Genomic DNA, 72089 nt, shown 5'->3' with positions numbered 1-72089 from the left:
ACGTAGGTCAGCGGTGGAACAGCTATACATCTGCAGACCCGTGGGATTCTGGGTAAAAGTATAGGTCTCCAGCAACCTACATATGTTTGTCGTAAGAGACGACTCGATGGGTAGGGTGGTCACTGGTCAGACTCGCACCATATAGGCGGTTTTGGTTGATTGCATTATCGTATCCCAAATGCACCGATCGGTGCTCATGATGTCAATCACTGGCTTGTCTGGTCCAGACCGACGTCGCATAGGTGGAATGATTTCGGCGTTAAACAACAGAAAAAAAAAACATGCTGGAGGTAACATCTATGCCCCTCCTTGTCGGGGTGCCATGAAGTGCAATGATCATGACTGGAGTCAAATGTCCCTGAATTTGGAAGGACGTCTACTCATTCTAGGGCCCGTCCCTTGGGCACGCCAGAAACCTATGATTGTGGGTTCGAATCCACGTTCGCCCCAATTATGTTTCTAGGTTTGTCACCACCATACCCGTGCTCGTGGGTTTCACCGAAGTGGTAAACGTCTGAGACCTGCATCACTTCGGGCTTTCCTCCCACATCAAGCTGACACGCCGTGATATAACTGGAATACTGTTAAAAGCGGCGTTAAACCCAACCCACTCACTCACTCACTTTCTAGGGCCAACTGTACATGCACTGTAACCCCGACTTTCGGTCGACAGATGGCAGAAATAGGGCAGGACATGAAATAATTGTTACCCGTTAGCCCTAGTGACGTGATCGTTTACAATAATTCGTGAGTGCAATTTTAGTGATATTGTCGCTTCCTTGGTTGAATTTTGTTCCTTTTCACGACAGATATGTGAAATATAAGTACCACTGTAAGGCTTTGGCTTTGGTTCCATGGTACATGCCACTAGGACTATACACTAGTGGTCGTATGTCCACGCACAATGTATAAATCACCTTCATACAATATGCACGAGGAAAGGATCGCGAATTCAAATGAGCTTCAGCTTCGAAAATGTGCAAAATTGGTGATGCGATTGACGGAGAGAAATATTTATTCTCACTTATACTAACTCCGACAACTTTGTGTGGTTGATTTAATAGCCACTGTAAACACCGACATGTGAAACAAATCGTTAGTTCTCGACCAGAGCTACTTTCCTGAAATGTGATTATATCTAACATGTATGAGATATATTCCATCGACATCCAGGTAAACATCAGAAGACCTCCATATCATGCCATGCACCAGGTGCTCCGGGAAGATAGGACACGTGCCAAATACATCACCATCATTTAGGCAACTCTACAGCAAAAACTGTCACTGGCAGAACGCGCGATTTACTTTGAGTGCATGTCTTTCGACACTGTTGATAGTTTAATATCAAAGCGTTCCCTGGTTAAGATTATAGCTGATCTGATGGTATGTCACACCTCTACTTGTATGATTTGGCACATCACAACTTTATTTTCCTGATCTTAGCTAATGATATTTGTGTTTACCTCACACATCCCGTACGCGTAAACTAGCTTTGCAGATTGTTAATTGGACCTTTCTAACTATTCTTAGTACCTCTTTGATCTCTTCCAATCGCCCTAATAAATAAAATCTCAATTTACCAGACATCTTTAAAATATCCACGGTTTCAATTTAGCGTTTCGAATGAGATATATTTCATAAATTGTAACTAGGTTGCTGATGTGACTTGGCAGAAATGTAGGACTAGATGTATCATGTAATGGGTATATTTCTCATAACGTTTGACTCATTATCGAATTACTGTGCAGAATGTATATGAAAGGCCAGGGAGGTACTCCGTAGTTTCAGTGTTTGCAAACAAACATGGCGTCACCACGTCTATGGGCGATCGAGTCAGAATTGACAATCTTGACTAATAACTGGTATACGTTTTGTTTGATTACTTTCAAGATAATGGAAGGATACAGAAACCCAGTACCTCGCACGTGTAGGCAAATAGATGTAGCGAGGACGCTATCGGGATCTGTTGCCTTTCCAGCTAACTGGAGTCTTTTACATGTGCAGCAACATTGCCCTGGAGAAATAAGCGAAGCACTTTAGCGAATACAGTTGGCATATATACATCCATATCTGTGCCTATGGACCTAAGCGCCTTTGAGGTGTGTGTGTGTGTGTGTGTGTGTGTGTGTCCTTCCCGAGTTTATAACAGTTGAATTTGGCCTAAATTGTACCGTGTTTCATTTTGCCGTCGTAGAGACTAGAGTAGCTTCCCTTTGATAAAGATTGCCTCGAAGGGCGAGCACTGAGTAAGTTGAAAACATGTGTAGGCATTTGCCGTTTTGACTTGCAATGTTTATGTACTGTTGTCAGAGATAAGAGAACAAATTAGACCATAAGTTTGAGGATAACATTATGATAATTATCTTACGCATATTCCAGGAAAACTTGCAATGTTCAGATACTGCTGTCGACGATTAAGAACGGAACTTTCTTAATCAATTTACACACAAACCATTTGGAAAGCTCACCTGTTTAATGAAATCATACATAGGAAAATTAAATTGCGAGAAGCTCGAAAATCGAACTTTCCACATGGAGTCAAAACACGACTCGAGTTGCACACACCCATCCATTATAACTACCACATGTGTGTCATGAACTCAAGCTGCGGTTACCGCATTCACCTCATCGTTTAAATTAGTTTTTTTTCTATATGTCATTACAGGGAACGACGGAATGTCCTGTATGAATAGTGTGTTGTCTCGTCATACTTGCATATTTCTAAGTTAAACGTATTTCCGCATATATACTCTTTCAAAAAAGACCGCCTCCGTGGTCTAGTGGTAGAGCGTCCGCTGTGAAAGCGAAGGTCCGGGGTTCGATCCCCGGTCACATCATACCAAAAGATGTTAAAAGATGGTTCTTGTTGTTACCCTATCTGGCGCTCAGCATAAGGGGCTAAAACAATCTGGTCGGCTCAGAGTCAGTATACTGTGTCAGGGAGGGGTATTCATGTTAAACTGCGGCAATAGTTTAAACACACACACACACACACACACACACACACACACACACACACAAACGGTGAACACGGGCAAGGTGAATTGGGACTAATCTGAAAACATGACACTATATAGTTTAAGAGTATACAATATGGAAGGTTTTCCTATTTTTATTTGACTTGGCCACAAGAATTAAAGGGGGTGCTAACGCAATATCACTTTATAAATCCTGTACAATTCCCTCCGCCATAATTACCATTGTATCATTCAATGCATTTCCTAAACGCTAGCTGCCACAGTCGAAACTGCTCACGTGTATACAGTGCCTTCTGTTGTGGTTGTTCTGTACAGCGAGACAGCACCATTGGTGACTTACTACTGTACTGTATAAAGAGTTACCCGGTGTCCTACAATAACCAGGGGCCTCGGACATTGATCAGCTCCAGTGTCTGGAAGCGGATACAACATCAACTTTGGCCCAGGAATCACTCACTCACTCACTCACTCACTGGTAGGCTGGAAGGGTATTATGAGTGAGTGAGTTTGGTTAACACTTCTTTGAACAGTTTTCTCAGTCATATCACGCCGTGTCAGCGAGATGTGGAAGAGAAACCCGATGTAATGCAGATCTTAGGCGTTTACCGTTTAGGTAAGACCCACACGCACGGGTATGGTGCTGACAAAACTAGCGACATAATCAGGGCCAACCGGGATTCGAACCCACGATAATAAGCTTCTAAAAATCGCCAAAGGGACGCAACTCTGCACTGCGAAATGCGGCGCCTTTGAAGACTGAGCCACCCGTGCCGCCAGTATACATGTATCCTCCATGTAGCATGAAAAGTTATCAATTAAAGAACACAAGAAATGGTTTTATGTTATTCATTTAATTAAACACAATATATTCAAACGAAATAATACAAAAGTGATTTTGATTTAAAATTAAAAATGTACACAATTATTTTCATTTTCCATATTTACAGGTATGTACAAATACAAACACATATCTACTCCTCCTCCTCAATCACCTCCAGTCCCCACACAGTGACACGTGACTCCCCCTCCTCACACAGCTGATACCCTGGGGCCACCTCTGCCCCCACCCCCGCCATATCCCCAACCACGTCGCTCCAATTCACACCATAGTCCACACAATATTCAGGTTCTCGTTCCATGTCCATTTTCTCAGAAATCATGGCTTGGGTTTTTGTCTGCTGGAAGTTGGGCTGCAGAATATCGAGAATGTCTATGCTTGCCATCTCGGCGTGTTCACAGCGGGATAGACGACGGTTGCTTGTCCGCCATGCAGGTTTCTGTGTCCTTATGAAAGCCTTCCACAGGACGTAGACAGTGACTACCACAGCTGAAACAGAATATTAAAGTGTGAATATTAAAATGGGAAACTTTACAAACTGTGAAATGCGTTAAATCTTGATAGTGTGTGATTTTGAGGTACTAAACGATTCAGAAGAGGAGGAAGAGAGAAATAACCTACCAATTCCTGCAATTATTGCGAGAGTGATAAGACAGATGTTTCCTGGGCAAAACCACGTGACATCTGAAAGAAAACAATCACATGTGTACTATTTCAAACGTAACAAGATGTTCGACCTTTTACATCATGAGGGACTGATATTGGACATTTCCCATCAGTTATTTAATACGTTTACATAATGATGAGGTATTATATATATGAAATGACATCCAACATAGAATTCAGATACATCAAATATTCATAAATGAACATCAGTTGTCGGTTGCTGTGTAATATACTCACCATGAAAAGAAACATAGGAGGTGACGTCAGCTGACGAGAGTGTCGTAGTACTGAAACAGAGCGGGTTTAATAAAAAGAGGGATGACATATATATGGCATAAAGTCATCTTGTAACCATAAAGTCGCTTTGAATAAAGATATCACCATGAAAATTATTTTATTGTGATAAGCTAAATGTCGGACAAAAGAAAGTATACACCCATGTTTGAAGATGGCTAAAAATGAAACAAACCAAAGTGATTATTATAGGGGATGATGTATTCGATATGGATATCATAGTAATGTTTGGACCTTAATTTTGCAGAGTTTCGGCGACTGTTTTCAGTCAAGTAACGATTTGATAACGTGTGTAAATGTTTTGGTCAAATCTATTTTTCAAGTATGCACTTTCCTTTGCCCGTTACATTTACTTTGACATAATGACTCAAAAAGTGTTGAGTTGATTTTCTGTCCCAAGAATGATTAGTTGTTAGAACTAAGTAAAAATGTGACAATTAAAGGCCCTTATTTGGCTTTATATGCAACGACAGATACCATCAGGGTTGAGAGTGAGTGAGTTGGGTTTTAATGCCGCTTCAAGCATTATCACGGCGGGGGACACCTACAATATGCTTCACACGTTGTACCCATGTGGGGACTCGAAGCAGGTCTTCGGTTTGACGAGCGAAAACTTAAACCACTGGCCCATACCACTGCCCCCAGCTAAAAACAAGACAATCTTACCTCGTACGAGCCGGTAGAATCCAGTTAGGAGGCATCTTGGTGTTCAAAACGACGGAAAACTCGAAGAGCGTCACAAGTTAGTACCATACGGGCAGACAGCTTTGTCGTGATTGTGACGTCATGGCTCATAGTGACAATTGTGACGTGTAACACCAGTGACGTCACGTGTTTGCGTAGACTTAGCTGGGTTCCATCTTGAGCTGGCCCCCGGCCGGCTCCCTTTGCGCGTCGTCATTTTGCGATATTAAAGACGAGGTCCAGATTAGGTTCCATCTCTTCATCACACTCCGGCGCAGTGGTGACTCAGCATAACACCGCTGCCACAAGCTAATTTGCATATCACGTGCCCGGACTTTTCTCTTGTTTGTAAACAAACCCGTTTTTTACAGAAATCAGTATAGAACGGACAAATACAAGTATTTGGGAGCGCTTTACATATTGTTTTGCATAATAAGATAGATATGCTACTAAAACTGCGACAGTGAGTTGCATGACAATATTTATACATCAAAGTGACCGTATCGCTAGCTCTCCGTTGGGCTTCGATGACAGCACGTGGAGCCGTACAACCAATGTCAACAAAGGATAACTACTCAAAAAACAAGTAGATTTTCACGTACAAGGATACTTTCTTAATGAACCGTAACCATTCTTTGAAATTTGTTTATGAAAATATGTAGACTTGTCAAATATGAAACGGATGAAAAGCAATTGCAATATCTTGAATGGACTGTGAAAGATGTGACGAATCGTCACATGGCGCTGGCCTGTGGCAGAGGTACCTTGTTGGTCGCATGGAACTCTGGTTAGGAGAGTGACAAAAGATAGATGCGTAGAGAAAGCGAGGAACCAGCCCACGTGAACGATGAGGACGTCATTGTATTATTCATTCGTGACCAGCTCGTGTTATTCCGGGACAAGCGGTATTTTCGCAAATGACATTCATCGATAGGGGGACGAGTCTTCTTGCAGTTACGGAAAGGGGCGAGTGGTAACGAATGTGGATTATTGTGTTTCCCTAATGGAACGGGCAGTCCTCTTTACAGTTATTCCTAGACAGGAGTACAACTCCCATGTTTTCAACACAGAGTGCATGTGGAGCTGTTGATGGACTGAACGCAAATATGAAATTAGGCAGAGATGTAGAAATATAATTTTCTCATGACATAAGCAGATATGCAGGGTTTGTGTGTACACTAGTCATACCCTGTACTCCACGTAAACGGTTATGTGTGTTTATTATATGCAACTAATGTTGAGAATGGCTGCACAGGAAGTCATGAATTTATACTGCAAAATATTGCAACAAAATAATTTGTGCCACGAAAATAAGGTAACCAAACTAATCTGCCTACAGTCCGAATGCCATGGCATAATATTAGTTTATTGGTAAAGCCATGATATCAATCACAGGATTGTCTGGTCCAGACTCGATTATTTACAGACCGCCGTCATAGACTTGGAATATTGCTGAGTGCGGCGTAAAAAACCAAACAAACAAACCATGTTATGGCGCCGGAAAATCTCGAAATATCACGAGTATTTGTTTTTCATCTGGAATCCTTTTTTAATATTCACTTTTGATGAAATAAAGTGAAAAAGTTTTAAATAATTATGATGTGTAGCCAGTCAGAGGTGTAAAGATTTAAATCCTACAGTGCACATTGACGGACTTTCTTTCCGGACGATCTGTAGTCCTCTGTGGTGAATATCTGATATAAGACGATGGACTGATGATGGTGCGCGGTAGCGGCAGCTATGGATTCTTGCTACACATGTGTTGGTTATAATGGATTGTCCGTCAAACATGTTTCATGGTCGGTGGGCTCAAATGCTCCCTGTACAAAGACAACACCGCTCTATCATGACGAGAACGTATGTCAGCGTAGGAACAGCTATACATCTGCAGACCATTGGGATTCTGGGTAAAAATATAGGTCTCCAGCAACCTACATATGTTTGTCGTAAGAGACGACTCGATGGGTAGGGTGGTCACTGGTCAGACTCGCACCATATAGGCGGTTTTGGTTGATTGCATTATCGTATCCCAAATGCGCCGATCGGTGATGTCAATCACTGGCTTGTCTGGTCCAGACCGACGTCATATAGGTGGAATGATTTCGGCGTTAAACAACCAAAGAAAAACATGCTCGAGGTAACATCTATGCCCCTCCTTGTCCGGGTGCCATGAAGTGCAATGATCATGATTGGAGTCAAATGTCCCTGAATTTGGAAGGACGTATACTCTTTCCAGGGCCGTCAGAAACCTATGATTGTGGGTTCGAATCCCGGTTCGCCCCAATTATGTTTCTAGGTTTGTCAGCACCATACCCGTGCTCGTGGGTTTCACCGAAGTGGTAAACGTCTGAGACCTGCTTCACTTCGGGCTTTCCTCCCACATCAAGCTGACACGCCGTGATATAACTGGAATACTGTTAAAAGCGGCGTTAAACCCAACTCACTAACTCACTCACTTTCTAGGGCCAACTGTACATGCACTGTAACCCCGACTTTCGGTCGACAGATGGCAGAAATAGGGCAGGACATGAAATAATTCCAACCCGTTAGCCCTCGTGACGTGATCGTTTCCAATAATTCGTTAGTGGAACTTTTAGTGATATTGTCGCTTTCGTGGTTGAATTTTGTTTCTCTTCACAACAGATATGTGAAATATAAGTACCACTGTAAGGCTTTGGCGGATTGGTTCCATGGTACATACCACTAGGACATACACAAGTGGTCGTATGTCCCACACAATGTATAAATCATCTTCATACAATATGCACGAGGAAAGGACCGCGAATTCAAATGAGCTTCAGCTTCGAAAATGTGCAAAATTGGTGATGCGATTGACGGAGAGAAATATTTACTCTCACTTATACTAACTCTGACAATTTTGTGTGGTTGATATAACAGCCACTGTAAACACCGACATGTGAAACAAATCGTTAGTTCTCGACCAGAGCTACTTTCCTGCAATGTGTTTATATCTAACATGTATGAGATATATTCCATCGACATCCAGGTAAACATCAGAAGACTTCCATATCATGCCATGCACCAGGTGCTCCGGGAAGATAGGACACGTGCCAAATACATCACCATCATTTAGGCAACTCTACAGCAAAAACTGTCACTGGCAGAACGCCGATTTACTTTGAGTGTATACTTTCGACACTCTGGATAGTTCAATATCAAAGCGTTCCCTAGTTAAGACAATATCTGATCTGAAAGTATGTCACACTTCTTCTTGTGTGATTTGGCACATCACAACTTTATTTTTCTGGAACTTAGCTAATGATATTTTTGTTTACCTTTTACATCTCACACATCGCGTACGATTAAACTAGCTTTGCAGATTGTTTCTTGGACCTTTCTAACTATTCTTAGTACCTCTTTGATCTCTTCCAATCGCCCTAATAAATAAAATCTCAATTTACCAGACATCTGTAAAATATCCACGGATCAATTTAGCGTTTCGAAAGAGATATATTTCATAAATTGTAACTAGGTTGCTGATGTGACTTGGCAGAAATGTAGAACTAGATGTATCATGTAATGGGTATATTTCTCATAACGTTCGACTTATTATCGAATTACTGTGCAGAATGCATATGAAAAGCCGGGGAGTTACTCCGTTACATGTGCAGCAATATTGCCCTGGAGAAATAAGTGAAGTAATTTAGCGAGGACGGTTGGCATGTCAATACCCATACCTGTGCTTTACCTGATGTAAGCGACTGTGGGTGTTTTCCCGAGTTTATAACAGTTGGATTTGACCTAACTTGTACCTTGTTTCATTTTGCCGACATTTGTGTGGGACGTTTGACTGAATTCCGTAACGTTATCACAGGCCACGCAGACTCTAAACAAACGTGACGTCGTAGAGACAAGAGTAGCTCCCCTTTGATAAAGGACTCTAGCGGGCGGACCGATGGCTAGCCTCGAAGGGCGATCACATCGAGGAAGATGAAAATCATGTGTGGGCATTTGCAATGTTTATGTACTGCTGTGAGAGATAAGAGAATAAATTAGACGATACAATAATTTATGAAGATAACATTATGATGTCATTGATTATTTTACGTATATTCCAGGAAAACTTGCAATGTTAAGGTTCTGCTGTCAGAGATGAGAATGACAAATTCAACGATTAAAGAACGGAATTTTCTTAACTATTATACGCACAAAGCTTTTCAAAAACTCACTTTTGAATTTACACATAAATAAATTGTGAGATGCCCTAAAATCAAAATTTAATTTAACATGTAATCAAAATACGACGTCGAGTTGCACCCACCCACCAAGAAAAAGATAATCTTAGACTATTATAGTTACCACATGTGTGTCATGAATTCAAGCCGAGGTTACCGCATTCTCATCATCGATTAAAATAATCGTTAACTTTTTTTTCTATATGTCATTACTGGGAACGACGGAATGTCTTCCAATAGTGCGTCGACTTATCATACATGCATATTTCTACGTATTTTCGCACCTTTACTCCCCCAAAAGTAGGGGATACGCGTAAATAACGTAAAATTTCCAAGAATGTAAGAGATATTAGTTTGAACTACTAGTAATAGTTGTATGAAAGTGATGAACGAATTTGTAACGCATAACAAGGGGTAGTGAAGTATGACAGCAGATGTTATGGCGTATGAATCGCCCAATGGCGATTTGAGGGATCCTGCCCCACTCTTCTTGCAGCACCTGGCCAAGTTCAGCCAACGTGGTCGGCGGCATATGGCATTTTGGGTTTGTTGGTACCATTGCCCCAGTCTTAACATTGAAGTATTGGCCATTGCACGCATTCCAGCATGCCAATAGCCCGTAGATGCCCTGCGCGATGTAGACGCTGGACGCTAGTTCATTGATAAGGAATGAAGTCAAGTGAACCACAACTGTATGATAAGCAGAATCAATAAGATTGACAGAAATAATGGTCCACAGAGACTACTCGACCTTCCTTGAAAGCGTCAAAATCAGGAATGACGCCCTACGAACGTGTGTGGTGCTACTCCGTGTAGCACGTGCAAACTATAGGATGTGTTCTGATGTCAAGTTTCACAGACACATCTGTTCTTGCATAGGATGTTTGTCGGCAACACTTATCTTTGTTCTAATACTTGGTATTAATATTTATATTCCATTACCCCCAACTGTGTTTTAAGAGTATATTTGTGAACGTTTTCCTATTTTCATTTGACGTGTCTACAATATTTGAAGCGGGTGCATCTGACGCATCATCAATGTTCAAGTCCAGTCCAATTCCCTCTGCCAAAATAACACATTGTCTCATTCCATGCATTTCCTAACGCCAGCTGCCACAGTCAAAACTGTGCCTTCTGCTGGGGCTGTTCTGTACCACCACCATTTTTTACTTACTTTTGGGGCATACATACTGTACAAAGAGTTGCCCCGCGTCCTTTAATAACCAGTGGCCTTGGACATATATCAACCCCAGTGTCTAGAAGCGGATACATCAACTTTAACCCAGGTATCACACACTCGCTGTTGGGCTGGAAGGGTTTTGTGAGTGAGTGAGTTTGAACAGTTTTCACGGCGTGTCAGCGTGATGTGGTAGAGAAACCTCGTGTGGTGCAGATCTTATGTGTTTACAACTTTTTAAGACCCACACGCACGGGTATGGTGCTGACAAAAGTAGCGACATAATTAGGGCCGACCGGTTTTCGAACCCACGATAAAAAGTGCCGCTAGTATACATGTGTATCCTGCATGTAGCATGAAATGTTATCAATGAAAGAACACAAGAAATTGTTTTATGTTATTCATTTAATTAAACACAAATATATTCAAACAAAATAATACAAAACTGATTTTGATTTAAAATTAAAAATGTACACAATTATTTTCATTTTCCATATTTACAGGTATGTACAAATACAAACACATATCTACTCCTCCTCCTCAATCACCTCCAGTCCCCACACAGTGACACGTGACTCCCCCTCCTCACACAGCTGATACTCTGGGGCCACCTCTGCCCCCAACCCTGCCATATCCCCAACCACGTCGCTCCAATTCACACCATTGTCCACACAATATTCAGGATTGAACTTCAGTTCTCGTTCCATGTCCATTTTCTCAGAAATCATGGCTTGGGTTTTTGTCTGCTGGAAGTTGGGCTGCAGAATATCGAGAATGTCTATGCTTGCCATCTCGGCGTGTTCACAGCGGGATAGACGACGGTTGCTTGTCCGCCATGCAGGTTTCTGTGTCCTTATGAAAGCCTTCCACAGGACGTAGACAGTGACTACCACAGCTGAAACAGAATATTAAAGTGTGAATATTAAAATGGGAAACTTTACAAACTGTGAAATGCGTTAAATCTTGATAGTGTGTGATTTTGAGGTTCTAAACGATTCAGAAGAGGAGGAAGAGAGAAATAACCTACCAATTCCTGCAATTATTGCGAGAGTGATAAGACAGATGTTTCCTGGGCAAAACCACGTGACATCTGAAAGAAAACAATCACATGTGTACTATTTCAAACGTAACAAGATGTTCGACCTTTTACATCATGAGGGACTGATATTCGACATTTCCCATAAGTTATTTAATACGTTTACATAATGATGAGGTATTATATATATGAAATGACATCCAACATAGAATTCAGATACATCAAATATTCATAAATGAACATCAGTTGTCGGTTGCTGTGTAATATACTCACCACGAAAAGAAACGTCGGAGGTGACGTCAGCTGACGAGAGTGTCGTAGTACTGAAACAGAGCGGGTTTAATAAAAAGAGGGATGACATATGGCATAAAGTCATCTTGTAACCATAAAGTCGCTTTGAATAAAGATATCACCATGAAAATAATTTTATTGTGATAAGCTAAATGTCGGGCAAAAGAAAGTATACACCCATGTTTGAAGATGACTAAAAATGAAACAAACCAAAGTGATTATTAGGGGATGATGTATTCGATATGGATATCATAGTACCTTTGAAGAGTTTCGGCGTCTGTTTTCAGCCATGTAACGATTTGATAATGTGTGCACCTACAATATGCTTCACATGTTGTACCCATGTGGGGACTCAGAGGGGGTCTTCGGTTTGACGAGCGAAAACTTAAACCACTGGCCCATACTGCCCCCCGTAAAATCAAGACAATCTTACCTCGTACCAGCCGGTAGAATCCAGTTAGGAGGCATCTTGGTGTTCAAAACGACGGAAAACTCGAAGAGCGTGACAAGTTAGTACCATACGGGTAGACAGCTTTGTCGTGATTGTGACGTCATGGCACATAGTGACAATTGTGACGTGTAACACCAGTGACGTCACGTGTTTGCGTAGATTTAGCTGGGTTCCATCTTAAGCTGGCTCCCGGCTCCCTTTGCGCGTCGTCAACTTGCGATATTAAAGACGAGGTCCAGCTTAAGTTCCATCTCTTCATCACACTCCGACGCAGTGGTGACTCAGCATAACACCGCTGCCACAAGCTAATTTACATATCACGTGACCGGACTTTTCTCTTGTTTGTAAACAAACGCGCTTTTTCAGAAATCAGTATAGAACGGACAAATACAAGTATTTGGGGGCGCTTTACATATTGTTTTGCATAATTATATAGATATGCTACTACAACTGCGACAGTGAGTTGCATGACAATATATATTTATACATCAAAGTGACCGTATCGCTAGCTCTCCGTTGGGCTTCGACGACAGCACGTGGAGCCGTACAACCAATGTAAACAAAGGATAACTACGCAAAAACAAGTAGATTTTCACGTATTAGAATACTTTCTTAATGAACCGTAACGATCCTTTGACATTTGTTTACGAAAATGTGTAGACGGATGAAAAGCATATGCAATATCTTGAATGGACTGTGAAAGATGTGACGAATCGTCACATGGCGCTGGCCTATGGCAGAGGTACTATGTTGGTCGCATGGAACTCTGGGTAGGAGAGTGACAAAAGATAGATGCGTAGCGAAAGCGAGGAACCAGCCCACGTGAACGATGAGACGTCATTGCATTATTCATTCGTGACCAGCTCGTGTTATTCCGGGACAAGCGGTATTTTCGCAAATGACATTCATCGATAGGGGGACGAGTCTTCTTGCAGTTACGGAAAGGGGCGAGTGGTAACGAATGTGGATTATTGTGTTTCCCTAATGGAAGGGGCAGTCCTCTATACAGTTATTTCTAGACAGGAGTACAACTCCCATGCTTTAAACACAGATAGAGTGCATGTGGAGCTGTTGATGGACTGAACGCAAATATGAAATTAGGCAGAGATGTAGAAATATAATTTGCTCATGACATAAGCAGATATGCAGGGTTTGTGCGTATACTAGTCATACCCTGTTCTCCACTTAAACGAATATGTGTATTTATTATATGCAACTAATGTTGAGAATGGCTGCACAGGAAGTCATGAATTTATACTGCAAAAATTTGGCAACAAAATAATTTGTGCGACGAAAATAAGGTAACCAAAGTAATCTGCCTACAGTCCGAATGGCATAGCATAATGTTAATTTATTGGTAAAGCCATGATATCAATCACAGGATTGTCTGGTCCAGACTCGATTATTTACAGACCGCCATCATACACCTGGAATATTGCTGAGTGCGGCGTAAAACAAACAAACAAACAAACAAACCATGTTATCGAGCCGGAAAATCTCGAAATATAGATGGATGGACTGATGATGGTGCGCGGTAACGGCAGCTATGGATTCTTGCTACACATGTGTTGGTTATAATGGATTGTCCGTCAAACATGTTTCATGGTCGGTGGGCTCAAATGCTCCCTGTACAAAGACAACACCGCTCTATCATGACGAGAACGTAGGTCAGCGGTGGAACAGCTATACATCTGCAGACCCGTGGGATTCTGGGTAAAAATATAGGTCTCCAGCAACCTACATATGTTTGTCGTTAGTGACGACTCGATGGGTAGGGTGGTCACTGGTCAGACTCGCACCATATAGGCGGCTTTGGTTGATTGCATTATCGTATCCCAAATGCGCCGATCGGTGCTCATGATGTCAATCACTGGCTTGTCTGGTCCAGACAGACGTCGCATAGGTGGAATGATTTCGGCGTTAAACAAAAACAAAAAAAAATATACTCGAGGTAACATCTATGCCCCTCCTTGTCCGGGTGCCATGAAGTGCAATGATCATGACTGGAGTCAAATGTCCCTGAATTTTGAAGGACGTATACTCTTTCGTGGGCCCGTCCCTTGAACACGCCAGAAACCTATGATTGTGGGTTCGAATCCACGTTCGCCCCGATTATGTTTCTAGGTTTGTCAGCACAATACCCGTGCTCGTGGGTTTCACCGAAGTGGTAAACGTCTGAGACCTGCATCACTTCGGGCTTTCCTCCCACATCAAGCTGTCACGCCGTGATATAACTGGAATACTGTTAAAAGCGGCGTTAAATCCAGCTCACTCACTCACTTTCTAGGGCCAATTGTACATGCACTGTAACCCCTACTTTCGGTCGAGAGATGGCAGAAATAGGGCAGGACATGAAATAATTCCAACCCTAGTGACGTGATCGTTTACAATAATTCGTTAGGGCAAATTTTAGTGATATTGTCGCTTTCTTGGTTGAATTGTGTTTCTCTTCACCACAGATATGAGAAATATTAGTACCACTGTAAGGCTTTGGCGGATTGGTTCCATGGTACATACCACTAGGACATACACAAGTGGTCGTATGTCCACGCACAATGTATAAATCATCTTCATACAATATGCACGAGGAAGGGACCGCGAATTCAAATGGGCTTCAGCGTCGAAAATGTGCAAAATTGGTGATGCGATCGACGGAAAGAAATATTAACTCTCACTTATACTAACTCCGGCAACTTTGTGTGGTTGATATAACAGCCACTGTAAACACCAACATGTGAAACAAATCGTTAGTTCTCGACCAGAGCTACTTTCCTGAAACATGTTTATATCTAACATGTATGAGATATATTCCAGGTAAACATCAGAAGACCTCCATATCATGCCATGCACCAGGTGCTCCGGGAAGATAGGACACGTGCCAAATACATCACCATCATTTAGGCAACTCTACAGCAAAAACTGTCACTGGCTGAACGCGCTGAATACTTTGAGTGCATGTCTTTCGACACTGTGGATAGTTTAATATCAAAGCGCGCGTTCCCTAGTTAAGACTGTAGCTAATCTGATGGTATGTCACGCTTCCACTTGTATGATTTGGCACATCACAACTTTATTTTTCTGGAACTTGGCTAATGATATTTGGATTTAACTCACACATCCCGTACGCGTAAACTAGCTTTGCAGATTGTTTATTAGACCTTTCTAACCATCCTCAGTACCTCTTTGATCTATTTTAGTCGCCCTGATAAGTATAGTCTCAATTACCTGACATCTTTTAAATATCGACGGATCAATTCTGCGTTTTGTATGAGACATATTTCAACAAACAATATTTCAAACATTTTAGCTTATAGGTAAGGAACAAATTGTTTGATAGGCATTACTTAGAAGTTGACGGATGATAAAGTAGACACAATTTTATGGATAACAACTTATTTAATACTGTAAAAAGCGACGTTCCGGTATAGATCCTTATACAGTTGTCAAGCAAGACTGAATGAGGGACATAGTACAGAATATATATAGTAGGTGGAGGATTAACAGTAACAACAATTGCATATATGAGTGGGATAACATAGGTAAGGTGTTGACAACATGGGGATAATACTGTCACAACACGATGGACAGAGAACACATAGGTGGAAGCCAATGGGTCATGAAGCCAATTAAACAGGATAAGTGAGTGATTAATGCTTGATGAGTTCATAGTAGGCGGATGGGATGATGGGAGGTAGGGAACGGGTACCCGGTAGGAAGGAGATGGTATTGCAAACCTTGTAATGCTGGTCCTTTGGCTAAACACGTCGTCAGTAAATATATCAAATGCATAATAAAATGATTACATTTTCATTTCCGTGAGAACAAACTTTTTTGTTGGGAGGGAGAGTAATTACAATGACAAACATTTAAGGATGTCCATCTTGTGCTGCTACGCTCATGGATTAGAGAACAAAAAACCAACAGGGCTGGGTTACCGCATAGAATAACGTGACCATGGATAGAAACATTAGGCATTTTATGTTTACTTCAATTACTTTTGTGTACACAACGGCTCCCTAATATGAAACAAGGAGAGTAATTACGCAGACTCGCTGTATTAACAAATCATCTACTCTTGTTAATAAAGTCGAATCTTGATTAATAATTTGATACAAACAAAACCCGTTGTTCCACTCACACAAGCCTGAAATAACACGGCAAGATTTAACATTGAAATCCAATCTCCAATGCTTAATAATTCATTCTGATCTACTGTCGTCTAATGTTTTATCCGACTTAATGAAATATTCATAATGCAACCTGAATCTTAACCTTTTATCGGGAGAAATACTAAAATCCGAGACTTAAATTAAAACATTCTAGTAACCATAGCAGCATATAAACACAGTGGGGGTTATCGCGGAAACACGATCCAGGATGTAACCACTGCGCACTCTCACTGCGCATAACGTGTCTTCCCTTCATTTGTCGCGGCGCGAAATATCACTGATATGTAGCGAAACATTGAATAATACACCAGTTCTGTGTGTGTTGTCTCATTGACAGGAAACCGGGTAGTCATGGCGGTGCAATTCATCTCATCGGTGTTCCTGTTTGCCCTCTTCTCTCATGTTTACGGTGACGGAGCCATCAAGGGGTTGGACCAAAGTGATGATGGTTCTTCCGGAACACTTAGTTTCAAAACACCCGAGTTGGACGATGAAGATGCTTACAGCTTTCACATGCCCTCATCTCTCAAGTGTGACGGATGCAGGGTGATTGCACATTTGGTGAGTGCGGAAGTATACGTGTCAATACTGACGATGTTGCTTTGTTGTCAGACTTTTGTGAATTGCTGTTGAACGTTGTTGATACTTCAGAAGTGGGCGTGGCACTTTTGTTTTATGGGTTGACTGGGAGTGTCATTATGGAGATTACATGGGTTATAAGATTTGAGACAGTTATGTGTATTGGAGGACTTAGGTTCTTTGGAATCAATAGCATATCGGACTGAAACGTTTAAACTTAAATTCTATATGTAGAATGTCATCAAATAACGAACCTGTTAAAAGATATATGTGGCGGGTTGCATTGAGTTTTGTTAAAAAAAAAATAAACCAAACTGTTCAACAGCTGTTCAAGGCACCTGTGTGCATGTTCACATTTAGATTATTAGGACATACCTAACATATGCATACTTTGGATTATAGAGTGGTATTTGGACTGTATTTGCTTGTAACCTTTACATCCAAATGAATAAATAATATTATTATTAATGTTAGTCGGTGATTTTGCAGTAGACAAATGCTCCTTAAATGGCATGAAAATGTACACCAACCTGTTCATGAATTTATCAAATTTGGAAAGGACATTCTTCTATGCCAGTATCAGTTTGAAAAAGAATACAGGGCAGTTTGGATAACAGTCAGTCAATGAATGTGAACCAATCTGCACCCCATGTGTAATGATAGTCCTTTGTACATTTTAAAGGGGGTCTGTGTGGTGTGGTCATGGTGGTCATTTCTAGTGTTGGCCTAGATGTAATTAGCCTTTGTGTGAAATTTGACTTTGACCATGTAATTACAGAGACCATGAATTAGATTCAGATATATCACAAAAATAGAGTTGCAGACAAACACAATTTGGACACCTTCCAATATGACTTGTTAGTATTGCAATATGCATATGTTAACCATGCTTATTGCAAATGATACCACAGTTCATCAGGTAAGTGTTTTGCAAGCATGAAAGTGTTATCAAGTAATTGTTAAACAACCATAAACTAATACCAGTGATTGAATCTTTTACTTTTACATTAATGAAGAGTGGTAATGTTTAATCATGTTTTTATAGCTTGTGTCAGATTCTTTTCAGTTATTGGTATATGTCAGAGCTCCAGATAACCTAATGAAATTGAGTAATGTTTGAAATATATCATCATTTCCCAGTTCAGGTTGAGTTGATTGCATACAGATACACATGAAACATTTCCTAACCCCAACAGTATAACAACACTGCCTAATTCCCCATATCTCCGACCGCCTCCATGGCCTAGTGGGAGGAATGAACATAAACTACTTACTTACTTACTTACTTACTTACTTTGGAGATTTAACGTGCGCTTTCCGACTGATGCGTCTTTCGCACACGGGCCCGGCCAGGCCATTTAATGTGTTTCCGAAAGGGGCGAAGGTGGTCTGTGCAACCCAAGAGGGGGGTTTTAGGGGTTGCTTATATAGAATTTGGGAATTTTGAGATTTGGAATAGATGCCGATGGGATTGGGGAGGAGAACTAAGGGAGCTGGGTATGGTGGATGTTTGTTTGTTTATGTGATTTTGATTTGGTGAGTTATTGTGTTTTTAGATGCGTTTTATTAGTTCCGTTTTGATTAAGAATACGCCTAAGGCCTTGAAGTTTTCTAGTTTATTTTGTGGGTTTAGTATTGCTTCTAGAGTTAGAGCCTTGTTTAGATTGAGAGTGGTTTGTAATGCGGTTCGATGTGTTAGGTAGTGTGTGCAGTGGATGAGTGCGTGTTCTGGGGTTTCTGGTTGTTTGCAGTGTGGGCAGTTACCTGTAGTGTGTTTTTTAAATTTTTTTAGGTGGTTATTTAGGTTGGTGTGTCCTGTTTGGAGTTTAGTGATTACTCTGTCGATTTTTTTGGATGGATGGAGAATTTTTGGTTTGGTTAGTGGTTTGCTGAGCACTTTTTTGATTTGGCTATTTGAGTTTAGATATAGGTTATGCCATTTTTTGGTGATTTTTTGCTTGTTTACACTTTTAATTTCTGATTTTGAGATGGGTAAGTTTAAGCTTATTTCTGGGATTTTGAGGGATAGTTTAGCTGCTTTATCGGCGTTTTCATTACCGTATATTCCTACGTGGGCGGGTATCCACAAGAAGGTTATTTGTTTGCCTGCCTTAGTTAGGTCGTTGGAGCTTTTAAGTATTTGATTTATTAATTTAGGTCGGTTTTTGGTATTTTTGTTTTGGAGGGCTTGCAGTCCACTTAGGGAGTCGGTAAGTATTAGGATTTTTTTGTGGTTTTTGGATTCTTGATAAACTACCCAAAGGTAGATAACATATATGAAAACAGTACATGATAAGAGTATGAGATTAAACTGCTAGAGAATAAAAGGACAACAGATTCTCTAACACTACCCTAATTAGCATAGAGACACAGAGCTGTGCCGGATGGCACCCACTTAGAGACATTTACGACTAGGGAGGCGCTACAATCACAGGACTGTGACGAGTTGAATGGAAATCTGTTTAATCTTATTATAAACTGGATAATCTTGGATGGAATCCTGATCATGTTTTATGTAGAGAATGACTTCTTTATGCATCTTTTCTTCCAGATGTATTCCAAGTTTGACAAGATTCATAAGAATCGACCGTCTGTGAAAACTTTACCAGAACATGAGATTCTCGACATCTTTGAAGTAGTTTGTACGGATAAGTTTGAAAGGTAAGTCATGATCACAGTTATCTGGGCAAAAGTCCAAGTGATCTAATATAGCCTGTGCTGTTTGACGACTTGTGTGGTGGTTGTGTCATCTTGTTGGTTGTCAGTTGTCTCTGCTGAAAATACTTTGTTTCAGAATCAGGAGCTGTATTCAACTTTGGCTGTTGTTTACAATATATCAAAATGATGTTTTACTCTGTTTGTCGAAAACAATGTGAGCGGTGTAACAAGTAATCAGTTTGATATGATCTCTAATAAGATCTCCCATATACCACGGCAATATTTGCTAATATATTGGCTAATGAACAATCCCAATTAGCACCTCTTCCGATTGATCTATGTACACAACACTTATTTATTCACGTATAATATGCAGTCTCGTGTGTTATATGCACCCTTAATTATGGGCAATTAAATTTTGGAAAATGTATCTGTTGTGTATGATACGAACATACTTTTCTTTTGTATCATTTCAGGCTGTCAGCATAAACTACGAAATTTACAATCTTTCATCTCTGTTTTTTTTCTCACAAAAAATACATTACAATAAGATCCCCCAATTTCTAATTTTGAGAGCACCCTGGGCGCTTATTGTGTAGAATACTGTAACATAACAGTTTTAATGACTCCTTCTCTATTTTGTGGTATTTATTTATCATTCGTTTCATATTTAATGACAATAGAAACATGTCACTGACCCTCATGATGTACATTGGAATTCTTTCCTAATTTGTTTGGTAATTCCTACTACGCCTCTGATACATCGAAACGGGACAAATTTATGCAACTTTCTCACTGTTTAGTAGTCCATTTACTGTATTTTCTCTGATAAGAAAAGAGACATTAAATTAATAAAGCCAAACTGTGACATTTCTGTTGTGCGCATGCGCGTGTTTTTTAGTTGTAAATGATCTTTAAAAAAACTATTGATTGTTTTATGAATATTTAACATTATCTGTGTTTCTTAAAATAGAAGAAAATTATGTTTGGAAAAATTTACATTATTATTTATTTACCATATACAGCTGTGGGGTGAAGGACATCAAGGGAGTTAAGCGGTTGTCAGGCCCCGGGCTGGAGACAGCGGATGTCCCCGGGGTGATGCAGGGGGGCGGCAAATGGCCTGGCAGGTGAGTTGCCTGTTTTCTCCTTAGGCTTGACATGTACACAGGAACCAGGGGTGATCCAGTCGTCTGAGGCCCCTCAATTCACAGTGCAGGTAGAATAGGTCTTCAGCAACCCATGCTTGCTGTAAAAGGTGACTATGCTTGTTGTAAGAGGCGACTAACGGGATTGGGTGGTCAGGCTCGCTGAATTGTTTGATGCATGTCATCGATCCCAATTGCGCGGATCGATGCTCATGATGTCAATCACTGGAGTCTGGTCCAGACTATTGTTCACAGACCGCCGTCATATAGCTGGAATATTGCTGAGTGCGGCGTTAAACAACAAACCGACCAACCACAGTGCAGGTGAACCTGTAGGGAATCCAGGGAAAGAATATGTTCCCAGAAACCTATGCTTGTTGTAATAGGTGACTTAATGGATTGGGTGATCTCCCAATTGTCTGGATCAATGCTCATGATATCAATCACTGGATCGTATGATCCAGACCTCATATTGCTGGAATATTGCAATGTGCATTGTTAAACAACAAACACACACAGTGCAGGTGCTTTGTTTTACGCATACTAAACATTCATTTGCAATCTGTGCCCTATACATATGGTCTCTTAACATGAATTTCAGTAGATTTTAGGACCACCTCCGTGGTCTAGTTTTAGAGTGTCTGCTGGGAGAGCGGAAGGTCCGCGGTTCGATCCCCGGCCTTGTCACACAGAAAGACGTTAAAAGATGGCACTTTTTGTTACCCTGTCTGGCGCTCGACATTAAGGGGCTGAAACAAGGACTGGTCGGCTCGGAGTCAGTATACTGTGTCTGAGTGGGGTATTCATGTTAAACTGTGGCATGGTATCTCAGTGAGTTAGCACTATAAATGGGCATCAGTCCGGACTAGTACAAGCAGCCACACAAACACACACGTACATGCACGTCGCTATATAAGCGCAATAATCTTGGATGCGACTCCATTTCACCTCACCAGTAGATTTTAGTGTTAATATATTAACTATTATCAGCTAGACCAAACACCAAACTACTGGACAAAACAAAACTTTACTAGACTCGGACTTTGGACCAGCTGCTGAAATTGCAGACTGCATAAGTTTTATTGGTGATCAGATATACAAAATGTAAGCATTTTACAGCACTTTATCCAACTCATTTGGTATATATGTCATCATCCAAAGTATCACAGTACCAAATAGCAATTGCTTGACATATTATTTGTAATCATCTTACATCTTTGTTAAGTTGAGATCACAAAATGTGCCTCTCCTTCCCATGAACCTGTGAGTGGTTGTCATGTGTGTGGCGTTGTGTTGGCAGGCTGCAGCAGATGTGCCAGAACTACGTCGGGGAACTGGGGGAGGAGGAGATCTACCACGCCTACAAGGAGCAAGGCAAGCTCCTCGAGAAGTTCCTGTGTTACGGCGATGGCGTACAGGGGGACTGTAGCTCGCTTAACAAGACCAAGAAGAAGAAAGGGAAGAAGTCTAAGGAAGAGTTGTGAAGTGTGATTCAAGAATATGTGTGACATTAAGGGGCGATTGTCATATTTGTGTGACATCAAGGAAATGATTGTCTTGTTTGTGAGTGACATCGAGGGGTGATTGTTATGTTTGTGTGCGACATCACAGGATGATCATCATGTTTGTGTTTGTCACCAAGGGATGATTGTCATGTTTGGTAAATATATGTTTGTTGAGAGGGTGAATGTTGTTGAGGTTGACATACTTGTAGTGGGGAGAATCCATGATCGTGTGACATGTTGATGTTGACATATGTGTAGTGGTGAGTATCAGTGATCGTGTGACATGTTTATGTTGACATACGTGTAGTGGAGAGTATCAGTGATCGTGTGACATGTTTATGTTGACATACGTGTAGTGGAGAGTAGCAGTGATTGTGTGACATGTTTATGTTGACATACGTGTAGTGGGGAGTATCAGTGATCGTGTGACATGTTTATGTTGACATACAAGGTCGTGATGGTTGGTGTTTTTGTGTACTCGTACATGTACATGTATGTACGTTGAGAATTTATTACTGAGTTGATTGTTGAATGAAGATTCTGTGTAGTCCCTGGCTTTTTAAATGGTAACAACAAATAACGATGGTGGTATGATGTCTCGGGTCCTGTCTCTGTATCGGGGGAGGAGTTAAGGACATAAGCTGATACTCGGATTCCAGAGTGTCCTCTGCAAGGCATCAACTTCAAGTCAAGTCAGATTCCTGCTAGGGATCTCGACATGTTGAACATACTGCTATGCAGTGAAACTTGCAGACTATGGTACTGTGACTGATGTGCAATAAAGATTCTAGCCAGTTTTACACTAAAGATCCCCATCATATTTTCCCAGAAGACTTTGATTTGTTCATCTTGACATTAAATGAGCACACTACAGTTTTACAGTGAACAAACAATAGAAAAGGACAGAATTTTACTGGTTATGCAGTACTGTGAAAGCTATTGAAGATGTTCCACAAAGTGTCCAATGAAAAGATAATGTTATTCTGATAATTGATCTTGTCCATTAAGTCAAAAGTGTGGTATTGAAAGAAAAGGAATTGTTTAAATAGCTGGGGAAAAAACAGTACCTCTTTGACAATGTATTGGATGTAACTGGGCCCACCGTGGGGAATGTTTTCAAGTAGGCAGTGATAAAATGAAAAAACCCTGATACTGTATTAAATAAGCATTGACAAAAACATTTATGTAATGTTATAACTAAGATTAATGATGAAATGGTTAGTTTTGCTGACAATATTGTGTCATGCTCAACATGTGCAGTGGGGTAGTCTACTGGTTAAAGCTTTGTCCTGTTACCCGAATCCCTGGCTTCAATTCTCCATATGAGTACAGTGTGAGTCCCATTTCTGGTGTCCCCCTGCAGTGATATGGTGGGGATAATGCTGAAAGGGATGCAAGACCCTACTCGCTCATACCTTCAAGGGGCGGTCGGGTAGCCTAGTGGTTAAAGAGTTCACTCGTCACGCCGAAGACCAGGTTTCGATTCCCGACATGGGTACAATGAGTGAAGCCCATTTGTCGTGTCCCCCACCGTGATATTGCTGGAATGTTGCTTAAAGCGTCGTAAAACCTCACTCACTCATACCTACTGTAATTAATCAAAGGCTAATATGAATATATGCAGATATCCAAGTATGTGGGAACACCAAGCTGTTGAAGGGTACCAGTATCTATATTTGGCATAGTTAGGGACCGATCATTGGTTATAGCTGCTAGTGGGTCAGAGGGAATCATGGGAGCATCGCCAAAAATATGACTTGTCTCTTGCGGAGAGTTAGAAAAAAAAATACACCCATTTGGGGAGGGTCAAGACAAAAATGTACAAGGATGTGGGGAGGGTCATATGTAATTATTTTCAGTACATAAGTGCATCAAAAGCCTCTTACCACCCCTATGTAATAAATGACCGGTCCCTTAGGGTCCAACAAAGCCTGTGTACACAGTGCTGTGGTGCAAGTCTGACATGAGTTTAATGCAACAATATCTTCATTCATTACTCTGTACACAGCGATATGTGCAAATAAAGTGAGAATGCTACTTGGTGAAGAATATTTTAATAATACAAGTATGTTGTTCTGCAGCAGGCAGGAAACTGAATGTGTGTGTGGACAGATTGTATGAGGCAGACTTATGGTTATTATATGGCAGTTTTCATATCATACCCCATATCAACACGAGACCCCCATATCAGCCTGAGGGCTAATGTGGGGGTCGAGGGTTGATATGGGGTTTGATATGAAAACTGACATATAACCATTTTATCATTTTCCATAACATAAAATTGGAAAATGTATCTATTTGCAAGTTAATGCAAAACATTTTCACGTTTGGATGTCATTATCACAGGAAAGCTAGCTGAGCAGACGAGCAGATGACACACTAAGGGACGTAACTCTAATTTCTTACCGTCTGGGCTGATATTGATCGCCCATTCAAAATGCATTAACAAGCCATGTCAGCAGAGCAGGGGACGTAATAAGACTCTGGTTATTATACCCCCTTTGATATGACCGTCTCCATGTTGGCTCTATCGAAAATGCAAAATGCCTCATATCATTGATAGGTATACAATAATTGAACATATGTAATGTTTACTGATTTAGATGTTTTCCCTAGAATTAAACCATTATGATTATGTCACGCTGATGTTATTGCAGTTGATTCTGAGCCAGGATTTCACTAGCCATTCAAGAGGTGCATTTTGTGCAAGTGATTTGTATTAACCATAGCATGGTTTGAACTTCCTGAAATGTTTGAGAGCAGATTCATCCATTAACAACACGTCATGTCAGACTCACTGTCATGTCGGACTATGTTGGTGTACATTCCTGTCTGTGTACTGTGTGTTTTAGCAGTGTATTTTGCTCATGCTTTTATTCATACTATCATATACTTCACAAGTCATTTTGTTCAATCGTGAAATTGTCACTTGTGGTCATTTAGTGTTCCCTTGTGATAGTACGGAGGCAGTGTATTTGCCAGTAACCCAATTAACCACAAAGTGGCTAACATATGACAGATAGTAATCTTTGATGACGAAGTCTACAAATAATCAGCATTTCACAGTTGGTAAGTACAAAGCAGTCCATTATTGTGCAGATTTTGCTTATTCTTTTCCTAAAAATGTGAAGTGTTTGTTCGGCCTGTGATACGGACTACAGAGTTTCCCTCCGTTTTGCTGATATTCTTTCACACCTTGAAGTACACTTGAGTCCTTTCATTTATTTGTGGGGGCAAGGCGCCAAGATTCGCTGTGCAGAGTTGCGTCCCTTCGGCACGCCAGAAACCTATGACTGTGGGTTCGAATCCCGGTTCACCCCGATTATGTTTCTAGGTTTGTCAGCACCATACCCGTGCTTGTGGGTTTCACCGAAGTGGTAAACGTCTGAGACCTGCATCACTTCGGGCTTTCCTCCCACATTAAGCTGACACGCCGTGATATAACTGGAATACTGTTAAAAGCGGCGTTAAACCCAACTCACTCACTCACCTATTTGTGCAGAAACAACCTATGTGGTATCACAGCAGTTCACATCAATCCCAGTAATGCATTGCCCTGTGTAACCTGGGGTGTAGCGTAGGCAGCGAAAAGAACTTCATCACAAACATGTGCAGTTATACTATCAATTCTTCTAGGCCTCAGTGATTAGAGACAAACCATTACGTATCAGTACTGAATGAGATGTACATATTTATATTTGATACTTTATATTATATATACATATTAAACAGATATATATATATGAAATCTAGATGTATAGTTCAGGATCTTTTAAGTTATAGAATCTCTATGACTTAGAAAGAAACGGATGTTTGATGTTCATATATTCAATTGTAAATGCGAGAAAAGGTGCGTTTTTTAAACATTAAATGCTACAATGAATTTGGAAATTACTTGATTTTGACTGGTCAATCGGAGGTTTCAAACCACAGTTACCACAACTGATGATTTGAGGACTGCCTCAAAGCGGAAGCTAATATACAAAGAAAATCCTCAATCATTTTGGTAGGCATTTTGAATTAATATGTACAGATTTAACTGTGCTCAATTTATGATTGGAAACTTCTGCATGATCACATAGTATGTTTGTCTTAAGTATATTTGCCCTTCAAACAAAATTCAAACATCATAACAATTTCTTCAAAAATGAGTTTGTACAAGTTATTTTATTGTGGCAATCCATAGCAAATTCTTAAGATTGTATTTGAACTCTTGTTGCTGTATATCATCAGATCTTATTGATAAATTCTTAATAATTGAAATGAAACTGTTAAACAGTTTGTGTTCTTTGTTTTCAAAGGGAATGGTGTTGCCATTATCACCTGTCATGTAGAATAGTATAAATCAATACAATTAGCAGTTGGTAGGCCATGGTGTTCTGTATCATTGTCAGTAATAGGACAACGTTGTCGTCATCAAAGGCTCAATGACACAACCAACTCTGCTGTATCATGATGACAACCGTGTCTAGGTCAGCAATATAAGATCTATACTACTGCAGCCTGGACCGACCAACCAACCAGCAGTCATAGTCAGCAACATAAGATCTATACCACTGCAGCCTTGACCAGCCAACCAGCAGTCATAGTTGGCAACATAAGAGCTATACCACTGCAGCCTTGACCAACCAACCAGCAGTCATAGTCAGCGAAATAAGAGCTATACCACTGCAGCCTGGACCAACCAACCAACCAGCAGTCATAGTCAGCGACATTACAGCTATACCACTGCAGCCTGGACCAACCAGCAGTCATAGTCAGCAACAGAAGAGCTATACCACTGCAGCCTGGGCCAACCAACCAGCAGTCATAGTCGGCAACTTAAGAGCTATACCACTGCAGCCTTGACCAACCAACCAGCAGTCATAGTCAGCAACATAAGAGCTATACTACTGGAGCCTTGACCAACCAACCAGCAGTCATAGTCAGCAACATAAGAGCTATACCACTGCAGCCTGGACCAACCACCCAGCAGTCATAGTTGGCAACATAAGAGCTATACCACTGCAGCCTTGACCAACCAACAGACCAGCAGTCATAGTCAGCGACATTAGAGCTATACCACTACAGTCTTGACCAACCAACAAGCAGTCATAGTCGGCAACATAAGAGCTATACCACTGCAGCCTTGACCAACCAACCAGCAGTCATAGTCGGCAACATAAGAGCTATACCACTTCAGCCTTGACAACCAGCCAGCAGTCATAGTCAGCAACAGAAGAGCTATACCACTGCAGCCTTGACCAACCAACCAGAAGTCACTGGTCAATAGTGAGAGTATCTAAATGTTAATTTCTAGGTGGTTGTAATCCCAGTTGCAAGTGGAATGTAATTTGTAGTGAAATCTTTAGCCACTAAATAAGCAAAGAATAATGTAGCCTGGTTCATGTGATAAGACAGAAACTAGTGTCATTTATTTAATTTCATATTACTGGCATGAACCTATCTGAACTCCATTGTGTTGCTGTTTCTCAAAGGATTATAAAAGATCTTTTAAATCAATTTGCTTATACTACATTTTAACACCATCAATAGTCTGACTCATCTCCTTAGATCTTTCAGATATGAGTGAGTGAGTGAGTGAGTGAGTGAGTTTGGTTTAACGCCGCTTTTAACAGTATTCCAGTTATATCACGGCGTGTCAGCTTAATGTGGGAGGAAAGCCCGAAGTGATGCAGGTCTTAGACGTTTACCACTTCGGTGAAACCCACAAGCACGGGTATGGTGCTGACAAACCTAGAAACATAATCGGGGCGAACAGGGATTCGAACCCACAAACATAGGTTTCTGGCGTGCCCAAGGGACGCAACCCTGCACAGCGAATTGCGGCGCCTTAGATGACTGGGCCACCCGTGCCCCCCTTTCAGATATGAGGGGCGATCGGGTAGCCTAGTGGTTAAAGTGTTCGCTCGTCACGCTGAAGACCCGGGTTTGATTCCCGACATGGGTGCAATGTGTGAAGCCCATTTCTGGTGTCCCCCTGCCGGTATATTGCTGGAATATTGCTAAAAGCGGTGTAAAACCATACACTCACTCACTCAATGTCAGATACAAAGAAGTTAACAAGAAAGTTAACATCACAATCAAAGAGTTTAATATCATATTCATTACCTGAGTAGACATGGTAGGAGATGTTTTTTTTTGAAACCATCACACGGAATACAGTATACTAAATATATATTCAGAATAACATAACTTGTATATAAAGTATAATGTAAATCAGTCATCACTTTAACAAGACATCATCCCTTTACAACATTCTCATTGTAGAAGAATGTCACGCAGACCTCAATGGGGAGGTGTTCCTGTTGCCATGACCTGTCTGAGAACCATGGCTTCTGTCAGCTTTCAGATAGATCTTGGTAACAGGGAGTGGAGTTGTGTTCAAACAGCAGGCAGTATGCTGCTGCCATGGTATTCATCCCATATGCTGCACACAACCCTGGTCACATTTATCTGCATATATTCCGGTCTAATACTGTACACACTTCACTAGGACAATCCACACATCTCCAGCTTCAGCCTGTGTTATAAGCTACTGTTGATGCTCTTTGTAACAGCCTGCACAGTCGCCTCAGCAGAGTCTAGGGCCCCGGAGAAGTTTCCTTTCTGAGCAAATGCATCCCCAGCGAGGATGACTAGGGGCTTGGTCTCCAGCACCACACAGCCTGGGGAACCTTCATACTGCTGGAATACCTGTAACATAGGGCCAAACCTGTAACATAGTATCACCTGTAACATAAGGTCACCAGTAACATAGGGTCACACCTGTATCTAGGGAACACCTGTAACAGGGTCACACCTGTATCTGGGGAACACCTGTAACAGGGTCACACCTGTAACTGGGGAACACCTGTAACATAGGGTCACACCTGTATCTAGGGAACACCTGTAACATAGGGTCACAACTGTAACCAGGGAACACCTGTAACATTGGTCACATGTAACTGGGGAACACGTGTAACATAGGGTCACAACTGTAACCAGGGAACACCTGTAACATTGGTCACATGTAACTGGGGAACACATGTAACATAGGGTCACACCTGTAACTGGGGAACACCTGTAACATAGGGTCACCTGTAACTGGGTAACACCTGTAACATAGGGGCACCTGTAACTGGGTAACACCTGTAACATAAGGGCACCTGTAACTGGGGAACACCTGTAACATAGGGTCACCTGTAACTGGGTAACACCTGTAACATAGGGGCACCTGTAACTGGGGAACACCTGTAACACAGGGTCACTTGTAACTGGGGAACACCTGTAATTGGGGAACACCCGTAAGTGATGTAAATTAGTGCATCGTGAAGATGGGCATGAGGCATATGAACGAGTGGGTGAATGATGTTGAATGCAACTGCCAGAAATGGTTTTAGCAATATCATGGTGATGTGTATGTAAACACATCAGGATCACACAAACTAGTGACCAATCCGTGCTACCTATTCCCATTGTCAGCTCAAGTGTGAGAGGCCTTGGGCCTATATTTTGACCTGGGATCCCTTCTCAGCCAATATGTTATGATTACTTCCACATAGCTTTTCCACTTTGTAGTTAACTTTTTCGACACACACAAGGATCTGGAATTGACTTCACCAAACCAGAGGGGACCAGTGGGGAACCAGTGAGTGAGTGAGTCCAGCTAGACCAGACAAACCACTGAATACATGATGGTCATGATGATGTAACTGTGGGGAAACACAGCGACATGATGTTGTGTCCCCACTTACCTGTTTTTGTTTGTTTGTTGTTTAACGCCGGGCTCAGCCATATTCCAGCTATATGACGGCGGTCTGTAAATAAATCGAGTCTGGACCAGACAATCCAGTGATTGACATCATGAGCATCGATCCACGCAATTGAGATACGAAGACATGCATCAACCATGTCAGCGAGCCTGACCACCCGATCCCGTTGGTTGCCTCTTACGACAAGCATAGTCGCCTTTTACGGGAAGCATGGGTTGCTGAAGACCTATTCTACTCTGGATCTTCAGGGGTCACTTACCTGTGAATACCTCCATTTGTGACTTTTAACGACCTCCGGCTCGGGTAGATCAGGTAGGATGTCACGCAGGTGCTGCATGATCAGGGGCTTCATGGCCTCCTTGTCTGTCTCCAAGTGCTGGAGGCTGAAGGGAACGCTGGTGTGGACTAGCACCGACGGGGGCACATCTGAGGCAGATCACACCAGTGTCAAAATAAACCTCCAAGCTAAATCACTATGTTGTCATTCCAAAAGGGGAATCATGCACAGTGCTATATTACCCATAGGAACAATCTCATTAAAATCATACAGAGATATATCATGTGGGTGATAAAGATTGAGACTGTCCATTGGAGGATCAATAGAGGAGGAATAATGTCAGTAATTACATGTATTACTATAATTATAATTTTGGCTTTATGCTGATTGGCTGGTTTGTCCCAATTGTTCTACTGTTTGCAAAGAAGCTCATAGCAACGTGATGTCATTCAAATACATTGTTGCAAATAACAAAAGATAGTCATCCATTGTTCATGATACCACACTTTTCCACATTTTCTCAGAAAATTGTCTTCCCAAGTCAAGGGAGATAACTGTTAAAGTCAAGCTTCCACCATTGCCGAACTAGGCTGAAATTTCTGGGCTTGATCATAGCGCCACCACTGGCCATTATGAGTTATGTCTCTTCTATGTCCCTCCTATTGACCAATCAGATTCCACCTCTCACATCACTTGCATTTGTTTAAAAAGAAATGGCGGGGCTAAGGCAAGACAATCTGAACAAATGAACCGAAATCAGTAAGGCATTCATAAATGGATGTCGATTTTGATTTTGATTGGACTATGCACAGACTTGTTTGTCCAGCCAAAATATACCTCCATAATTCCAGCCAAGGTCGGCAAATGTGGAAACTGTACTTTTATAGTCAATTAACACCCATGCCTCAAGGAGATGCAGAAAATAGACGGTGGGCAATATATTGATAAACTGACTCCAAACTCTGCAACACAGAATATCTTTTCCCCCAAGACTTTGAAAATTAATTCATTCTGGACAGATGACAGATTCTTGTTCATGTTATTTTCAAATTGTCTCAATACACACTGGTTTCCTTCTGACTGGGAGCAGGCCGTGACAGGATGCACTGGGTAAAAATAGTGACTACACTAAGTGTGTAGTCATGGTTAACGCTAAGCATGTAGTCATGGGTGATTGGATGAACGTAGTGTATTCCAACCAGGTAAGTACAGATGATGCACAGTTTTAGGTTATTCTATGAATAGTTTACCACGCAGTCCTCGTTTCCTGTTATCTATGGCCACAAATCGTATACAGGGACCATCAAAGAAGTACTTGGCATCCCACTGGAAGGGCAGCTGTGTTCCTGGTGGGTAGAAGAGACCCAGACAGAACCGGGAGGAGTACGACACCTTCTCCAGACACGCCCTCACACTGGACAGGCCAGCTGAAATATATATAACATGCAGCTGTTCAGCTTTCAACAGCGAGTGACAGAATTAAGTTTTATGTGTCCATCAGCAATGCTATAGCCATGATAGCTGTAGATGAAGAACTTCTCCAGACATAACCTCACATGGGAGTGACCAGTTGAAATATATACAGCATCCAGCTGTTCAAACTTTAACAGCGAGTGGCAGAATGAAGTTTTATGTGTCATTCAGCAATGCCATAGCCTCAGATCAATAACTTGGAAACAGTTCTAGCACCATTTACATCCTCAGGGTGTGATGATCTGTAATGTAGTCACATAGTAAAACCAGTGAGTGAGTGAGTTTGGTTTTATGCTGCTTTTAGCAATATTCCAGCAATATCACGGCGGGGGACACCAAAAATGGGCTTCACACATTGTACCCATGTCAGGATTCGAACCCGGGTCTTCGGGGTGACGAGCGAACGCTTTAACCACTAGGGTACCCGACCGCCCCAATAGTAAAACCACCTGCCCCCATTGACAAATTTAGAAGACGTGGGACCTTTTCTGGGTAACACTTCCTTCGGTGGGTCACAGCTGAGAACGTATGACCTATGGAATCTCTTGGACCATAGGTACCCCTAATCCTAGTCTCCCCTTATGAATAGTCAACTTGTACCCCTGTATCTGCCGACCGCCTCCGTGGTCTAGTGGTAGAGCGTTTGCCCGGAGAGGGGAAGGTCCAGGGTTCGATCCCCGGCCGCGTCATATCAAAAGACGTTAAAAGATGTCATATCAAAAGACGTTAAAAGATGGTACTTGTTGTTACCCTGTCTGGCGCTCGGCATTAAGGGGCTAAAACAAGCACTTGTTGGCTCGGAGTCAGTATACTGTGTCTGAGTGGGGTATTCATGTTAAACTGTGGCATGGTATCTCAGTGGGCTAGCACTATAAATTGGCATCAGTCCGGACTAGTACAAGCGACCACACAAACACACACACGTACATGCACGTCACTTGGCCACCCGAGTTCCCTACATTGGATCTACAGCTCACAGATAACAGTAGAAGAAAACAGATGTCAAGCTCTCAACAAACATTTCCTGTAAGTAGTCACTTACCTATACTTTGCTGTATGGCGCCTTTAAGCTGGAGAATCTGGGGTACTGGCATGGTCAGTATGACAGCATCAAACTCCTGACTGGTGCCTGCCTGAGTTGTCACCTGGACCGCTTGACCATCTCCTGACTTGAAGTCCACCTGAGATATGTGGTGCTCATACTTGGCCTCAGCACCTTGTACACAAATACATCAGTCTTATCCACTGGGTACGACCCCTAAATACATGTGTGTTTCTGGCTAAGTGACTGACCCTAATCTGAACTCTGGCCCTTCTTTCTGTTTTTCTCAACAATAAAATAACTATACATGCTATAGATCCTCCAGTCATTGTCTTCATTTGAAAGCTTGCTTTCACTCCCATACACCAAATTACCGTTTATGAAAGAAGTAAGGTTTAAAAACCCCTCTCAAAAAACCCAAACGACCTACCTATACCATATTTTGAAGGGTTGAAATTAGAAACACACATAATTTTGTTGGCCAAAATGTATATAGCGGTTTATACAGCTAAAAAAAAAGGGTTTACAGTGTTTGAATCAAATGGACGCTGTCATGTAATTGAAAGGTGTTTACCATGTCTTTTGTTTGTTTGTTTGTTGTTTAACACCGCACTCAGCAATATTCAAGCTATATGACGGCAGTCTGTAAATAATCAAATCTGGAACAGACAATCCAGTGACTGACATCCTGAGCATCGATCCACGCCATTGGGATACCCGCTTGTTTCCCTGCTTACCTGCATTTGTTTGTTTGTTGTTTAACGCCGCACTCAGCAATATTCCAGCTATATGACGGCCATCTGTAAATAATCAAGTCTGGACCAGACAATCCAGTGATTGACATCATGAGCATCAATCCACGGAATTGGGATACAATGACACGCATCAACCAAGTCAGCAAGTCTGACCACCGGATCCCAACAAGCATAGTCGCCTTTTACGACAAGCATGGGTTGCTGAAGACATATTCTACCCCTGATCTTTACAGGTTGTGTCTAATTAAATATCATGTCAAAGGTATTGCTGTGACTATTAACCCTGTATTGAGTGGAAGAATCTTAATATTGAAAGTAATATTCATTCTGGCTGCTTTATAATGACTTATGTCCTTTTTTCTGTGCTGTGAACCTGACAACATGTCCAGATAAATATGCATCAAGTTTTTAATGTAAGTGACACTCTCTTTTTTCATTGGCATTGATTTCATAGTACTGTAGCTTAATGGCTGTAATGCATATTCATTTGATGAGCTGGGGTAGGAGGAGATGGCAATGTCACTGTTGACCTTCCAGTGCCTCATGGTCAGCTTGGGTTGTACAAGGACATAAATTACCTGATTTAGCGAGGTAGTGTTTGACGAGAGATCCACTTCCTGCTGGCGTCACATAATGCCGGCAGTCGACGGAGTTGTCTCCCTCTAACACGCCCTTGAAGGGTTTAAATACTCCAGCAGACTCCAGCTCATCAAACAGACTGCAACAGAGAGGGTGATGGTTATCTGTTGTCATTTGTACACTCTTCAGCAATGAAGACTGAGATTACCAGGCTGCAATTGGACAATGAGGAAAATTGACAGTTTTCATTTATTTAATTTATTCTGGTGCATTTGCCCTATGTTTTAAATAATTACAGCTCATTTTATTATTTCTGCTTCACTGATTCTTCAGATTCTCTTGATTATATATGAAGGTGTCTTTTTATTTTTTTTCTGTTTGCAGATTCAGCTGAAATGAGCTGCAATCACAAACAAAACAAAAATTTAGTTCATAATTTTTTTTATTAGAGAAAAATGTATCTGTAAATCAACAAAACAAAAGTAGTCCCTGTGAATCAACCTTTGTCTCTTGGTCTTGTATTGTGGTGTCAAGGTGAAATACTGAGCTCCCAAGTCGACAGTGCAAGTGTCATCTCCTGGTTTTCGCGATGTTGACATGCGACCTCCTGTAAAAATGATTGTCAATAATAAACAATGACATCGCTGAATGACCCCACAAAAGATTTTCACCCACTCAAAAATGCTTAACTCTTGTCCAAAGAGCATGATGAAATTTGAACAGATGAAACATGATAAGAGTATATTTGGCTCCGTAGATGAACTATGAGGTGAGGTGAGATAATTCTTTATTGCCCCAATTTTCTTACATCAGAGCATCACAAAACATAATACAAGAAAAAACTGGAATAAAAGAGGTCTGGGATCATTTAGATTTAACTTTTGGAGTGAGATATCTTCGCCCAGATGGTAAATCAGAAAAACAAGGGTTTAAGGTGTTAGAACTAAGGTAATTCTCCACAAATTCAGCCAGCCTTTTGGAGGCATGTTCATATTCAGAGTTTGACATGGCCACAAGTCTGCTCATCCAAAAGTTGAAAAAAAATTGAATGAACATGTTTACTTATAACATTTAGCATGTGGGCTAGTTCAGGTGGTTGGATTTACATTATAGTGTGTGTAGCGGCCATAAAATTTCCGAGTCCGGTAATGGGATTCGAACCACAGACCTTCTGATCCGAGGTTGGACGCCTTGTCCACATGACCAAAGATGTTAAGCCCGTCAGCAAGCTGACAAGGTAAGGATGTCATCTGTGGGATGACTCCACACCCTGCTACATACTCCCCTGTCAACAGAAGGCACGTCCCGGGCCGCATAGTTGGGTAGTGAGGCTTACTTTGCTCAAATTTAATATCAACGTGCTCAGCCCCTTGTTGGGCACCAATGTAGCGGCCATAAAATTTCCGAGTCCCGAGTTCGGATTCCAACCACGGACCTTTTGATCCGAGGTTGGACGCCTTGTCCACATGACCAAAGAGGTTAACCCCGTCAGCAAGCTGACAAGGTAAGGATGTCATCTGTGGGATGACTCCATGCCCTGCTACATGTGTATCCCTGTACATAGGTAATCAAACAGCCATATTGGCTCGGGCCCCCAAACTGATTTCTGTGTGTTTCTGTTGTCCTAAACCTTTTCACTTGGTTTTGGCCTCAGCAAAATTGTTATTAGATAGACAAAAGTATGAGGAGATCCTACAGAACAGAAATCAATTTAAAAACAGATTCCAAAATTAGAGCCACAAAGCTCTGCAGCTCACCTGAGCTTTTTTCTTTTCTGATAGAAAGGTCATACAAATAGAAAAGGAGCATAATCAAAAGAAGTCTTTACACAACAGACATCCACAAAGCATTTTCCTTAATTCCACATTACCGTATTTGACATAATAAGCGCCCATGGCGCTCTCAAAATTAGAAATAGGGGGCTCTTATTAGAATGTTATTTTGGTGAAAAACAACAGAGTTGAAAGATCGTAAGTTTCATGGTTGATGCTGACAGCCTGAAATGTTTATATAAGACAGATATATTTTTTCCAGAATTTAATTTCCCATGATTAAGGATGCATATAACACACATATTATACACGAATAAGTATGTCTTGTGTACACTGATCAATCGGAAGGGGTGCTAATTGGGATTGTTCACTAGCCAATATATTAGCAAATATCGCCATGGGCGCTTATTAGAGCGGGGCGGTTATTACGTCGAATACGGTAATACATGACTAACTGGCTATACAGAGAGCCATCTTCCCAAGGCAAGAGAGTTAACTGACCCTTGGTTCCACCCTTGCTGAACTAGGCTGGAATTCCTGGGCTCGATTGTAGCGCCACCAGTGGCTGTTACGAGTTATGTCCCTTCTATGCATCTCCTATTGACCAATCAGATTCCACCTCTCGTGTCACTTGCATTTGTTTCAAACAAAATGGCGGCGCCAAGATAAGACGATCTGATCGACAATTGAGATCTATATTATGATAAAACGGGTCTTACATCATGAAGTGCATCAAATCATGTGAGCACCTTGATTAAAAACTTGAAAAGATTTGGAAAATATCTGTTGACAACGAGTTGACGTTGCACATGCTTTGCAAATCCTGCAATCGACCGAACTCTGCATGACAGTTTACGAACTGGATTTCGATTTCAGTTCGCGATTTTGATTGGACTATGCATAGACTCGTTAGTCCAGCCAAAATCAAACTAAATAACACCAGCCTTGTTCGGCAAGGGTGGAAACTGGACTTTCATAGTCAGTTAACTCCCTTGCCTCGGGAAGATGACAGAGAGCATGAATTGCATATTCATCAGGACTGTCATGGCACCATATTGGCTGCCACAAGGACACATGTATACATAAAGTAGGGAAAAGATTGTGTCATTTAAATCTCACAGTAACTAGCAACATGTTATTGGGAATACATTAGACTAATATCTAGTCTCTGAAATCAATATATTATACAGAAAAAAAACCAGTTGTTAAATTATAGTTATGAAATATAATAAAAAGGACACGCTTCAAACAACAGAATACCAGGTGATCCGAAATCCATGACAGTGCTGCAACTGTTGGTTTAAAACTATATCTGATCACCTGATTAGGTATGGTAAAATCAGTTTCAAACATGCATGTCCCTCGTGTTAAATGATTGCAGGACTCAATGCCCAGGTGTACTGTCAACGAGTTTATTCACGGAGTGTGGGTGCAATATAAGAGTGAATATTCTCCTACCCTATTTTTTTTTTATCCCGGTGATGAAATTCTCTCGTGTCAGGATGATTCTCCCTAGGGAATTTGAACCCATACCAGTGTCTTTTATCCTATCCTATAGATCTACTATAGGCCTACTCTAGAGTAAAACTTCTCCTGGGATAATATTTAGGTAGGATAGAATCCTTGCTTACACAAGCACCTGCCAGTAACGAGATTCGATCACGTCTACCAATTACATCACATCATTATCCTACGTTCTGGATAATGATCATAATTATCATGCCTTGTTCATTAGGGAGGAACCGTGCTGCTGCTAACCTGCCCCATGAGACTTGTCCCACAATGTGATCGTCGCGTCCTCAGGTAGTTCCTGACGCAACGCAGCCGCGGTTGCCGCTCCTGTGATGCCTGTGCCTGCAACCAACACCCGCGCCATGGTGTGTCGGAGCATCGATTTGATCGAGGTCAAATTCCTTATCTCCCTGAAACAGTCTCACGTGTGATCGTGACAGCGAGAGCAAAACTCAAACAAAGCAAGGGAGGTAACTCTAAATTATTATTTCACCCTACTGCACAAGAGAGCTTCGATGGTCGCCGGATCTAGGAGTGATACCCAAAAGATCTTACCCGAAAGAACCCAGAGCTTTAGGATCTTAAATTTGACATTAGTTTTAAAACAGATTGCTCGAAACATTGTACATTATTCGTGAAAAATATGATTTAATATATTCACGAATTCGATTCTAGATCTCTCTGGGTAATATGTACACTCTTTTCGGGAAAAGGAAAACATGCGAAGGCGAACCCCCACTTGCACAGAAAACCAAGAACAACCACTGACCACTTAGACAGAACAAGCTGCTACGATGTTATGTCAATGATCCACCAGACTCACCTGCTGAAGCTTAGGTGTATGTAATGTATTGAAGCGCTTGTAAAATGCAACATTGAGCAATGCAATCCGGAAGAAAAACTTAGAAAAATACAGCTTCACCTCATTTAGCACCCGTGCACAAGATGACATTGCAATGGGAACATTTTAACCATAGGTGCGATTCATGATCATTTCGTAAAAATGTTTATTATCTTACGATGATTTTTATAATGGTAATCATCCCAGAAAAATGTTCAGGCCAATATCTATACTCACACGCTAAAGAAACGCAAGTGGTTTTAAGCAAATAGGTAACAACACGGAACCATAAATTGATACGATTTTTAGCATGTATAGTGAAGCCTCATGGTGTTATCAATATTTTGGGTTGTATTTTGGAAGCCCCGAGTAAACACGCAACATAAAAGACGAATCGCCAAAACGCGCCATTTCAATGAATATGTGGGTATCATGCACCCATTTCTCGCGAAATCGAAAATGCACGAACTGTCACGAACTGTAGTTGGTATAAACTGTGGCCCATTCTTGGACCTACCACTCCTTGGTCAACAATGCCACGCCTAACTCAAATTCAGAGAAACCAGGCTATCGGACGTTTGGAAGCAGGAGAGTCTGTCCAAGATGTTGCCCGTCTTTTCAACGTTAACATAACCACAATTTACCGTCTCCTGCATCGATACAATGCTACACAGACCACAGATGACCTTTCTCGGAGCGGTCGTCCTAGGGTCACCACACCTCGACAGGATCGGCAGATTACCCGTCAACACCAGCGACATCCGTTCCTAACTGCAAGTGAAAGTTCTTGACAGACCATAGGAACACATAATCGACACATTAGCCGGGACACTGTGATCCGACGTCTCCGTTCCAACAACCTCAGATGTCGCCGACCAGCACGTCGTCCTGTTCTCCAACCACGGCATCGACAAGCACGACTTCAGTGGGCAAAGGGTCATCGCAATTGGCGTCATCGTGAGTGGAGGCGTGTCATCTTTTCTGATGAAAGTCGCTTTTGTGTCTCCCATGCAGACGGAAGAGTTAGAGTTTGGCGGCGTCGAGGTGATCGTTTCGCTGACAGAAACATTGTGGAAAAGGATCCATGGGGTGGACCTAGCGTCATGATATGGGCAGGGATTGAACTTAATGCGAGACTTGGACCCATGTGCTTTCTGAATGTTGGTCAAGGTCGGGGACACGGCGTCACTGCTCAGCGATATATCGACCAAGTGATAAGACCCCATGTTGTTCCATTTTTTGTACCACATCAACAACACATTTTCCAGCAGGACAACGCTCGTCCCCACGTTGCCAGAGCTACCATGGCCTTTCTGCAACAACACACCATCCGTGTTCTACCGTAGCCAGCCCTCAGCCCTGATCTGAACCCCATCGAACACTTGTGGGATGAGGTTCAAAGGCGTTTGCACAATGTGAGCCCAGTCCCTACAACTGCCGATGAACTACGCACAGCTGTTCTGGATGTGTGCAGGATGATCCCTAGGGCCTTCACAAATCGTCTGATCCACTCAATGTACAGGAGATGTGTGGCAGTGATCAATGGTAATGGTGGTCACACCAGGTATTGACTGACATTTTGGGTATTGACCCAAATTGGCCCTATTAGTATTTCTTGTCTTTACTGCTGAAAATAAATAACATGTATACTGCATACTCGACTTGCGTTTCTTTTGCGCGTGAGGATATATTTTAGTGACCGAAAATATTTGCCCTCATTTTAGTGAAACGAGAAGAGTCGTAAACTGTTCTCTTCTTATGGATTTCTCTTATTGCTTGAGTAAACGACCAATTCCGCTGAGAATTTATTCCAACCAGTAAATGAGTATAAAACTTCTCTGGTAAAATTGGTTCCTGGCCACACTGCTTAACGAACATAAATAAAAGCATGATCTGATAATTTGTGACCCACGGATCTGTACAATTCGTGCATTCCATAACATCAGCATGGGTGTAAGGTGACGAATCTATAAAGACGTGCTACATGAAATCCACGTGCATTGCGTTACACTCCACACGCAGTTCCCTGTTCAAAGGAAATGGATTCTTCCGTTGTATTTGGAACGCTTACTGTCCAAAATCGACAAAAAACATACTTTATGTTTGATTAGCAGTAGATGTGACAGCTGAGTATAGACCCCCAGTGTTATCTATGTCACGATTTTTGTTAGGCACCTGATCTGTCAGTGCTCACGACATTTCCAGGACATGGATTTGGGTCAGGATTTGAATTCTGTTTGAAGTTTATTTTGTTTGTTTGTTGTTTAACACCGCAATCACCAATTTTCCAGCTTTTAGACGGCGGCCTCAAAACAATCGAGTCTGGAGTAACGTCATGAATATCGATCTAGGCACATTTGGATACGATGACATGCATCAACTAAGTCGGAAGGCCAGACCACTCGATCCAGTTAGTCGCCTCTTACGACAAGTGTCGTGTGGATCTCTTCCATCCCGGATCTTCAGGGAGATCTTGTTACGACGTAAATTGTAAAAACGCGGTTAATTACACTTTACGTCGTAACAGATCTCCTGAGAGTATTACCATTGTACCTTAATGGCGAGGATCGTTGCTCATGCTGTCCACCACTGGTTCAGACAATTATTTTCTGATGTAGCTTTAATATTGCTCACTATAGCGGTGTGCAACACCAGCCAAAATATGGTAAATATATGAGGAGAGGTTTTTGTTTCTTTGGGTGTTTACAACATCGCACTCAGCAATGTTCCAGCTATATGACGGCGCACTGTACGTACTCGAGTCCGGATCAAACAAACCAGTGATTTATATCATATGAACAAATTTCCACGCTGTCGGGATAGGATGCCATTCAATCAACCAAGTTACCGAGCCTGACTACCAGATCCATTAAGTAGTTGTCTCTACAGCTAAACACGGTAGCGAGCACTAAGATCTGATTTCAATGAGATTCATTCACTCAGTCGCCTTTTACGACAAGCCTAGGTCGCCGGGGATTCAAACTAGGAATCCTCACGGCGAAAGGACAAAAGCTTCAAATATACAACATTCGTCTCATGATAGAGATTATGTCATAATTAAGAAATAAACGACGAGTGGGAGTTGTTTGTCGTACAATAAAACACTGCAGGGAGCATAAACCATGAGGCTCGAAGCATTCCGCTGTTATCTACAGGCTATTTGTCTTGTCATCTGCGACGAGCCTAACTATAGCCAGGAATCTATGTATGGCATGGTATCGGGTCTCACTGACCGAGATATAGCAGCCAAGGCCATTCCACCTAATATCTACGTTACTCCATTGTTATGGGGCCGCTTCCGTGGTCTAGTGGTAGAGCGTCCGCCCGGAGGGCGGAAGGTCAGGGGCTCGGTCCCCGACCGCGTCATACCAAAAGACGTTAAAAGATGGTACTTGTTGTAACCTGTCTGACGCTCGGCATTAAGGGGCTAAAACAAGCAGTGGTTGGCTCGAGCTGGAGTCAAGTGCGGCATGGTATCTCAGTGTGCTAGCACTAAAAATCGGCATCAGTCCGGACTGGTACAGGCAGCCACGCATACACATGCATGCACATCGCTATATAGGTGCAATAATCTTGAACGCGATGTTAAACTCCATCTCACCTCACCGTCGTCATGGTTGCAGTGTCATCCACAAGGGAGAACATTGCCAACACTTATACTACGGTGGTCATGTAACAATATTGAAAACGACCTGATCTAATATCGTTTAATAACCATCAAATAGCCAATAAACTTCAGTTTAGGTCCAGCCTTTGATGTTTACATTGCACGACTTTTGAGGTACAATCAAGCATGCTCTTTCCATGAAGATTTCAAAGGACGTCATACAACTCTTGCTGAGAGGTTGTCTGATAAAGGTTACACCATTCAAGGCCTCACTAAAACTGTAAAAGTCTTTTGGCAGACATGTGGAGCGCATTTCCAACTTTGAGGTATCAGTGACAAAAATGATTGGTTTGGTTGTTGTTGGTTTGTGGTTTAACGCCGCACCCAGCAATATTCCAGCTATATCGGGGCGGTCTGCAAATAATCGAGTCTGGACCAGACAATCCATTGATTAATATCATGAGCATCGATCCACGCAATTGGAATCGATGACATGCATCAACCAAGTCAGCGAGCCTGACCACCCGATCCCGTTAGTCGCCTTTTACGACAAGCCTAGTCACCTTTTACGGCAAGCATGGGTTGCTGAAGACCTGTTCTACCCCGGAATCTTCACGAAGATTTTGATTTGTACCATAGGTACGTTCCTCTGCATGTGTTGTGACGAGTGCCACGGATAGGGCAGGATCCGCTCACATTTTTGTGAAGAACTGGTATCATATTACTATTTGACAGCCATGTATAAACACATGCACATGCTATGGTCTGAATCGTACAATCGACTCTGCTTTTAGCAGAGGTTTCTTGTGAATATGGAACGTGTTATGCCACTTTTTTTACAGAAAAAACGACTATGCTTGCCGTAAAAAGCGACTATACTTGTCGTAAGAGGCGGCTAACGGGATCGGGTGGTCAGGCTCGCTGACTTGGTTTATGTGTCTCATCGTATCCCAATGGCGTGGATCGATGCTCATGATATCAATCACTGGATTATCTGGTCCAGACTCTATTATTTACAGACTGCTGTCATATACTGGAATATTGGTGAGTGCGGCGTTAAACAACAAACAAAAAACTCTCAGTTGGTGTGGCAACGTCTGTTTCGGGATCCAGATCAACTGATCTACCTATTTAAAGAAAACAGGACCCTTCACCCACGATTATCCTGTGTGTCAAATCTTCATTGCATTAAGATATATATATATATATATATATATATATATATATATACAGTTATAGGATGGAAATGTAATACATTGGATAATGAAGGATGTTATGTCTAAGGACAACGCGACGTTTAAATAATGGTATAGGCGTTCAGCGTAGTTCCGTCTGGAATAATAGATGGCGAGATTGATAGCTCTGTGAGGCGTACTTGTCTGTTTCAGAGGTCAGTCAGGGATGTGGTTACAGCAACGTGCATCCACGGGTGTGTGTGTGTGCGTGCGCGCGTGCGCGCACGCGTGCGTGAGTGTGAGTGAGTGTGTGCGTGCGTGAGTGTGAGTGAGTGAGTGAGTGAGTGAGTGTGTGTGTGTGTGTGTGTGTGTTTGTACTAGTCCTGACATATGTCGGTTTCATGGTGCGAGCACACTGAGACACAATGCCGCAGACACAGTATACTGACTCCGAGACGACCTTGTCTTATCCCGTACATGCTGAGCGCCAGGCATGGTAACAAGTACCATCTTTTAGGGTCTTTTGGTATGCTACGGCCGGGGATTGAACTACTGATCTTCCGCTCAACAGACAGACGCTCTATCCACTAGACCACGACGGCCAAGGAAGACAGAGCAATTCAGTATATTTCTACCTATGAGTTGCCTGCTTTTGTACTGAGGCCATGCTCATACCACATTTTTATTTGTGCATCAGCATTAAAATATAGACTTTTCATGAAGAATGAATTACATAGAGTTGATGGTAGTTTCGATTCCCAAATGCTCCGCGATTCGCTGTACAGAGTTGCGTCCCTTGGGAACGCCAGAAACCTATGATTGTAGGTTCGAATCCCGGTTCGCTCCGATTATGTTTCTAGGTTTGTCAGCACCTTACCTGTGCTTGTGGGTTTCACCGAAGTGGTAAACGTCTGAGACCTGCACCACTTCGGGCTTACCTCCTGCATTAAGCTGACACGCCATGATATAACGGAAATGCTGTTAAAAGCGGCGTTAAACCCAACTCACTCACTCACACGAATCCCTAATTCGCCCTTATTTTGATTCAAAGTTACAGCGATAAAGCGTCCATTTTAGGCTTTCGTCCCAGACGCCATGATATAGCTGATGCTTTAAACCTCACTCACTCACTCACTCACTCACTCACTCACTCACTCACTCACTCACTCACTCACTCATCTGCCATGACGGCTTCTTCATCAGTTCCAATAAGTAAGGTTACAGTTAAACCCCAATAGATAATGTTTGGTACCTGCGTTTCACAAATAAAACCATGCACCTAGTATTTGTGTAACCAAACCCAGTTCTTATCAACCACACGAACAACTCCACCTCTTGCACTGAGATATAGGTGAGGCCATGTGACACATTCCCATTAATTTATCAGTAAAAACCAGGTTTCTGGACGTATGTATTAAAAGGACACGTTCAAAGGTTATTCTCCCAAGACTTTCATTGGAGAAACATGTTGAGGGTTGTCCTCGTCCTGTGTTTGGGGTATTCCCTTGCTGTGCCTATTGGGCAGGTATGTTGGTTTGTTGGTTTGTTTGTTGGTTGGTTGGTTTGTTGTTTAACGCCGCACTCAGCAATATCCCAGCTATATGACGGCGGGCGGCAAACAATCGAGTCTGGACCAGACAATCCAGTGATTAATATCATGAGCATCGATCCAATCAATTGGGATCGATGACATGCATCAACCAAGTCAGCGAGCCTGACCACCCGATCCCGTTAGTCGCCTTTTACGGCAAGCATAGTCACCTTTTACGGCAAGCATGGGTTGCTGAAGACATATTCTACCCCGGAATCTTCACGGGTCTGTGGGGGCATCTACCATTTTAGTACTTTTCGGCGTATTTTATACACACTTTTATATACAGGCAGTGCTGTGCTTTATTGTTAAAAGAAACCATAACATTTGTTTACGATGGTAACTTGGTTAGCTCATCTGATAGCATATGGTTCCTTGAAACCGATGCTTGTTTTGAGAGGGGACTTCAGGGATCGGTAGGTCAGAATTGGTGATTTGGTTGATTGTGTGACTTCGTACCCTGGCAGAGTTAAATTAAAGAATAGTTTAATTTTATTTTGTTATTTTGTTAAGGAATGATAATTAAGAGTTTTGAAAATACTATATGTAACATTGCTATCAAATGAATTTTTTCCTATGGAAAAGTGTCATTACTAATTCACGTCATTGGAGGTATAAAAGCATTTTAAAGAATAGAGGATATAATTCGTTGTACTTTCAGTAACCAGTCATAATGTCAAATTATACCCTGGAAGAGTGGGACGTTTCTCTTAATGCAGTGTTTATTCAAGAGTTGTTTACTTTTATTTTGCTATTTTGTTATGGAATTATGATTTAGAGTTGTGAAAATACTATGACGATAATACGTTTGGAATCAGAGTTACTACAATCGTTTTGTGGGACGAGCAACGAACGTGTATGCTAATTGAACTCACGCAAATGTTATTAATATGTCGGAGTTATATTTTATGATCTAGGGACATTTGGATACGATGACATGCATCAACTAAGTCGGAAGGCCAGACCACTCGATCCAGTTAGTCGCCTCTTACGACAAGTGTCGTGTGGATCTCTTCCATCCCGGATCTTCATGGAGATCTTGTTACGACGTAAATTGTAAAAACGCGGTTAATGACACTTTACGTCGTAACAGATCTCCTGAGAGTATTATCATTGTACCTTAATGGCGAGGATCGTTGCTCATGCTGTCCACCACTGGTTCAGACAATTATTTTCTGATGTAGCTTTAATATTGCTCACTATAGCGGTGTGCAACACCAGCCAAATTATGGTAAATATATGAGGAGAGGTTTTTGTTTCTTTGGGTGTTTACAACATCGCACTCAGCAATGTTCCAGCTATATGACGGCGCACTGTACGTACTCGAGTCCGGATCAAACAAACCAGTGATTTATATCATATGAACAACTTTCCACGCTGTCGGGATAGGATGCCATTCAATCAACCAAGTTACCGAGCCTGACTACCAGATCCATTAAGTAGTTGTCTCTACAGCTAAACACGGTAGCGAGCACTAAGATCTGATTTCAATGAGATTGATCCACTTAGTCGCCTTTTACGACAAGCCTAGGTCGCCGGGGATTCAAACTAGGAATCCTCACGGCGAAAGGACAAAAACTTCAAATATTCAACATTCTTCTCATGATAGAGATTATGTCATAATTAAGAAATAAACGACGAGTGGGAGTTGTTTATCGTACAATAAAACACTGCAGGGAGCATAAACCATGAGGCTCGAAGCATTCCGCTGCTATCTACAAAGCTATTTGTCTTGTCATCTGCGACGAGCCTAACTATAGCCAGGAATCTATGTATGGCATGGCATCGGGTCTCACTGACCGAGATATAGCAGCCAAGGCCATTCCACCTAATATCTACGTTACTCCATTGTTATGGAGCCGCTTCCGTGGCCTAGTGGTAGAGCGTCCGCCCGGAGGGCGGAAGGTCAAGGGTTCGGTCCCCGACCGCGTCATACCAAAAGACGTTAAAAGATGGTACTTGTTGTAACCTGTCTGACGCTCGGCATCAAGGGGCTAAAACAAGCAGTGGTTGGCTCGAGCTGGAGTCAAGTGCGGCATGGTATCTCAGTGTGCTAGCACTAAAAATCGGCATCAGTCCGGACTGGTACAGGCAGCCACGCATACACATGCATGCACATCGCTATATAGGTGCAATAATCTTGAACGCGATGTTAAACTCCATCTCACCTCACCGTCGTCATGGTTGCAGTGTCATGCACAAGGGAGAACATTGCCAACACTTATACTACGGTGGTCATGTAACAATATTGAAAACGACCTGATCTAATATCGTTTAATAACCATCAAATAGCCAATAAACTTCAGTTTAGGTCCAGCCTTTGATGTTTACATTGCACGACTTTTGAGGTACAATCGAGCATGCTCTTTCTATGAAGATTTCAAAGGACGTCATACAACTCTTACTGAGAGGTTGTTTGATAAAGGTTACAACATTCAAGGCCTCACTAAAACTGTAAAAGTCTTTTGACAGACATGTGGAGCGCATTTCCAACTTTGAGGTATCAGTGACAAAAATGATTGGTTTGGTTGTTGTTGGTTTGTGGTTTAACGCCGCACCCAGCAATATTCCAGCTATATGGCGGCGGTCTGCAAATGATCGAGTCTGGACCAGACAATCCATTGATTAATATCATGAGCATCGATCCACGCAATTGGAATCGATGACATGCATCAACCAAGTCAGCGAGCCTGACCACCCGATCCAGTTAGTCGCCTTTTACGACAAGCCTAGTCACCTTTTACGGCAAGCATGGGTTGCTGAAGACCTGTTCTACCCCGGAATCTTCACGAAGATTTTGATTTGTACCATAGGTACGTTCCTCTGCATGTGTTGTGACGAGTGCCACGGATAGGGCAGGATCCGCTCACCTTTTTGTGAAGAACTGGTATCATATTACTATTTGACAGCCATGTATAAACACATGCACATGCTATGGTCTGAATCGTACAATCGACTCTGCTTTTAGCAGAGGTTTCTTGTGAATATGGAACGTGTTATGTCACTTTTTTTTACAGAAAAAACGACTATGCTTGCAGTAAAAAGCGACTATACTTGTCGTAAGAGGCGGCTAACGGGATCGGGTGGTCAGGCTCGCTGACTTGGTTTATGTGTCTCATCGTATCCCAATGGCGTGGATCGATGCTCATGGTATCAATCACTGGATTATCTGGTCCAGACTCTATTCTTTACAGACTGCTGTCATATACTGGAATATTGGTGAGTGCGGCGTTAAACAACAAACAAAAAACTCTCAGTTGGTGTGGCAACGTCTGTTTCGGGATCCAGATCAACTGATCTACCTATTTAAAGAAAACAGGACCATTCACCCACGATTATCCTGTGTGTCAAATCTTCATTGCATTAAGATATATATATATATATATACAGTTATAGGAAGGAAATGTAATACATTGGATAATGAAGGATGTTATGTCTAAGGACAACGCGACGTTTAAATAATGGTATAGGCGTTCAGCGTAGTTCCGTCTGGAATAATAGATGGCGAGATTGATAGCTCTGTGAGGCGTACTTGTCTGTTTCAGAGGTCAGTCAGGGATGTGGTTACAGCAACGTGCATCCACGGGTGTGTGTGTGTGCGTGCGCGCGTGCGCGCACGCGTGCGTGAGTGTGAGTGAGTGTGTGCGTGCGTGAGTGTGAGTGAGTGAGTGAGTGAGTGAGTGTGTGTGTGTGTGTGTGTGTGTTTGTACTAGTCCTGACATATGTCGGTTTCATGGTGCGAGCACACTGAGACACAATGCCGCAGACACAGTATACTGACTCCGAGACGACCTTGTCTTATCCCGTACATGCTGAGCGCCAGGCATGGTAACAAGTACCATCTTTTAGGGTCTTTTGGTAGCTACGGCCGGGGATTGAACTACTGATCTTCCGCTCAACAGACAGACGCTCTATCCATTAGACCACGGCGGCCAAGGAAGACAGAGCAATTCAGTATATTTCTACCTATGAGTTGCCTGCTTTTGCACTGAGGCCATGCTCATACCACATTTTTATTTGTGCATCAGCATTAAAATATAGACTTTTCATGAAGAATGAATTACATAGAGTTGGTGGTAGTTTCGAATCCCAAATGCTCCGCGATTCGCTGTACAGAGTTGCGTCCCTTGGGAACGCCAGAAACCTATGACTGTAGGTTCGAATCCCGGTTCGCCCCGATTATGTTTCTAGGTTTGTCAGCACCTTACCTGTGCTTGTGGGTTTCACCGAAGTGGTAAACGTCTGAGACCTGCATCACTTCGGGCTTACCTCCTGCATTAAGCTGACACGCCATGATATAACGGAAATGCTGTTAAAAGCGGCGTTAAACCCAACTCACTCACTCACACGAATCCCTAATTCGCCCTTATTTTGATTCAAAGTTACAGCGATAAAGCGTCCATTTTAGGCTTTCGTCCCAGACGCCATGATATAACTGATGCTTTAAACCTCACTCACTCATTCACTCACTCACTCATCTGCCATGACGGCTTTTTCATCAGTTCCAATAAGTAAGGTTACAGTTAAACCCCAATAGATAATGTTTGGTACCTGCGTTTCACAAATAAAACCATGCACCTAGTATTTGTGTAACCAAACCCAGTTCTTATCAACCACACGAACAACTCCACCTCTTGCACTGAGATATAGGTGAGGCCATGTGACACATTCCCATTAATTTATCAGTAAAAACCAGGTTTCTGGACGTATGTATTAAAAAGGACACGTTCAAAGGTTATTCTCCCAAGACTTTCATTGGAGAAACATGTTAAGGGTTGTCCTCGTCCTGTGTTTGGGGTACTCCCTTGCTGTGCCTATTGGGCAGGTATGCGGGGGCATCTACTTTTTATCTGCATTACTATTTTAGTACTTTTCGGCGTATTTTATACACACTTTAATATACAGGCAGTGATGTGCTTTATTGTCAATAGAAACCATAACATGTGTTTACGATGGTAACTTGGTTAGCTCATCTGATAGCATATGGTTCCTTGCAACCGATGCTTGTTTTGAGAGGGGACTTCAGGGATCGGTAGGTCATAATTGTTGACTTGGTTGATTGTGTGACTTCGTACCCTGGCAGAGTGGGACGTTTCTCTTAATGCAGTGTTTATTCAAAAACATGCACAATATCATTCATGAATTCAAGAATTGTTTAATTGTATTTTGTTATTTTGTTAAGGAATTATGATTTAGAGTTGTGAAAATACTATGACGATAATACATTTGGAATCAGAGGTACAACAATCGTTTTGTGGAACGAGCAAGGAACGTGTACGCTAATTTAACTCACGCAAATGTTATTAATATGTCGGAGTTTCAAAGTAAAAACACACACGTATATCTTTGTATCCCGCTATAATTATGTTTATATTTTTACCACCAGGCCCCAGTATTCGATCGTAAGTATGAGTAATAAACAACACAATGAACAAATATGTTACAAACATTAATGGGCGTGTGGCCTAACGTGAATGGCACTATCATTTATACATCTTTTGCATAATGTACTGGCAAAAATAAACGTATGTATTCTTTTAAAATCATGTCAAAAGCCGTAATGCCTTCACAAAAACTTAAACGCCGAAAAATAACTAAAATTAATGAAAGAGGAAAAATATGGAACATATGAAACACATACCTTTATTCCTCATGATGATCAAGTTCTATCTGAATATTGTGATATTGTTTTTATTTTCTTATAGCGGCATATCCTGAGGAAAACCCTGGTGAGTTATGATTAAACATTAAACGATATGATTTTACACGGTAATGTAAATTTAACACCTATATGTAGGTGATATAATGTACCACTTATTGATTGTTTGGATATCACCAAAGTGGTGTATGTCTGAGAAGTTCGGCCGTTCCTCACACGCTGTGATACAACGGAAATACTGTACAAAGCGGCCTTCAAATCCACACACTCACTTTCATTATCCAGGATAATCAGCTGTGTTTTTGACCCACACCCAAGTTCTTTAGGCAAGGGAAGATACATGAACGGAATAAAGTCAATGGTGTGGTAACATGTGCACAATCATCCATAGGTCTGAGCACGAGATCCCATGTATATGGTAAACCTTACATCTTCCCCCACACAGGTCTCTTTGAGGGTGACATCATTCTTCATCCGGGACAAAACCCTAAGGTAACCATTCATCTGGTCTTTACTGTATCACTGTCAAATTAGTTGAATAAAAACAGTTTTCAAATAAATGACGCATTATTTGAACAAGAAATTCCACAACTTAAAGTAAATCAACCCCAAACTGAATTCAACATATTTTTTCCTTTGAAGAACCGAAATGCTCAAAGGAACAGGAATTATAGATGGCCGAACGGCGTCATCCCCTACGTCATAGACACCAACCATTTTAGTGAGTACTGTTTGCAGTATACCAAAGCTGTAGCATGACGTGTGAGAACGTCAGCTTAAAATTGAGGACTTTGAATGAAAATTTGTTTAACTTATAAAATCTGTTAATTGACCTTCTTTTTTTTATTTTCTATGTCTGTATTCAACTAAATTAAGACAATATTTAAAAAAAAAGGATTTTACTAGTATCATGGACATCTTTACTACACAGATTTTGTAACTTTTTGAAACGATTTTGTCGATTTCTTAGTGAAATGGATTATTGGAGGTTTTTAGAAAGTGTTTCACTTGACCATGTCTATACTGTGTATCTAGGCGCCTCTGAGCAGAAAACCATCCATCAGGCCATAACCAACTTACAGGAAAAGACAAAGGTCAATGGTAAAGCCTGCCTGACATTCAAACCCCGTACCAACGAGGCCGCCTACATCAAATACCAAGGAGGAAGCGGGTATGTCATTGCTGTTAGTTTATGTTGACAACGAACGTATTCCTTATTAACTTCAACTGAAGTCTCCGAGTTTTATCATACGAGGGATGGTCAAAAAGTTCTTAGCCTTTCAAACAAAACAAACAATTGTGAACATGTTTTTAATTTTATTTTTCAACATAATCTCCCTGCTTCTCAATACACTTCTCTCGTCGATAGTGAAGCTTTTCAATTCCGGTCAGGAAGCAGTTTTCTGAAGCCACCCTGAAAATCCCATTCACTGCAACTTTGAGGTCATCGTTATCGTCATAGCCCTTTCCACGAAGGTGTTCTTTCAGTTTAGGAAACAGGTAGAAATCACTTGATGCCAAGTCTGGCGAGTATAGAGGGTGAGTAAGCTCCTCGAACCCACATTGTCGTACAGCAGCCTTTGCAAGTCGATAGGTGTGAGAAGAGGCATTGTCATGAAAAAGTAGAACTCCAGCAGTCAGCATTCCTCGCCGCTTTTCTTTGATAGAATCTCTCAGACGACAAAGCAAATCAGCAGAGTAGGCACCGGTAACCGTTTTGATGTTCTAAGTCATCAACAAGGATCACACCCTTTGCATCCCAGAATACAGTGGCCATAGATTTCTTCACTGCTCTTGAAGACTTGAATTTCTTTTTTAAACTGGAATGGTGCCATTCAATGGATTGACGTTAGTGGTTAACCCATGTTTCATCACCTGTTACTAATCTCTTTTGAATTTGACGAAATCCTCCTCAATTAGCTCTAATATTTCTCTGGCAATGTTGGTTTTTCCCGCCTTAGATACAAATTCAGAAACTTTGGCACCCAACAAGCAGATATCTTATTCATCTGTAAATGTTAATGAATAATAGTTTCAATGGATCCATGGATTAGACCTGTGTCTTCCTTAAATTCAGCACTGATAATACCTCTATCTGACACTATAAGTTTTTTAATTTCCTTGATTGAATCTTGATTGAAGACGAAGGACGTCCAGACCTAGGGTCATCATCAAGGCTTGTTCTCCCAACCTTAAACAAAGCTGCCCAATATTTAACAGTGGAATAATAGCTAGGGCATATATCCCCATACACTTGTGATATGCGGTCATGAATTTCTTGGGGAGTACTATTCTTTGAAGTCAAAGACTTGATGACTGCTCAGTACCCGTTCCTTTCCATTTCAGTGTCCATTTGAACCCCTATCACGTTCAACAGGCTGTCACTAATATACAAACGGGTCAAAAGACCAAATGCACTTGCAATGAACTACCCAAACAATGTACTACATTGACTAGTTCACTTTCTTATGGCACAGTTGAAAGTTAGTCGGGCTAAGAACATGCTAATGATATGACCTATCCTCTCTCAGTCAGCGTGAAACATAGTGAAACAACAGAGGCTTTCAATCTCATTGATGAGGCCGACACAGACGTTCCCACACCGACTGAGAGTTTTTTGTTTGTTGTTTAACAGCGCACTCGTCAATATTACAGCTATATGAGAGCGGTCTGTAAATAATCGAATCTTGACCAGACAATCAAGTGATTGACATCCTGAGCATCGATCCACTTAATTGGGATACGATGACCTACATGAAGTCAGCGAGCCTGACCACCCGATCCTGTTAGTCGCCTCTTACGACAAGCAAAGTCGCCTTTTACGGCAAGCATGGGTTGCTTAAGACCTATTCTACTCCGGATCTTCACGGGTCTCAACTGAGAGAGGATAGGTGATATCAGATATCTTTCCTTATGGGAAAAGGCAAAAAAAACACCCCAAACCCCCCAAAACAAACAAACAAAAAAACACCCCAAAAAACAATCAAGCGTGCCGGGAAATACTGAATGATGACAACCAGTTAAGCTCGAACTGAACAGGCTTTCACTGGTCCATGAAACTCAGCAAGTGTATGAACAGCCAAATATCTTATTTGTTTTTGGGGTCCAAAAGGTATCCACATGTGAGACACATCTATTCTGTCAAACAATGTTATGAACAGGACAATAACAACATTATCAACCGTTCGAATCAAAACCCTATAATAACCTTGTCTGGCAGCATTAGACATGTGCAAAAAGAGTCTTGTGTCTGATCATGGATGCCAATTATTGATTCTGACCATTTGTTGCACAGAGCCTGTTTATTGTAAGTTTGTGCAATTTGTTTATCCCCTCATGTCGCAGGATCCTCTGAACGTTTAGTTGGAATCTAATATTCGCCAAGGTTATGTTCCTTGGTCGTAATACCAGTACTATACTAAAAGCTTTTACGACATGCATCAAGTTGTCTACAGTGACACGTCAGAAGTTAGTGATTATGAATTATAACGCCAGAGAATCAGTGTCCACCATCTGCCTAAAAAGATTCTTTTGGCGTAAAATGCAAAAGGAAAATAGCGACGAAAGCTATGAATGGACGAAAGCTATGAATGGAACACTGTAAATCAGTGATGACACCAGTAGTTCACGAAAAGGGTAAGCGTGTCTTGCTCTACCGGTAGCACCAGCCACACATTTGCATGAGAAAGTAAATGGCAGTACTCTACCGTACGCTGGCGGCCTGTGAAACGAGTCTTGACAGACAATCCAGTGCCACGATAGCACAGTTACTGAGTTTGTTGAAACTAGAAACGATACGTTAATTTTGAATTACTGTTAAAAATGGCAATAAATTCACGCACCCTATGCTGGTATTAGCTCCATCTCTGTTGTGTTGTTGCAAAGATATGATCGTTGTTGTAGGTGTCACACACCAGTAGGCTATCACCACACTGTGTCCGGTGTCACCCTTGGAGTTGGGTGTGGCAGAATCGGCACCATCATGCACGAGACAATGCACGCCCTGGGCTTCTGGCACGAGCAGAGCCGCCCCGATAGAGACAGCTACGTCACCATCGACTTTAGCAACATCCAGAGCGGTATATCATGAGTGAACAGAAATAAAAAATGCAGTTATTGTCTTAAAGTTAATTTTTAGTAAGTAACCTCCCGAAAAGTGAGCTGAGTTATCAACAATAATTCACCCGATCTGAAAGTTCAGCTTATCATAAAGTAACATATTTCTCTACGATAATGGTTTCCGGTCTCTTGTTTCAATGACGGTGATGTTGCAGGGCACGAACGCAACTTCGACAAGTACACCACCACACAGGTTGACACTCTTGGACTCCAGTACGACTACGAGTCCGTCATGCACTACAACGCCTACAGCTTCGCCGTCGACCGTAGGAAGCCAACTATTATTGTCAAGCAGAAGGGAGCAATCATTGGACAGAGAACTCACCTGAGTCCTTTTGACATTAAGGAGATCCAGATGTACTATGGTTGTTTGGCTTCCCAGGGCTCCCTCACCACGCCAGCTCGTAAGTCAACTAAAAACTTCAGCATAAAGGATAGTTATTCCTATGAATGTAAATCACGTTGAACTGAGGAGCGCTACTTGTGGTTGTGTTACTTATTTTTGTATTTCCACCATACAAAAATGAAATGATTATTCGATGGTGATTTATTTGATACGGGTATTATAGGCGATATTCCATGTATCATGTCATTGAGAATATGTGACTCACAAGAGGTAACGTGAACATGACGTCTTTAGGAACACGGGGGTCGCAATTTCACAGTACACGGTAATGAGCAGAGTGAAGCAGGTATTAGTTAAACTTTTTTGTGTTATTTCTACCTCTTAGAAACGGTAACAGCGTTAACTGTAAATTCTTGAATTTTGATAATTGCTTTGTTGATTGTTGACATTGTACTGTAGAAATAAACATTACAAACTTTTCATTGTGGTCAAATAAAATGTGTTTCAGCTGCAACTCTGTCACCTGTCCAAGGTAAGTAACGATAACATCTTCATCTTTAAACACTTTTATTCAGGGATAAGGTCGTGATAGTGCCTTTTGTTCATGTGCTTCTTAGTTTTGTACTGTAAAAAAATCACATTATAAATCCCAACAATAAACATCAAGCAGATTGTATGAAATAACTTCCATAGCAGACACCAGTTTGTCTCAGCACATATCCCTGAACCCTTTTCTCTGTTTGTAATTAGCTGCTGAAACCTGTACCTTCCAATCCGACTTCTGCACATGGAGCAACGTTGGAGGAGACACCATGAATTGGCTACGTCACCAGGGCAAAACCCCCAGTGTAGGGACTGGTCCCACCTCCGACCACTCGGGATCATCAACAGGTCAGTCTGTGACTACTACTACTACTACTACTACTACTACTTCTACTTCTACTACTACTACTACTATCCATTCAGGTCTTTCTTAAATACCTTAAAATAATGATGTGTTTCAATGACAAGGTTTACTGAGGAATATGCTAATAATAATAATAATAATAATAATAATAAAATAAAATAGTAGTAATAATAATAGTAATGATAATAATATGTTTTTTATTATTAAGTATATCAATAAAAGTGTGAACTTCCATCCAAGCATTTCTTAAATACTTAAAAAACACACACTTTATTTTCATGTTTTTATTTTGTAAATAACAGTCATGTTTAAATTTTGCCTTGAAAAGGTTACTACGCCTACCTTGAAGCATCAGGACACAACAGACAGAAGGGGTACCTGCTGTCTCGCCTTTTGCCCGCGGGACACTACTGTTTTAGCATGTACTACTACATGAGCGGCCAAGATGAAGGTAGCCTTAAAGTCGAGGCTGTTTTGTCAGGCAACACAAGGAGAGTTATTCATACCGTTACTGGTAACCAGGGCAACACGTGGCATCATTACCTCGTTAACGTGAATCTGAACGGAGGCAACTTTCACGTAAGAATTCATTATGGAAATAAAAATACAGATGCAGTTCGGGTACAGTTGATCATTTATCATCCGAACTGAGACCATTGCTCAATATTTTTATCCGTTTTATTTTTTCCAAGTTTAATGACAGTTTGCCGTATTAGATATGTATTTGTTTTAAATTGCCTATAGTTTCTCAGAAAAAAATCCACATCAGATTGACATTCTGTATAATGAATTTTTGTTGTATCTCCAGCTCGAAATCGAAGGTGACGTCGGAAATAACTACAGAAGCGACATTGCCATCGATGACATCACAATCCATAGCGGTGACTGTTCCACTCTTCCCGCTGCCGGTTAGAGGGCCGTGGAAGCAGGATTCATCGACATCTAAAATATAGCAACAATATCAAGCCAATAAACATATCGAACTTTTGATACGGAGTTGTCATTGGTTATTAAGTTAGAACAATGGTCTGTCTTCAACTATATACCATAGCCATCGGTTCATAAAAGAGTAACGACATGGGTGCCCGATTCTCGATTCGATTCTCATGATGTCAATCACTAGATTTTCTGGTCCAGACTCGAATATTCATAGATCGCCGTCATATAGCTTGAATATTAGCGAGTGCGGCGTTAAACAACAGACAAATAAAAAATCCATTATCTGTCATCTCCCCCTAATTCCGCCCTCCCATGTCAAACGCGGTATTCGTCCTTTTTTCCAGCCCTGTATTTCTCCAGCCCTTATTTTCTCTCTTTTGGGAACAAATGCAGAGCCAAGGTTGGTCATTAATCACCAGCTTTCCCCATGTTGGCAAGCTCAGAGCTGAACTTCAAACATCACAATCTCTGCTCAGATCCGAGGAAAATTCCTGTAACTGAAGAATTTAATAAACATGTACTCTTCAATAAAAAAAAGAAACGTAAAGCCAGATTTGTGTGTAGAAAAATACATATATACGAGGAAATTACAAGGTATTGAGACAAAATGTTGTGGAGAGAACACATGGTGATTGTAATCATCTTAGTTATCAGTACATAGGAAATGTCCAAGGTAAAGGTCAGCTACCGACAATAACGCGTTTGGCCCCCGTTGACATCTCCTGTCCATGGAAGAGACGAGTATGCGAATCACATCGTTGGGAATGGTAGCCCTCTCAACCAGCAACGCAAATCCAAACTGCTGCAACGTCTAAGGTTGTGGTTGACGTCGGCGAAGCCGTCTATCCAAATTTATCCCACAGGTGCTCTATCGGGTTGAAATCTGGGGATCTGGAGGGCCAGGGGAGAACATCAACGTTGTTGTTGTGTAGACAGGCTCTTATGATCCGTGCTGTATGCGATCGAGCGTTGTCCTGCTGGAATACACCGTTGCCGTTGGCTGCAATTGGGATGACGTGTGGTAGGAGATTTTCGTCAATGTATCGTTGGTCGTAAGATTGCCCTGGATATGGACCAAACATGTCCTGCAATGATGAGAGACAGCCGCCCACATCATAACACTACCCCAACCAAACCTGTCCACTTGTACGCAGTTTCCGACGTAACGTTCTCGCCGACGTCAGTAGACCCGTGCTCTTCCATCTCCCCCACGGAGAAGAAATCTTGATTCGTCGCTGAACCAGACATCTCTCCATCGCAGTTAAGGCCATACCCTGTGTTGACGACACCAATGTAGTCGTTGTTGACGATGTTGTCGACTCAGTATGACGCGTCGAACAGGACGTTTTGCTCGTAAACCTGCTGCTCTTAAACGGTTTCGTACGGTCTGGTCGGAGATTCTGCGCAGTCCGGGTATGCAGTCGGATGTAGCGATCTTGGGCGGGGGTGGTCGTCTCGACCTTAGCCGATCACGTGTTGACCCATGTTGTTGAAACCAATCCCATAGCCTTGTGATGGTGCTGGGCGCGTCATTGTAAACCCCGGCTACAGCTGATCGGGATTCCCCTACCTGAAAGCGGCCTATGACGTTTCTTTGCACTTCTGTTAATCTTGGCATGTTGTTGAACTGTCACTGTTCGATTGACGCAGATGCCAGGCAATCAAAAAACCTGTACTTTAATACCGTTCAAAGTGCTGCTGCACGTGCAGTGCGTACAGCTCCAAGGCCCTTTTGTTAAATGCACTGGGTGCGATTTTCCGAATCCTACGTGTTTCCCGACTAATGGTTTGCATGTCCTTGTTGCGATCATTTTGATCCGGGAAATTTGTCACTGACACTTTAACATATTAAACCTCTTCATTTTGCACCTCTTTTATTGACAAAAATATCCGTATTGCGTTTCTTTTTTTGAAGAGTATATATTGGAAAACAGTGTCGGGTAGCAAAAGCATGAGAACTTTAATGAGTTGGGTTTACGCCGCTTTTAACAATATTCTAGCTCCTGAAATGGGCTTCACATATTGTACTCATGTGGGGAATCGAACTCAGGCCTATGGCGAGAGAACGGTGAAGCCATAATTATACCTTTACTGTCCAGGCCCCGTGAAGATCCGGGTTAGAATTAATCTGCAGCTATCTGTGCTTGTAGTAAGAGGTGAATAACGGGATCGGATGGTCAGGCTGACTGACCTGGGTGACTATGTACACACATCACATCCCAGAGACGTGACTGCTCTACCGGACAGTGGTTTCGAAGTTGTACACATCTACAACCTGTGACTTGTGTTTTCCATCGCTCATTAAAATAACCTAAACTCAGCTCTTATCAAGCACACCAACAAACTGGGCTTCTTACACCGACTGCGAGATATCTATGAGACCATGTGACACATTCCCATTATTATGTCAGGAAAAATCTGGAATGTGGACATATTTATATAACTCTGACTTCTATTGAAGAGACATGTTGAGGGTTCTCCTCGCCTTGTGTTTGGGGTATACCCTTGCTGTGCCTATTGAGCAGGTATTTGGGGACATCTTTCTTTTAACTGCATTTCTGTTTTAGTTCCCTTGTAAAAAAGTATATTCGTAACAACGCATTTTATACACACTTTTATGTATATGCAGTGCTGTGCTGTGCTTTATTGGTAAGAGAGACAATAACATCTTTTTTCGAAATGTTCTGTGAAGTTTAAACATTGATATGGTTAACAAATTCGACATGACACAAGGGAAGTGTCGAAAGAAGCGAGTTCGAACGTGTTAGTTCATTCATATTTCCAGGTTAACTCAAACATTTGTGCTTTTAGAAGTGTATTAGGAAAAGACATTTGCGGGGATATGAAGAACCGGGCTTTGTCCGTCACGTTTCGTTTCCAGAACATTATTCATAAACCGTTTAAAATATCTCCATCTTTGTAATGCACCTCACGTCAAATGAGGGTAGTGTTCATGTTTGGAGCATAACTCACAAACCGTTTCATATTTCTTCATGAAACTTTGTATACACATCAGGCATGCTCTGAACTAAGGTCCTTTTTATTTAGGGAATGTTTGAATTTTTAAATGTTTTTTTTTCTCGTTTCCAAGAAAACATTTTCAAATACAAAATAGGGATCGTTTCAGGATTATAACTCGTTAACAGTTATTATTACTTTGTGAAACGTTTATACACATCAGGCAAGCACTGAACTGGGCATTTTGTTAATTAGAAGGTTTTGATTTTTTATTATTGTATTTGCATTCAAAGGCAACACATAGAAATGAAGGTTACGAGTAGGGTTCGTGTCGTTGCGTAAATCATTAACTGTACATTTTTGTGAAACTAAGCATGTCCATTAGGCACATGTTGAACTGATGCCTTTTGCTACTTTTTAAAAATTGTTTAGATGTTTTTGTTTATCAGGCAAAAACAACCTGGACTCAAACGCAGTAGCTCAAAACTCATTGAATGTTTCTTCATGAAATTTGGTAAGCTCAGATATCATGTGGTTCCCTGTAACCGATGCTTGTTTTGAGAGGTGACTAAGTGGATCGGTAGGTCAGAATTGGTGACTTGGTTGATTGTGTGACTTCGTACCCTGGCAGAGTTAAATTAAAGAATAGTTTAATTTTATGTTGTTATTTTGTTAAGGAATGATAATTAAGAGTTTTGAAAATACTATATGTAACATTGCTATCAAATGAACTTTTTCCTATGGAAAAGTGTCATTACTAATTCACGTCATTGGAAGGTATAAAAGCATTTTAAAGAATAGAGGATATAATTCGTTGTACTTTCAGTAACCAGTCATAATGTCAAATGTGCTAACATTTATAGGATTAACCATTTCTGGTATAATGAGATCAATGTCATATCTTGTGTGTCATATTATGCACATATTCATAAGGACGGGAAATATCGATAGTTTTTTTCTTCTTGTAATTGAAACACCATCACAACTTATTTTAAGGAAAGATTGCAGAAATATAGCCTCGATTAGGCTCCTTTTCCCAATGCGATAATCGATCTTATGACGTTTGTGTTAAAGGAATCAGAGTTACCAAAATCGCTTTGTGGAACGGGTAACAGACGTATATGCTAATTTAACTCACGCAACTGACATTAATATGTCTGAGTCACATTTTAAAGTTTTTCAAACGATTTGAAATACGTTCACACCAAATTAGATAGTAGTCCAAACACAACCGTATATCTTAATTGTATCCTACTATAATTATGCTTATCTCTCTTAACCACCAGGCCCCTGCATTCGATCGTAAGTATTTTGGTATTAATTATATATTCAACACAAGGAACAAACATTAAGGGCATGTGGCCCAGCGTGAAAGGCACAAAATGTATTCATATTTAGCATAACTTACCAGAAAATCTAAATGTATGTATCCTTATGGAAAACATGTCAAAACCTGTAATACCCTCACACTAATTTCAACGTGAATAAAAATAACTAAAATTAATAAAGGGAAAAAATATGGAAGTTATGAAACATATAATGTTTATTCCTGTTCCACATGATGATCAATTTTAAAATGAATATTGTGATATTGTTTATATTTACTTACAGCGGCATATCCTGAGGAAAACCCTGGTGAGTTATGATTGAACATTAAACGATATGATTTTACCCTGTAGTGTAATTTAACACCTACACGTAGGTGATATAATGCACCTATTATTGATTGTTTGGATATTACCAAAAGTGGTAAATGTCTAAGAATGTCGAACATTTCTGACATGCCCTGATACAACGGAAATACTGTACAAAGCGGCCTTCAAATCCACACACTCACGTACATTATCCAGGATAAACAGCTGTGCTTTTGACCCACACCCAAGTTCTTTAGGCAAGGGAAGATACCAGAAGTGAATAACGTCAATGGTGTGGTAACATGTGCACAATCATCCATAGGTCTGAGCACGAGATCCCATGCATATGATAAACCTTATATCTTCCCCCACACAGGTCTCTTTGAGGGTGACATCATTCTTCATCCGGGACAAAACCCTAAGGTAACCATTCATCTGTTCTTTACATATCACTGTCAAATTAGTTGAATAAAAACAGTTTTCAATTAAATGACGCATTATTTGAACAAGAAATTCCACAACTTAAAGTAAATCAACCCCAAACTGAATTTAACATATTTTTTCCTTTGAAGAACCGAAATGCTCAAAGGAACAGGAATTATAGGTGGCCGAACGGCGTCATCCCCTACGTCATAGACACCAACCATTTCAGTGAGTACTGTTTGCAGTATACCAAAGCTGTAGCTAGGCGTGTTAGAACGTTAGCAGGTCGACTGAAAATTGAGATCTTTGAATGAAACTTTCTTTAATTTACAAAATCTGTTAATTGACCTTCCTTTCTCCTTTTTTATTTTCTATTTCTGTACTCAACTTAATTAAGACAATCTTTAATAAATGGATTTTACTATCATGGACATCTTTTAGTACACAGATTTTGTAACTTTCTGAAACGATTTTTCGATTTCTTAGTGAAATGGAAATATTGGAGGTTTTGAGAAATCTTAATGTTGTTGTAAAGTGTTTCAATATCCTTACCTATTGACATATTTCCTAAATATTTAGCTTGTTTTATTTATGAACTCAACTCAATTAAGACAATCTACAGACAAATCATGGACATCAACAAGGTTTTGCAACTTTTACCAAACTTTTTTTCGATTTCTTAGTACAAAGGACTTTTAAAGGTTTTTCGAAATCTGCTTATGTTGTTCTTGTAAACTGTTTCGCTTGATCGTCTCTGTGGTATTATCAAGAGTTGGTATTGTCTGTGGTATTATCTTTGTCAAGGCGCCCTTGAGCAGAAGACCATCCACCAAGCCATAAGCAACTTACAGGAGAAAACCAAGGTCAATGGTAAAGCGTGCCTGACATTCAAACCCCGTACCAACGAGACCGCCTACATCAAATACCAAGGAGGAAGCGGGTGTGTCCATGCTACACTATATTTTATGTTGCCAACGAACATATTCCTTCCACAGTGTCTCACGAAATCTGCAGTTCAGTCAACACCTGCTGCAGTAAATGTAGTACTGACAGAGATAATGGGACTCGTCAAGCGGGGCATAGTGATTTCAAAGTAGACACAATGTATGGATAACATCTTTTTACATTTTATATACTGTAAAGGCGACGTGTCGGTATAGATCTTTAAACAAGACTGACTATGGTAAAAGGACCTATACAGAAACGTCGAATTTTCGGGAAACAAAGAAGTTGTTATCCAAAATTGTATCTACTTATGTCATACTTCTAAGTATGCCTATCAAACAATTTCAGTATGGTGATATATTTGTATGATATATAGTGCAAATGCGATAAGAGAATGAGAAAAAATTACTTCTCGTGTAGACTAAAAGACGTAAATTGGCGCTGTCAAAATACAACAAACAAGTGGCAATGTGGGGTGCTTTTAAGAATCAGCTATCGACACGGGTTTTGTCCTTCGGTAGTTGGGGCGGTCGGGTGGTTAAAGCGTTCGCTCGTCACGCGGTTTATAACCAACGAATCAAGCCACGATCTGGTTCCAGTGATTACAAATTAGCGCTCAGATTACATCGCACAGACTGCAATGTCTCATGCAACACGTGCCATTTGCTTCACACATTGCTTCAGCATCAGGCAATAGTAGGTTTCACACAAAGTTAATGCATGGACTGGAGCTCATTTCATTTCCGTAAGTTTTAAACGGGTTTACAGTAAACTACGGTTATAACGAACTAAAAGAGACTACTAATTTTAGTTCGTTATAACCGTAATTCGTTATAAGCATATATACAGCATAACTACACCAAACAGTCGGGACTAAAAAGTTAGTTCGTTGTATCCGTCAGTTCGTTATAAGCGTGTTCGTTATAACCGTAGTTTACTGTATTTCATTAGTTGAATAAAACTAGACACGTCGCAACACCGCCGTATCATGGGGGTGGAGGAAAGTAGGGTATCTAATCCCGTGTGGTGCTGACGATGTGGATCAGTTAATATTGAGGACAGTCAATATGATGTAAAATTCAGTCCGAGATGAGATGAATTAAAGTGAGTGGGTGAGTTAGGTTTAACGCCGCTTCCAACAGTTATCCGGTTATATCACGGCGTGTCAGCTTAATGTGGGAGGAAAGCCCGAAGTGATGTAGGTCTCAGACGTTTACCACTTCGGTGAAACCCACGAGCACGGGTATGGTGCTGACAAACCTAGAAACATATTTGGGGCGAACCATGATTCGAACACCAATCATAGGTTTCTGGCGTGTCCAAGGGACGCAATTCTGCAGAGCGAATCGCAGCGCCTTAGACGACTGGGCCACCCGTGCCCCCTAAATTAAAGTGGAGTGAAGGGCTACAGTATGCATCATTCTTTTTTATTTACCCGGATAAAGACGGATTGACCATACTGCTAGCTTCATATTACCTCGGAACGGAGGCATGGGTGGTCTGGTGATCTGGAGCTGTGGCGAGTGGCGTCCGTGTTTTGTGGCAGGATCGGCTGAACGTTGGTTGGAATCTAATATTCGCCTCGGTTATGTTCCTTGGTCAACCGTATACCAGTACGTGTAGTATACACTAAAGTCGGAAACTTCTACGACCTGCACCATGTTGCATACATAAAGCTGACACGTCAACGCCAGAGAATAATCAGTGTCGATTATCTGCCGAAAAAGATTCCATGGGGCGTAACAGGCAAAATAGTGATGGAAATAATATGAATGGATCACTGAAAATCAGTGATGACACCAGGAAAAGGGTGAGCTTGTCCTGAAGCACTCGCTCACGCATAAACCTGTTCTGGTTGTTGCTCTATTTCTGTTGTGTTCTTGCAAAGTGAGTGAGTGAGTGGCTACGGCACTGCACATTGTACCCATGTCGGGAATCGAACCCGGGTCGTCGGCGTGACGAGCGAACGCTTCAACCACTGGGCCACCCGATCGCTTCTTGCAAAGATATGATCGTTGTTGTAGGTGTCACACACCAGTAGGCTATCACCACACTGTGTCGGGTGTCACACTTGGAGTTGGGTGTGGCAGAATCGGCACCATCATGCACGAGACAATGCACGCCCTGGGCTTCTGGCACGAGCAGAGCCGCCCCGACAGAGACAACTACGTCACCATCGACTTTAGCAACATCCAAACAGGTATATCGTAAGAGAACAGAAATTAATTATTTGAATGTTAACATTTCCAATTTAACTTCCTGATAAGTAAGCTAAGTTAATCAATTCAGTTCTCTTGTGAATTAATACACTAGATCTGCAAATTCAGCTCATCATAAAGTAAAAAGCTTCATTTTATACTTCAGTGGGAAACACTGAGGTTTCTGAAGTTGAAAAAAGTGATATTTTCATTGCAATGAACATAACACTTGATAATTCACTGCAGTGAACATAACTATTGTCTTACAAGAGTTACTTCCCTGCCAATTATCTCCCCTTTATCGTATGTATCTAGCCCGTACACAAACTGTTGACATCCTGTTTACGTTAGGCAAAATAATAACAGATGGTCATTTATAGCCTAATAGTGCCACTATAGTAGCATAATTGTATTTTTCCAAAATCGAATTTTCTCGTCCTTTCCATTATTTTCTTAATTTAGAATTGCTTCTTATTATTTTGTGTATTTTCTTGTTACTTCGAGCATTTTCTCGTTATTTCAAGCTTATTTCAAATAATTAAAACTACGAGAAAATAATGGAAACGATGACAAAAAATCTTTCGAGCGTGAAATAAATAATCGAAATAACGAGAAAAAATCGAAGTAACGAGAAAAAATAATATAATTAATTAAATTAACGAGAAATGTTAGACAAAAATATGATACACAACTGGTACCATTAGGGTTTTGTGTTTATATAGTTTATATCGCTTCTTGACGTTTGTTATTGTCTTGAAAAAGTTTCATTATAAACTGTAAAATTCTCATTTAACTTATAAATCGATATTTTTTGTTTTTCAAAGAGACATTTTTGTAACTTGACCAGCGTGTATTCTTTCACTTCCAACAACTCAAGAATATTTTTTGTTGAAGTTGATTTTGTATAAAATCATATCCAAATGTAAGATAGAGAATTGTATTGATCTTATACATTTTCTGTTACATTTGTTTATATTATTTTCAAATTTTTGTGAACATGAAACTACTTTTTAAGTCGCAATTACAATTGGTTAGGTAGGGAGAATATGCGTTTTATGGTTTTAATCTTACGGTTAACAACTACTCAATTATATCTATTAAATATGATATTCCATGTGTCGACTCAAATGTCGTGTTTATCTCAAAGGCGATATTTTACTCTACACATGAGATATCCTCAATATACCGTTCTATGTTGTAGGGCACGAACGCAACTTCGACAAGAACACCATCACACAGGTTGACACTCTTGGACTCCAGTACGACTACGAGTCCGTCATGCACTACAACGCCTACAGCTTCGCCGTCGACCGCAGGAAGCCAACCATTATTGTCAAGCAGAAGGGAGCAATCATTGGACAGAGAACTCACCTGAGTCCTTTTGACATCAAGGAGATCCAGATGTACTATGGTTGTTTGGCTTCCCAGGGCTCCCTCACCACGCCAGCTCGTAAGTCCGATAAAAACTCCAGCATAAAGGATAGTTATTCCTATAAATGTAAATCACGTTGAACTGAGGAGCGCTACTTGTAGTTGTGTTACTTATTTTTGTATTTCCACCATACATAAATGAAATGATTATTCGATGGTGATGTATTTGATACGGGTATCATAGGCGATATTCCATGCTTCATATAAGCGATTATCTCACAAGAGGTGACGTGAACATGGCGTCTGAAGGAACACGGAGGTAGCAATTTCACAGTACACGGTACTGAGCAGAGTGAAGTGTGAATTTTGCCCACAATTTTACATCCACTTGTTCAGAGTTCCCAGGAGTAGATCTTTGTTTGGTTTCTTTAATTTATTTCAACGTCATACAAATGGTTAACCGTGGTTCCTTTTTATGTAATTGTTTTTGTTAAATGTTATTGTACTGTAGAAATGAACATCACGACCTTCACAATGCTTTTCAGCTGCAACACTGTCATCTGGCCAATGTAAGTAAGGCATACATCCTTTTCTTTAAACAATGTTCTTCAGGGATAAAGTCATGAAGGTGCATAGATTTAGTATTACGCTACACATTACTAAAGTATATCAAGTCACCCACTGCATCCAAACAAAAGCATGTGCTTGATGTCAACTAAATAGTATTGTTATATCTACTTTCAACATGGAGACAATATACCCCCTGTTACTCATGTCCATTATGTACATTGTACTAGGTTGTAGAAACGATGAATCACGTTATGAAGATTATGAAAATGACAATAAGTGCATGTGCTTCTATGTTTGTAGCGATAGCTCGTCATGAGGATGACCCGGGTTCGATTCCCGACATGGGTACAATGTGTGAAGCCCATTTCTGGTGTCCCCCGCCGTGATATTGCTGGAATATTGCTAAAGGCGGCGTAAGACCATACTCACCCACTCACTATTTTTGAAATGTTGATAGAAAAATATCACACTCTTATAATTATCAATCCGACAAATAACACCAAGCAGATTGTATGAAATAACTTCCATAGCAGACACCAGTTTGTCTCAGCACATATCCCTGAACCCTTTTCTGTGTTTGTAATTAGCTGCTGAAATCTGTACCTTCCAATCCGATTTCTGCACATGGAGCAACGTTGGAGGAGACAACATGGACTGGCTCCGTCACAGGGGCCAAACCCCCAGTGTCGAGACTGGTCCCACCTCCGACCACTCAGGATCATCAACAGGTCAGTCTGTGACAAGGTTCACTGAGGATCTTCAGCTGTGTGACACCAATGCACTGAACATGAAACACATTCTAGTTCAAATAATCATTGATACACTATTTTAACTTCCTTAAATTCAGAAAGCAATGTGAAGATTTATGGATGAAAAGCTTCTTTATTACATTTAGGAGCGACGTTTCGGTGTAGGTTCTAACAGCGTTATCAAGCAAGTGATAATTAAATTCGACTAATACTGGACAAATGACGTGAACATATTCTGTGTAATACACGATCATCCGACCACCCCCCCGTCCCCTTTGCTGCATTTTTATATTTTTATCTACTACTACTACTACTACTACTACTACTACTACTACTACTACTACTACTACTTCTACTACTACTACTACTACTAATGCTGTACCCGTCGAAGGCAGTCTTCATATTCTCCGAAAAGTTCTGGGTGGGTTCGAGTAGGCAGCCCTCATTCGCTGTCTGGGCTGCATTTAGAAGTGAGAAGGGCCCTGAGCTTTTGATGAGCCTAACAAGCCAGGGCCACGTTCCCCAAGGAGATTTTAGCGCTGCGATGATTGTATGCCTATGTTAAAGTATGGGACTTACAATCAGCTTAGTGCTAAGATCGCTTTGGGGAACGGGGCCCTGACTGTGCCAGGATCACCCACACCATCTGTGCTGCATTTTTATTTTAATCTGTATATAATACCAATAAAAAAAAATAAATTAAACATAAAATAGTCACCATCCATTAATGTCTTTCTTAAATACTTAAAAAACCCACTTCATTTTATGTTCTATAGTGTTAATAACAGTCATATTTTAATGTTGTTGTAAGGTTACTACGCCTACCTTGAAGCCTCAGGACACAACAGTCAGAAGGGGTACCTGCTGTCTCGCCCCCTGCCGGCCGGATACTACTGTTTCAGCATGTACTACTACATGAGCGGTCAAGATGAAGGTAGCCTTAAGGTCGAGGCTGTTTTGGCAGATAACAACAGGACAGTTATTCATACCATTACTGGTAACCAGGGCAACGCTTGGCATCATTACATCGTAAACGTGAATCTGAACGGAAACAACTTTCACGTAAGCATTGCGGAAATAAGAATACACATGCATTTCCAGTACACTTGAACTTTGATAATATGTACCCCGAACTGAGACCATTGGTCCATTTTTGTATCCTTTTTATTTATTTAACTTCAGTTCGAAATCGAAGGTGACGTCGGAAATAACTACAGAAGCGACATCGCCATCGATGATATCACAATTCATAGCGGTGACTGCACCACTTTTCCAGCTACCGGTTAGAGGGGCGTGGAGACAGGATTCATCGACATCTGAAATATAGCAACAACATCACGCTCGTAAATATTTCGGACTTTAGATACGGAGTTGTTATTTGTTATTAACGTTAGAACTAGTGTATTAAACTATGTCCCATATCCATCGGTTCACAAAAGAGTAACGACACGGCTGGCCAAGGCGATTTGATGCCGCATTTCGCAATGCAGTGTTCCGTCTTATAACCCGTTCACATGCACAACATTTACATACGTAAGTGATTTTACACATGTGTAATTATACATACGTGCGTATATGTAAATTTACTACGCCTTCACATGAAAAGTCTCATGGATGTGTAAATAAAGTGTTTAAATTGTGTAAGACACACATATTCGTCATAATGAGAATGAGCAGAGAGTTGCATCACCGAAAAGTTTCGCGTGAAGCGAGATGTGTTTGATTTAATTTGTACACAAAGTTTTGACACCTTGAAACCAAAAGAAAACACCGTCCGCTCAACTCAAAGGTTGGCAACTGTTGACAATTTGTTTGGTGTTGGCAAAAGAACAGATATTAGATCATCCTCTGACGCTGACATAAACGTTCACATTGCAACATATACACACAGTGCAAGTTTACATTTACATTTGCACCTGCTCCATGCAAATTTGCACCTGGTGTAAATATACACACATAACAAGTATACTCACGTATGTATTTCTACACACGTGTGCATATATACAGACATATGAATAGAGGCGCATATGAACGGGGTATTAGGCGTGAAACATATGATCGTGGGATTCGTTTTGAAAATGATAATGCTGATAATGCATTAGGGTCTCACCAAAGTGTAAGTCTACGAAGTGCTGTCCCCCTACATCAAGGTGCCACGTACGCTATGATATAACAGACATATTGGCCAAAGTGGGATTACTAAGGTCGTACGCCGCTTTTTACAATGTTGTAGCTCCTGAATGGTTTTCACACATTGTACCCATGTCGGGAATCGAACTCTGGGCTTCGGCGTGGCGAAAGAACGCTTTTACCACAATACTATCCCAACTGACCCAGGCCCGTGAAGATCAGGGTTAGAACCTATGCTGAATCGGGATCGGGTGATCAGGCTTAGTGTTGATGCGTGTCATCGCATCACAATTGCGTGGACCGATGCTGATGATGTCAATCGCCAGATTGACCGGGGCAGTCTTGATTATTTCCAAATCGCCATCATAATATTGCGGCGTGAAAGAACAAACACACAAACAAACCCAGTGTCCCGACGTCATGAATGATACACTGAGACGTCAGGAGGTGTATTACGCCAACAGCTTTGTACACATTAAATAAAGACCGTCTCCTTCGACGTATAAGAACAGCTGTAGGTAGTGAATATTAACTGTACACAGATCACACCCCAGGGACGTGTATGATCTTTGCCGCTGTGTGGTATCAACGTTGTAACAACTACAACCTGTGACGTATGCCTGTCCTCTCACGTTAAAATGACAGGTAGTGTTTTATAGATATATGAAGCCGGTGAGGTAGAAGACGTACATGCCTGCATCAGTATTTTACTGCTCTTTTCATATTAGAAACGTGCCAAGTTTAAACAAAGGACTGGCATCTGATGGTGCTGAAACGTGCCAAGTTTAAACAAAGGACTGGCATCTGATGGTGCTGAAACGTGTCAAGTTTAAACAAAGGACTGGCATCTGATGGTGCTGAAACGTGCCAAGTTTAAACAAAGGACTGGCATCTGATGGTGCTGAAACGTGTCAAGTTTAAACAAAGGACTGGCATCTGATGGTGCTGAAACGTGTCAAGTTTAAACAAAGGACTGGCATCTGATGGTGCTGAAACGTGTCAAGTTTAAACAAAGGACTGGCATCTAATGGTGCTGAAACGTGCCAAGTTTAAACAAAGGACTGGCATCTAATGGTGCTGAAACGTGCCAAGTTTAAACAAAGGACTGGCATATGATGGTGCTGAAACGTGCCAAGTTTAATCATAAACATAAGCAATACATTTTAGTTGTGAAATGGTTTGTATGCAAGTAGAAATTTGTACAATGACTTCCCCGCTTGGATGTATTCAGCTGAGACTTCATGATCTTCCCGCAGACAACATTGATGACATCCAGAGATAAATTCATTTACATAACTCACAATTGACGCATCCAGATTGACGTAAAAATAATGAGTGAGTGAGTGAGTGAGAATGGTTTTACGCCGCTTTTGGCAATATTCCAGCAATATCACGGCGGGGGACATCAGAAATGGGCTTCACGCATTGCACCCATGTCGGGAATCGAACCCGGGTCTTCGGCGTGTCGAACGAGCGCTTTAACCACTAGGCTACCCGACCGCCCATATCGCCTGTTAAGAGCGGTATGTGTAATATACTGACCTGATCTATTGGTACAGCAAGAGCAAGCCCAACGAATAGGATGAGGACAACCCCTAACATGGTGCCTTCAAGAAGCCGTTCTGAAATAATAGTAAGTAAAGAAGCTAGTTATACTGATGATCTCTGTTCTTGATAAGGACCGTGGGAGCGGACGTTTGGCGATTGTCAAAGTGTTACACTTTTACACACATCCCTGCTAACGAAAGAAACCTGCGTGGACTACCACGTCGCTGATCTTGTTTAGAACTTGAATGTACACATGCACTTTCATAATTTATAGGGGTGGTCGGGTAGCTTAGTGGTTAAAGCGTTCGCTCGTCACGCCGAAGACCCGGGTTCGATTCCCGACATGGGTACAATGTGTGAAGCCAATTTCTGGTGTCTCCCGCCGTGGGGAAAGAGTGAAACGAGAAAGAGTGAAATTAATATTAAAGTTAATATGCCTTTTATCTCAAAGGGTTTGTTGTCACTTTAAGGAGCTAAATATACGTTGCGACTTTTGGAATCAACACGAAACACTTTGACAATTGCCAAACGTCCGCTCCCACGGT

General features: G+C 41.3%; 4 protein-coding genes across 6 annotated transcripts; 3 read left to right on the top strand and 1 right to left on the bottom strand.

Annotated features, from left to right (window-relative positions):
- Positions 1–17010: 17010 nt before the first annotated feature.
- Positions 17011–25103, top strand: LOC124137541 (marginal zone B- and B1-cell-specific protein-like). The gene is made up of 4 exons (XM_046503887.2): positions 17011–17341; positions 19911–20020; positions 21043–21147; positions 22466–25103. Exons 1-4 carry the CDS (start codon positions 17132–17134, stop codon positions 22647–22649), a joined length of 609 nt encoding a protein of 202 aa, XP_046359843.1. The 5' UTR covers positions 17011–17131; the 3' UTR covers positions 22650–25103.
- A 3644-nt stretch (positions 25104–28747) lies between these two features.
- Positions 28748–38316, bottom strand: LOC124137523 (renalase-like). Of its 2 annotated transcripts, XM_046503858.2 has the most exons (7): positions 38081–38315; positions 35052–35157; positions 34550–34689; positions 33217–33390; positions 31952–32128; positions 30684–30850; positions 28748–29366 (listed from the first exon to the last, which is right to left on the bottom strand). In XM_046503858.2, exons 1-7 carry the CDS (start codon positions 38211–38213, stop codon positions 29199–29201), a joined length of 1065 nt encoding a protein of 354 aa, XP_046359814.2. In that variant the 5' UTR covers positions 38214–38315; the 3' UTR covers positions 28748–29198. The 2 variants fall into 2 exon arrangements, with proteins under 2 accessions (XP_046359814.2, XP_046359830.2); XM_046503874.2 differs by lacking the exon at positions 31952–32128 and having other exon boundaries at positions 38081–38316.
- Positions 38317–44874: 6558 nt separating this feature from the next.
- Positions 44875–57067, top strand: LOC124140252 (zinc metalloproteinase nas-6-like). 2 transcript variants are annotated; one of them, XM_048400928.1, is made up of 12 exons: positions 44875–44982; positions 50435–50450; positions 50754–50777; positions 51153–51199; positions 51350–51428; positions 51743–51878; positions 54611–54786; positions 54982–55230; positions 55681–55704; positions 55923–56063; positions 56408–56658; positions 56888–57067. In XM_048400928.1, exons 1-12 carry the CDS (start codon positions 44923–44925, stop codon positions 56990–56992), a joined length of 1308 nt encoding a protein of 435 aa, XP_048256885.1. In that variant the 5' UTR covers positions 44875–44922; the 3' UTR covers positions 56993–57067. The 2 variants fall into 2 exon arrangements, with proteins under 2 accessions (XP_048256885.1, XP_046363680.2); XM_046507724.2 differs by lacking the exon at positions 44875–44982 and adding an exon at positions 49745–49873.
- A 2344-nt stretch (positions 57068–59411) lies between these two features.
- On the top strand, positions 59412–69228 carry LOC124137450 (zinc metalloproteinase nas-6-like). The gene is made up of 12 exons (XM_046503737.2): positions 59412–59543; positions 61263–61278; positions 61588–61611; positions 61987–62033; positions 62183–62261; positions 62838–62973; positions 65003–65178; positions 66378–66626; positions 67093–67116; positions 67705–67845; positions 68678–68928; positions 69049–69228. The coding sequence occupies exons 1-12, from the start codon at positions 59484–59486 to the stop codon at positions 69151–69153; spliced, it is 1308 nt and encodes a 435-aa protein (XP_046359693.1). The 5' UTR covers positions 59412–59483; the 3' UTR covers positions 69154–69228.
- Positions 69229–72089: the final 2861 nt, after the last annotated feature.

The sequence above is a fragment of the Haliotis rufescens genome, unplaced genomic scaffold (genome assembly GCF_023055435.1).
Source record: "Haliotis rufescens isolate VD_foot unplaced genomic scaffold, xgHalRufe1.0.p SCAF_20, whole genome shotgun sequence".
NCBI lineage: Eukaryota > Metazoa > Mollusca > Gastropoda > Lepetellida > Haliotidae > Haliotis > Haliotis rufescens.
This window is presented reverse-complemented; position numbering and strand designations above follow the sequence as displayed.

Excerpts from the sequence above, each read along its gene's own strand:
- LOC124137541 (XM_046503887.2), top strand. The coding sequence starts at position 17,132 with ATGGCGGTGCAATTCATCTCATCGGTGTTCCTGTTTGCCCTCTTCTCT. Across the intron at positions 17,342-19,910 it reads GCAGGGTGATTGCACATTTG|ATGTATTCCAAGTTTGACAA; the intron begins GTGAGTGCGGAA and ends CTTTTCTTCCAG. Across the intron at positions 21,148-22,465 it reads GGCGGCAAATGGCCTGGCAG|GCTGCAGCAGATGTGCCAGA; the intron begins GTGAGTTGCCTG and ends TTGTGTTGGCAG.
- LOC124137523 (XM_046503858.2), bottom strand. The coding sequence starts at position 38,213 with ATGCTCCGACACACCATGGCGCGGGTGTTGGTTGCAGGCACAGGCATC. Across the intron at positions 33,391-34,549 it reads ACACTACCTCGCTAAATCAG|GTGCTGAGGCCAAGTATGAG; the intron begins GTAATTTATGTC and ends TTTGTGTACAAG. Across the intron at positions 29,367-30,683 it reads ACAAATGGAGGTATTCACAG|GTATTCCAGCAGTATGAAGG; the intron begins GTAAGTGACCCC and ends CCTATGTTACAG.
- LOC124140252 (XM_048400928.1), top strand. The coding sequence starts at position 44,923 with ATGTTGAGGGTTGTCCTCGTCCTGTGTTTGGGGTATTCCCTTGCTGTG. Across the intron at positions 51,200-51,349 it reads ATCCGGGACAAAACCCTAAG|AACCGAAATGCTCAAAGGAA; the intron begins GTAACCATTCAT and ends TTTCCTTTGAAG. Across the intron at positions 51,429-51,742 it reads CATAGACACCAACCATTTTA|GCGCCTCTGAGCAGAAAACC; the intron begins GTGAGTACTGTT and ends CTGTGTATCTAG.
- LOC124137450 (XM_046503737.2), top strand. The coding sequence starts at position 59,484 with ATGTTGAGGGTTCTCCTCGCCTTGTGTTTGGGGTATACCCTTGCTGTG. Across the intron at positions 62,974-65,002 it reads AAATACCAAGGAGGAAGCGG|GTGTCACACACCAGTAGGCT; the intron begins GTGTGTCCATGC and ends TCGTTGTTGTAG. Across the intron at positions 67,117-67,704 it reads AACACTGTCATCTGGCCAAT|CTGCTGAAATCTGTACCTTC; the intron begins GTAAGTAAGGCA and ends GTTTGTAATTAG.